Source organism: Vigna umbellata, chromosome 2, assembly GCF_029865625.1.
Source record: "Vigna umbellata cultivar VRB3 chromosome 2, Vumbellata_1.0, whole genome shotgun sequence".
Taxonomy (NCBI): domain Eukaryota; kingdom Viridiplantae; phylum Streptophyta; class Magnoliopsida; order Fabales; family Fabaceae; genus Vigna; species Vigna umbellata.
Window position 1 is genome coordinate 30540011 of NC_142166.1, and position 72089 is coordinate 30612099.

The following is a 72089-nucleotide window of genomic DNA, read 5'->3' on the forward strand; positions in this document are numbered from 1 at the left end:
TTGAGGACAAGTTGATAACAGTTGAAAAACTGTTATTTTCATGCTTAAAATTGATACTAAAAGCAACCTTTACTTAGAAACTAGCTTGAAATCATGCTTTTCTTCATATTTTTAGAAATAAGAGAGCTGGACAGGTTTATGCTTGATTTCAGTGTTTTTGTGCAGGTTTTAAGGTGAATTTGGTGAAAGAAGTGAAGAAGGAGAGAGTGAAATCAGAAAAGACAACAAAAAGTGCAAAAGGAGAAGCCGAAGTCACCGCTCAGCGGCAGTTTACCGCTGAGCGGCACTCAGGAAGTCACATGAGGTCCGCTGAGGGGCAAAATGGCCGCTGAGGGGAGAAAACAAGTCACGCACTCACCGCTGAGCGGCACTTTAATGGGCTTGGACTTGACTTTTTGTAATTTACGAATGATATATAAGCTTTAGGGTTTCCTAGGGTTAGGCATCTTTGGCTGGAACGAAGCAAACACTCTCTCTTCCACCCCTTTGAAGGAGGATCTTGGATGCTGAGGCTTCCTCTTCACCTTTTTAGGGTTTATTCTTTCATTCTTTCATTGTAATTCATCTAGGTTCACCATGAATATGGTGAACTAAACTCTGTATGTTTGTTGGGGAATCAATGTAATCTTGTGAAACTCTCATATATGGAATCTGTTTTTACATCTTTTAATTAAGACTTATGCTTTCTTTTCATCATTAGTTAGGGTTTTTCCTCTTTGCTTAATGCTTGCATTGTTTAACTCATTCGATGCATGATTATTGGTTTTGTCGATACGGGCACGTACGGGGAAGTCTAGATCCGGGGAATTTCTCCCAATTTTATATTGGTTGTCGTTAAGCTCCTGCACTTATGAACTGATCATTAGGAATGCTAGGAATTGTATGAACTCGTGATTAGGGAGAAGCCTTCTGGAAAGGTACATTAGAGAGTGGCATTAACAATGATGATTTGACTGTTGAATTCCTAAAATATATGAGAGTGGATAAGATGAAATTGACCCCCAACAACATATTCATACATTAATATCATTGAAAGTGTTTATCTTTTGCTTTTTGCCATTGATCAAAACTTCATGCATACATGTTTATTTTCTGTCTTGCATATTAAACTCCAAATATTTCGTTTGTAAGTCTTAGTTAATCAAGAAACCACATAACTAAACTAGGCCGTGAGTCCTTTGGGAAGAACGATACTTGGTCTAACCAAGTTTATTACTTGAACGATTCGGTCATACTTGCCGATTGAAAACAAGTTTGTGACATCATAATTTGGTGTTCATAAATTTGTCCATCAACAAGCAAAGTTCTAAGTTTGGGGTTGTGATAACAGTTGAAAAATGTTATTTTCATGCTTAAAATTCATACTAAAAGCAACCTTTATACTTAGAAACTAGCTTGAAATCATGGTTTTCTTCATATTTTCAGAAATAAGAGAGCTGGACAGGTTTATGCTTGATTTCAGTGTTTTTGTGCAGGTTTTAAGGTGAATTTGGTGAAAGAAGTGAAGAAGGAGAGATATGGAATCAGAAAAGACATCAAAAAGTGCAAAAAGAGAAGCCGAAGTCACCGCTCAGCGGCAGTTTACCGCTGAGCGGCACTCAAGAGCTGACGGGAGATCCGTTGAGGGGCAAAATGGCCGCTGAGGGGAAAAAACGNATACACCAAAAAAGCTTGATTTGCAATCTATTTTGGAGTGGCAAACAACAGCAACCAAAGTTTGAAGCCTACACTAGTTTTATGCATTATTTTAGGCTTGTTTAAGTCACTATATCACGGAACCTTTGCTGTTTCAAGTTGATTTTTGGTTTTTGGCTAAATGACTTGGGAGAATGCTCTTGAAGCAATTCCAAGATCACATTTGAACATTGTAATAGTGTAATTTCGTTTCTTTAGTGTGGAAGTGTGTCAAGGGGCTCCAAGTGTCACTTGCACTTTCACTTAGGGTCGTCTAGCATTTACATTTTGCATCTTTATTGCTTTCTTTCAATTGCTTGTTTGATCCTTTTTGTTTTAAGTCTCTGTGGTATATAGGATTGCATAGCATCTAGGTAAACCTTCTTTTGGTTTTTAGGAGCATTCATTATCATTGAAAATATTTTGAAAGATTTCTACCTAGAAACTAAGGTAAAAGATCATTCTAAGGAAACTCTAGCTAGGAAGAACTTGGTTTCTAAGCTTGTCCAATTGTACCTCACCTCTTCTTCCTGAGAGCTACTTGGAAACATTTTTGCCTTTAGAATCTCTTTAGAAATCTTTCACCAAAAACAAAGGAAGTTTGTGAAAACCTTTTCACTCATTACTTGTAAGGTTTTTTAAAAAACTTGTGAAAATTATTTTCTACATACTTGACAAAGATGAGTCAATCTAGTGTCCAAGGGAACGTGAGACGAAAAAGTGAGAGCTTACAACTAAGAGAGGAATTTGAGCAAAGGTTCCAACAAAGGGACAAAGAGATAAGTGAGCTCAAGGATATGATTGGTCAACTTTTGATCAATCAAGACAAGGGTAAAAGGAAAGAAGGGTCTACACATAGAAAATGAGAATACCTTGGAGATACATCCTCTCCACCTAGTGAACCTGAGCATTATACTAGTCATCACAATGATGACCACTATCAAATACCTCCTAGGAGAAATCATAGAGTGAGAGAGCATCACTCAAGAGAGCCCAAGATTGATCTTCCTCCTTTCCATGGAAAGGATGATGTGGAAGAATACTTAGAATGGGAGATGAAAGTTGAGCAATTGTATGAGTGCCACCAAATAGATGATGAGAGGAGAGTAACTATGGCCTCTTTAAGCTTTCAAGGCTATGCCTTATATTGGTGGACAGCCGTGGTCAAAGATCTGAGATTGAGAAACCTACCTTCCATTAGGATTGGAATGAGTGAGTCTGCCTTAAGAAGAAGGCATATGCCAGCTTACTATGATAGGGAGTTAATGGACAAGCCTTCATAAAACTCCAACAAAGAAACATGAGTGTTGAGGAATATAGGCAAAAGATGGAGTTCTCATGTTAAGAGCTGGATAGAGAGGAACCAAGGATAACAATTGCTAGGTTCCAAAGTGGACTTAATTATGACATAAAAGAAAGGTAGAACTCTTACCTTACAATGATCTCAATGAATTAGTCCAGCTTTGTGTAAGGGTGGAACAACAACTCAAGAGGAAAAGCTCCACTAGGAAGGACTACCCACTAAGTTCTAGCCATAAGAGAGAATACAAGAGGGAGGGTAGTCTTCTAAGCCAAGTATGAGTTCTAGGGAGTGAGAGAAAAAGAAAAGGTTAAAGAACCTTCAAGAGACTACAAAAGTAAGGAGACTAAGTGCTTTAGATGTGGGGAAAAAGGGCCTATGCATCTGAGTGTCGCAATAGAAGGTCAACTTACATTCTTGAGCATGAAGTGAAAGTGAGGGTTCTTCATATAGTGAATCTGAAACATCCACTTCTGAAGAAGAAGCCTTACCTTGTGATGATGACTTGCTCATGGTAAGAAGACTCCTTTAAAAGAAACATGTTGAGCTAGAACAGTCACAAAGAGAGAATCTATTCCACACAAGGTGTAAAGTTTTTGAAAAGACATGTCAATGATGTGGATAGTGGATCGTTGTAATTGTCGTAGTTCAAGAATGAGGTAGAGAAGTTAGGCTTAATTACTATTCCTCATCCTCAACCTTATAAACTTCAATGGATCAAAGAGGATGAAGGAATAGTAGTCAAAGAACAAGTAAGTGTACCATTTCCATTGGAAAATATGAAGACCAAATTGTTTGTATAGTCCAATGGAAGCTGGGCACATAGTACTTGGAAGGCCTTGGCAATTTGATAAGCAAAGCTTTACATGATGGAGTCACCAACAAAATCACCATTCAACACAAGGGCAAGAAGATTGTTTTGTGTCCTCCTAGTACATCATGGATTAATGAACCATGTTCTTAGGGAATGTATAGGAAGGTTGTATGGGTCTACTTTGATGGATATCTTAAATTATAGTAAGTCGGTTTTATAGAGCATCTTAGCCATGTCAGAAAGGTATTGCTTCTTTTAGAGAACATCATCTCTTTGCAAACTTTGATAAATATACTTTTTTCAAGAAAGTGTATATTCCTTGGATTCAAAGTTGGAAAAGAGGTGCCTGTGCTGTGTGATCCTGAGAAGATCAAGGCCATACAACAATGGCCAACCCCTAAGACAGTAGGAGAGGTGAGAAGTTTCCAAGGATTAGCCAACTTTTATAGAAGATTTGTAAAAGACTTCTCTACTTAGCTGCTCCTTGAATGAAACTGGTCAAGAAGGGATGGTCCTTTTATTTGGGGTAATAACACAAGTTTTATCTTTTGAGACCTTGAAAACATATGTTAACTCATGCACCTATTCTAGTCTGCTGATTTTTCCAAAGGCTTTTGAATAGAAGTGATGCATCTGGGGTAGGGATAGGAGATGTTTAATTAGGAAGGTCATCCCATCAGCTTAATTCAGTGAAAAACTTAGGGGACTACTCTAAAAACTATCCTACCTATGATAAACAATTAGATGCCCTCATTAGAGATTTAAGACTTGGGAGCACTATTGGTAAATAGAGAATTTATTATACATACTGACCATGAATCTCTCAAGATCTTAAAGGGACGGAAAAGCTAAACAAGAGACATGCCAAGTGGGTGGGAATACCTGGAGCAATTCCCTATGTCATCAAACACAAAAAGGGGAGTACTAAAATGTTGTTGCGAATGCTTTATCTAGAAGACATGAATATTAGTAACCTACGTTCACAAATATTAGGATTTGGTGATATAAGAGAACTTTGTGAAAATGATGAAACATTGCATCCACTATTCATCATGTCTTAAGAAGCCTTTTGATGGATTCTATCTTTCTAAGGGGTATCTTTTTAATAAAGGAAAACTTTGTATACCCCAAGGATCCATTAGAAAACTTCTTATCAAAGCAGAGTCATGGAGGAGGACTCATGGGTCACCATGGAGTTGATAAAATCTAAGCCTTTTAAAAAGTAAATTCTATTGGCCACTGATAACGGTTGAAAAAACCGTTTATTTTTATGCTTAAAATGATACTAAAAACAACCTTTAAGACTATAAAACTAGCTTGAACTCATATTTTGCTTTAGTTTTGTGAATAAGAGAGTTGAAAGTGAATTTAATGGTTTTGTGCAAGATTCCCTTGATTTTGTAGGCTAATGAATGATTTGAAAGAAGAATGAAGTACCGAATGATTGGAGTGCTGAAAAGTCAACCAGAAACCAAAAAAGTCAACCAGAAAAGTCAACCAGTCAACCAGAATGCCTGAAAGTCAACCAAATACAGAAAAAGTTCCACTGATCGAGTAAAATACCGCTGAGCGCCACTTTTCAGTTGCCAAAAATCACACTGAGGGGAAAAAACAGCAGTTGCGGGCAAAATGGATCATGCGCTATACGCTCAGCGGTAAAATACTACTGAGCGCTATTCTAAATGGGCTTGGATCGGTTTTCTGTTACTTTTATGGGCTTGGGCCTAATTTTCTGTATTTTTAGAATAGTATATAAGCTCTAGGACGTCCTAGAGTTGTATCTTTGGCTGGGAGGAAGCAAAAACAAACACTTTTCACCCCTTGGGGGTAGATTGGGAGATGATGACAACTCTCCTCTTCTTTTCTACGGTTTTTCTATCTCTTCCATCTTCATTATTGTTCATCTAGTTTCACATGATATCGTGAACTGAACTTGTATTGTTGTGGGGAATCAATGTAATCTTTGAAACTCTCATATATGGAATTTGTGTTTAAACATCTTATTTTGAGATACATGCTTCTTTCATCATTAGTTAGGGTTTTTCCTCTTTGCCTCAAAGCATGCATTGTTTAACCCATTCAATGTCATGATTATTGATTTTGTAGATATGGGGAACGTCGAGGAAATGTTGATCCGGGAAATTCTCCCAATAGCATATTGCCTAGACATAGGAATATGAGGGTTGGTTGCCTTTAAGCTCTTATGCTTCAGAATTAATTATTAGGGATGCTAGGAATGGTATGAACTCGTAATTAAGGATAGGGCCTTCTTGCAAGGTGATTAGAGAGTGACATTAACATGATGAAAAGAATGATGAATCCTAAAATTTATGAGAGTGGATAAGATGAAATTGATTACCCCAACAACATACTCTTCATCTAATTCGTTTCAAGTGTTTGTTTCCTCTTTTCATTGATCAAACTCATGCATACATGTTTACTTATTGTCTTTTGCATTTGAAACCTATAATCAATTGTTCAAGAGTCTTAAATAATCAACAAATCATATAACTAACTAGGTCGTGAGTCCTTTGGGAGAACGATACTTGGTCTTACCGGTTTATTACTGATACGATTCGGTCATATGTCGAGGGTTAAACAAGTTTTGGCGCCGTTGCCGGGGACTCGTGGTTTAATAGTTCATTTGTGTGATTATTGATTATCTTTGACTTGTTGAATTTGAATTTTGAAATTTGAATTTTTGTTTTTATGTTTCGGTTTTATTTATTTTATTTATTTTATTTTCATTTTGTTTATTTTTTTTCGGTTATTATTTAATTTATTTATTTTCTGTTTTTATTTTTTGTTTCTGTTTTTGTTTTCTGTTTATTTTTTCTGTTTTTATTTTATCTTCTTATCTCTGATTTTATATCTTCTTCTTATCTTTTTATGCTAACAAAATTTTTCTAGGGACTTCTTTCTATTTGTACGTATCTCTATTGTATATTGCTTTCTTTCTTTGATTGCAGGAAGCAATTCGAACTAGAAGCAAGAAAACCTTGGAACCTCTTCTTGAAGACTTAGACGAGAGTAGACGGAGGAGAAGAATCCGTACATCTAGAGAACTCCCTCCTTCGAAAGATCTCTTACAAGCTTCACCACAAGGTTCTCACCATAGCACTGAGGAGATGGAGAATAATAATGTCAGACGAACTCTTGCATATTACTCTAATGTAGCTGGACCTCAACATTTCAATAACATAGCAAGACCAAAGGTCAATGCAGCCAATATGGAGGTGAAACCAGCATTAATCCAACTGGTTAAGAGTAACCAATTTAATGGGTTGTCTCACGAAAGCCCATATGAGTACCTCACAAATTTTAATGAGATTTGCAATAAAGTGAAGATAAATGGGGTGCCTGACGAAGCAATAAAACTTAGCATGTTTCCATTCTCATTAGGAGGCAACGCTAAGCTTTGGTTGAACTCTTTTCCAGAAGGGAGCTTTACAGAGTGGGAAGCTGTGGTAACAAAGTTCTTGAACAAATACTTCCCACAATCCAAGGTAAATAAAGGGAAGCAAGAGATCTCATCTTTCAGGCAAGGCATGGAGGAATCACTAGGTCATGCATGGGACAGATATAAAAGCCTATTAAGAAAGACTCCCACGCATGGATTTGACGAAGTAGAAGTAGTCCTAATCTTCCTTGGAGGTCTTGGTTCACAAACGAAGATGATGCTTGATGCCTCAGCTAGAGGCAATATCAAATGGAAAACTCCAGAGGAAGCCACGAAAATAATTGAAAACATGGCTACTAATGATAATGAGCTTAATAGTGAAAGAGGAGCTCCTATTCAACAAAAAGGAGTTATATAGTTGCAATCCAATGATGCCTTGCTAGCTCAGAACATGATACTAACTCAACAATTGGAGAATCTCGCAAAGACACTTGCACAACTGCCAAAAGAGTTAAAGATTGTTGCACAGGTTCAACCACAGATGTGTGAATTATGTGGGGGTGACCATATCAATGGTCAATGCGCCTTTCCAGTGGAAGCTTTAGAGGATGTTAACTTCATGGCCAATCAATTTTCATACCGTCAGAGGAACTTCAATCAAGGATGGAAACCACACCCAAGTATTGCTCAAGGACAAAGTGGGCAAGCTGGACAAGCAGGGCAATTTAACGAGCAACAACAACAACCAACCTTATGGCAACAAATGTCTATACTTAATGAAAGATCAATAAGGATGGAAGAAACTCTTCAGCAATTCATACAGGCAATTGAATCCACTCAAAAGAGCACTGAAGCTGCTATTAAGAACTTGGAGATTCAAGTGGGTCAAATTACTAAGCTGTTGGAAGAAAGGCCTGACAGGAATTTTTGGGCTAATACTGAGGTTAACCCTAGGGAAGAGTGTAAAGTGCTAGTTGAAAAAGTTGAGTTGGAAAAAGAAGAGGGAAAAGAGAGAGAAGAGAGAGAAGAGAAAGAAGAAGAGAAAATTTGTGTGAAGATTGAGAAAGTGAGTAGAAAAAGAAAAGAAAAAAAGAGATTAAGAGAAAAGAAAAAGAGGAACAAGAAAGTGAGAGAAAAGAGAAAGAGGACGAGAGGAAGAGAGAGAGAATCATATGAAAAACCCTTTCGTCATCCAAAGAAGTACCATAGGAAGGAAAAGAAATTTAAGTGCTTAATGGAAATCTTCAAGAAATTGGAGATTAAAGTTCCTATGATTGAGACATTACAACAGGTTCCTGGTTTGATCAAATTTCTGAAGAAGATTAGTAGAAAGATGAAAAAGAAGATGGAACTTGAGCTTTATTGGGTCAAGCTAGTGACGTTAAAAGAGCGCTGCTGGGAGGCAACCTAGTTATTTAAGAACTTTTAATTTTTGGTTTGGTGATGTAATTTTGAACTTTTGGGTAGTTTTGTTTTTGTTATAAGTTTGTTACAGGGTTTACATCTACTGATGGATGTTAGGCGGAAGAGTATCTACTGAAGGATACTATGTTTGTATACACCTACTGATGGGTGTTGGTGAGAAAGATTTGCATCTATTGAAGGGTGCTGGAGGATTTTGGGTCAGGCTCGTGACGTTAAACAAGCACTACCTGGGAGGCAACCCAGTTGATTGATTTTATGTGTATTGTTTGTTTTGATTCTGCTTTAGTTGCCTGATAGGGATTGAATGTTTGAGTGATCTGAGAACTTAATTGTAGGGAGCAAGTGAGGGGCATGAGTAGAGGGCACCTAGGGTAAGCTAGGAAGAAGAAAAGCACAACACGAAGTGCCGCTGAGCGGTGGTATCGTAAAATGGGCTTAGGTTGCCCCTTAGCGGAACCCGAGCCCAATAGGGTATTTTTATACCCTAAGTCACGCTTTGGCCTCTATTTTTAGATTCTTCTCTGCAGACACACTCCTAAACATTTTTCCAAAGGTTCTCTACATTTTTCCTTTCATTCCTTTTTAGAAAATCTCCCTTCCACTCACTTTCTGACTAGTTTTCCATCTAAGTTTAGGGTTGGGAGAGAGCATCATTGATGGGGCTAAGTTTTTCAAAGCACTAGAGCAGGATTTGTTTTATCAATCACTTTTGGTTTTAGAATAGGATTTGATGTACTCAATTGGAAACTTCGTCTGTTATGATGGTTTGCTTATGATTATTGTTTGATAAGTAATGCCGATGATGCTTTGATATTGATTGATGTTGAGAATGTGCACATTATATGCTTATACAGGTGGTTTACAAGCATTGTGAACAAATGCAAGATTTTGTGATTGTGATTATGATTCTAAGCAGGATGTTATATGTGGAATGTGAATGAGCTTATATGTGAGGTTTTAAGCTCTAGAGTTGTTATTCTTGAATACTATTACTGTGAAAGCATGAATGACTTTGCCCAGGTTTTCTATGATTGAATTACTTGCCTGTTTGCATCTTATGATCAAGGCGATTTGTTGGTAACCCTTTTATTAGCCAAATTCATGAATTTAGCCCACTAAAAGAGAGCACTATGTGTTCTATCATTTGAACCCGTAGCCTTGAACATAATTTGAAAATCCCTTGTGAAAAGCTTTACCTTGAGTTAAGTAGAAAATATTTTGTGGTATTGACAAATGTCCAAGTTTGGGGTTGCTAGGAAGTTATGAAAGGGAAATTTAAAGCATTGAGCTAAGAGCTAAGAACTAAGTATGTGAAAAGAAAAAGAAAAAGAAAAAGAAAAGAGAAGAAAAAGTAAAGCTCAATGCAAAGGATAATTGGGAATAAGTAAGAATGGTTGTGTTTATATGATTCTCTTAACTCAAGGGTTTTGTGATCTAGAAAAACCAATTTTCTTGTTAGCCCGACCACATTTTAAATCATAGAAAAGTCCTTATGATGATGCTTGCTTGTAAGTGTTTTTGATTGTGGTTAAATGAAAGGCAAAGTTGATTCATGTGACATTGTGATAGTAGAGTGAATGAGTGAATACCTCTTATACACTTGTGTGTTTGAGTGAAACACTTTATATTGTGAGGAAAGATTCCATGAACATATAAGAACATATTTGCTTAGTTGATTGATCATTCATGAAAAGTAGCATTTGTTGGATAGTATGTGATTGTGTGAACACTAAAGCATGTGCATGTCTTGATTGAAATCTTTGCAATGAGCTAAATTGAGCACTTACTTATCTTGAAAAGGGAGTTTTGAATGTGGTGAACCATTATATGGATTGATGGAAGACTGAGTTACATCTAGTTTGCTTGAGGACAAGCCAAGTTTTAAGTTTGGGGTTGTGATAACGGTTGAAAAACCGTTATTTTTATGCTTAAAATTGATAACAAAAGCAACCTTTAAGACTTAGAAACTAGCTTGAACTCATATTTTTGCTTTAGTTTTGTGAATAAGAGAGTTAAAAGTGAATTTAATGGTTTTGTGCAAGATTCCCTTGATTTTGTAGGCTAATTGAATGATTTGAAAGAAGAATTGAAAAATCAGAAAAATTTCAATTAGAGTGTTGAAAAGTCAACAAAAACCAGAAAAATCAACTAGTCAACCAGAAAAGTCAACCAGTCAACCAGTCAATCAGAATGCTGAAAAATCAACCAGAATACAGAAAAAGTTTCGTTGAGCGGTAAAATACAACTAAGCGCCACTTTTCAGGTGCCAAAATCACTACTGAGGGGCAAAAACAATAGCTGGGGGCAAAATGGATCATGCGCTATTACCGCTCAACAAAAAAATACCGTTGAGCGTTATTCTAAATGGGCTTGGACCGGTTTTCTGTTACTTTTATGGGCTTGGGCCTAATTTTTTGTATTTTTAGAATAGTATATAAGCTTTAGGACGTCCTAGGGTTTGTATCTTTGGCTGGAAGGAAGCAGAAACACACTTTTCACCCCTTGGGGGTAGATTGGGAGATAGTGACAACTCTCCTCTTCTCTTTCTAGGGTTTTTCTATCTCTTCCATTCTTTCATTATTGTTCATCTAGTTTCACCATGAATATGGTGAACTAAACTTTGTATTGTTGTTGGGGAATCAATGTAATCTTTTGAAACTCTCATATATGGAATTGGTGTTTAAACATCTTATTTTGAGATACATGCTTTCTTTCATCATTAGTTAGGGTTTTTCCTCTTTGCTCAAAGCAAGCATTGTTTAACTCATTCGATGTCATGATTATTGATTTTGTCGATATGGGAACATACGGGGAAATCTAGATCCGGAGAAATTCTCCCAATAGCATATTGCCTAGACATAGGAGTATGAGGGTTGGTTGCCTTTAAGCTTCTGTGCTTCAAAATTAATTATTAGGGATGTGATAACAGTTGAAAAACTGTTATTTTCATGCTTAAAATTGATACTAAAAGCAACCTTTATACTTAGAAACTAGCTTGAAATCATGGTTTTCTTCATATTTTCAGAAATAAGAGAGTTGGACAGGTTTATGCTTGATTTCAGTGTTTTTGTGCAGGTTTTAAGGTGAATTTGGTGAAAGAAGTGAAGAAGGAGAGATATGGAATCAGAAAAGACATCAAAAAGTGCAAAAAGAGAAGCCGAAGTCACCACTCAGCGGCAGTTTACCGCTGAGCGGCACTCAAGAGCTTACGGGAGATCCGCTGAGGGGCAAAATGGCCGCTGAGGGGAGAAAACGTGACACGCACTTACCGCTGAGCGGTATTTTACCGCTGAGCGGCACTTTAATGGGCTTGGACCTAATTTTCTGTAATTTACGAATAATATATAAGCTTTAGGGTTTCCTAGGGTTAGGTATCTTTGGCTGGAACGAAGCAAACACTCTCTCTTCCACCCCTTTGAAGGAGGATCTTGGATGCTCAGGCTTCCTCTTCACCTTTTTAGGGTTTTATCTTTCATTCTTTCATTGTTATTCATCTAGGTTCACCATGAATATGGTGAACTAAACTCTGTATGTTTGTTGGGGAATCAATGTAATCTTTTGAAGCTCTCATATATGGAATCTGTTTTTACATCTTTTAATTAAGATCTATGCTTTCTTTCATCATTAGTTAGGGTTTTTCCTCTTTTCGTAATGCTTGCATTGTTTAACTCATTCGATGCATGATTATTGGTTTTGTCGATATGGGCGCGTACGGGGAAGTCTAGATCCGGGGAATTTCTCCCAATATTATATTGGTTGTCGTTAAGCTCCTGTACTTATGAACTGATCATTAGGAATGCTAGGAATTGTATGAACTCGTGATTAGGGAGAAGCCTTCTAGAAAGGTACTTTAGAGAGTGGCATTAACAATGATGATTTGAATGTTGAATTCCTAAAATATATGAGAGTGGATAAGATGAAATTGAACCCCAACAACATATTCATACATATATTTCATTGAAAGTGTTTATCTTTTGCTTTTTGCCATTGATCAAAACTTCATGCATACATATTTAATTTTCGTCTTTTGCATATAAAATCCAAATATTTCGTCATTAAGTCTTAGCTAATCAAGAAACCACATAACTAAACTAGGCCGTGAGTCCTTTGGGAAGAACGATACTTGGTCTTACCAAGTTTATTACTTGAACGATTCGGTCACACTTGCCGATTGAAAAACAAGTTTGTGACATCACATTTTGGTGTTCATAAATTTGTCCATCAAGTTTTTGGCGCCGTTGCCGGGGACTCGTGGTTTAACTGGTTAATTTGTGTGATTATTGATTATCTTTGACTTATTTTTTTTTATTTTTAATTTAAATTTCGAATTTTTTTTTTATTTTATTTTTCTGTTTATATTTTTCAGTTTGTATTTTATTTGATTTTATTTTATTTTTCTGTTTTCGGTTTTTCTGTTTTCTGTTTTCTGTTTTTATTTTCTGAATCTTATATCTTCTCTTATATCTTTTTGTGCTAACCAAATCTTTTCTAGGGTTTTGTGCTCTTGTGTATGCAGGAGGCAATTCGAACTAGGAGCAAGAAAACAACAGAACCTTTGCTTGAAGGATTAGAAGACAATAGACGGAGGAGAAGAATCCGAACATCTAGAGAACTTTTTCCTCCTCCGGAAATTCTGTTACAACCATCACCACAAGGTTCTGTTCATAGCACAGAAAATATGGAGAATAACAATGTTAGAAGAACTCTTGCTGATTACACCAATATAGCTGGACCTCAGCATTTTAACAGCATAGCTAGACCTAGAGTCAATGCAGCCAATATGGAGGTCAAACCAGCACTGATCCAACTGGTGAAAAGTAATCAATTTAATGGGTTATCTGATGAAAGCCCATATGAGCACCTTACTACATTCAATGAAATTTGCAACACAGTCAAAATTAATGGGGTGCCAGATGAAGCGATCAAACTTAGTTTGTTTCCTTTCTCATTGGGAGGCAATGCTAAGCTTTGGTTGAATTCTTTCCCAGAAGGAAGTTTCACAGAGTGGGAAGCAGTGGTAACAAAGTTTTTGAACAAGTACTTTCCACAATCAAAGGTGACAAAAGGCAAGCAAGAGATATCTTCATTTAAGCAGGGCATGGAAGAATCACTGGGGCATGCATGGGATAGATACAAAAGTCTGCTAAGAAAAACACCCACGCATGGCTTTGAAGAACAAGAAAGTAGTCTTAATTTTCCTTGGAGGTCTTGGTTCACACACTAAGATGCTGCTTCATGCCTCAGCAGGAGGAAACATCAAATGGAAAACTCCAGAGGAAGCTATAGAAATTATTGACAACATGGCTACTAGTGACAACGAACTTAACATTGAAAGAGGAGATCTTAGTCAGAAGGAGTTGTTACAATCAAATGATGCTTTGCTTATTCAAAATAAATTATCTCTCAACAGCTTGAAGAGGTAACTATGAAACTTTCTCAAATACCACAGGAAATACAACAGGTCTCAATGGTTCAAGTGCAACAACAAAAATGGCAAATGCAATTTACTCCAGTTGAGAAAACAACAAAACTTGAAGAGACTTTCCAAAGATTTTGAAGACAAATGTGTCTTATTGTCAGAATGTGGATGCTGCATTTAAAAATATGGAGGTTTATGTTGAGAGAATCGTTGACGAGATGAAACATGATAATCTCAGAAAGGAATGTAAAACTGTTGTGACTAGAAGTGGTAGAGTGTTAGAGGAGAGACAAAAAGAAAGAGAGGAGAAAGAAAATGAGAGTGAGAGTGAAAAAGAAACATGTGAGTGGAAAGAAAGAGTTGAGAGAGAGAAAAAGAAAAAAGAAGAAGAGGAGAGGAGAGAAAAAAGAGAGAGAAGAGAGAGAGGAGAGACAAAAGAAAAAGAGTATGAAAAGTCACTTCCTTATCCAAAGAGTTATTCAAGGAAGGAGAAAGAAAAGCAGTTGGAAAGATTCATGGAAGTTGTTTAACAAGCTGGAGATCACTATACCATTTCTGAAGCATTGCAACAGATGCCAGCATATGCAAAGTTTTTGAAGGAACTCCTCACAAAGAAACACAAGTACATTGAGAAGGAAACTATCAATATACAGGGTAACTGCAGTGCAATCATATAGAAACTACCTCCTAAACTTAAAGATCCAGGAAGCTTCACTATTCCATGCACCATAGGAGATGTGAAAGTTGGAAGAGCATTGATTGATTTGGGAGCTAGCATTAATCTAATGCCGCTATCCATGTGCAGAACAATTCAGGGGCTGGAAATTAAACCAACCAGAATGGCTCTTCAATTGGCGGACAGGTCTCTTAAATATCCATATGGAGTGGTTGAAGATGTTCTAGTGAAGGTTGAGAAATTTGTATTCCCAGTGGATTTTATTGTGATGGAGATGGAAGGAACTAGTGATGTTCCTCTTATTCTTGGGAGACCTTTTATGAAGACTGCTAGAGTTTTGATTGATGTAGAGAATGGTAAGCTTAAATTGAGAGTTGATGATGAAGAAGTCACTTTTGACGTATCCAAGGCCATGACATATCCAAATGATGACAAAGCATGTTTTCAATTTGATGAACTTGATGAAGTTTGTATGTGCAAGAAAGGATGGTGCGAAATATTTCTCCATTGGAAAAAACTCTCATTGATGCATGTGAAGATTTAGATGAAGAAGAAGAGAAATTGATTGATGAATGTCTGATGGACTTGGAAACATTGAAAAAGAGTCCAGAAGAAGATCCAATATTCGAAATAATTGATAAGGAAGAAACAGTCAAAGCACAGACACCAGAATTAAAAAGATTACCATCACATCTGAAATACGTGTTTCTAGAAGAAGATGGAACAAAGCCAGTCATCATCAATAACTCTTTATCTCTACAAGAAGAAGAGCAATTGATAGAAATTCTGAAAGCCAACAAAGAAGCAATTGGGTGGTCAATATCAGATCTTAAAGGTATTAGCCCAACTTACTGCATGCACAAAATTTTTATGGAAGAAGATTATAAACCAAGTGCTCAACCACAGAGAAGGTTAAATCCTGTTATGAAGGAGGTGGTCAGAAAAGAAGTGTTGAAACTACTAGAAGCTGGTATCATCTATCCAATCTCTGACAGTGAATGGGTGAGTCCAGTACAGGTGGTTCCAAAGAAAGGTGGGATGACAGTAATTTATAATGATAAGAATGAACTTATTCCTACTCGGACAGTCACTGGTTGGCGTATGTGCATTGATTACAGGAAGCTGAATAAAGCTACTAGGAAAGATCATTTTCCTCTTCCTTTCATGGATCAGATGCTAGAAAGGTTATCAGGGCAGGCTTTCTATTGTTTTCTAGATGGATATTCTGGATATAATCAAATTGTGGTAGATCCAAAAGACCAGAGAAGACGACTTTTACTTGTCCTTTTGGTATCTTTGCGTATAGAAAGATGCCTTTTGGATTATGTAATGCTCCAGCTACGTTTCAGAGGTGTATGCAGGCAATCTTTGCGGATCTCTTAGAAAAATGCATTGAAGTATTCATGGATGATTTCTCAGTTTTTGGAAATTCTTTCCAAAGATGTTTGGCTAATTTGAACACTGTCCTCAAAAGATGTGTTCAGACAAATCTTGTTTTGAATTGGGAGAAATGTCATTTCATGGTAACTGAAGGAATTGTATTGGGGCATAAAATCTCTGCTAAAGGAATTGAGGTAGACAAAGCTAAAGTAGAAGTCATTGAGAAACTACCTCCACCAACAAATGTAAAGGGGATTAGAAGTTTTCTTGGTCATGCTGGGTTTTATAGAAGATTATCAAAGATTTCTCAAAAATTGCTAAACCATTGAGTAATCTTTTGATGAAGGATGTTCCTTTTGTGATGAATGAAGACTGTCTGAAAGCTTTTGACATATTGAAGAAGAAGTTAGTGTCAGCTCCAGTAATTGTAGCGCCAGATTGGAATCAAAATTTTGAATTAATGTGTGATGCAAGTGATTATGCAATAGGAGTTGTCCTTGGCCAGAGGAAAGAACAAAAGTTTCATCCAATTTATTATGCTAGCAAGGTGCTGAATGATGCTCAATTGAATTATGCTACCACAGAGAAAGAATTTCTTGCCATTGTGTATGCTCTAGAGAAATTTAGACCTTATCTTATTGGGTCTAAGGTGATTGTCTATACAGATCATGCAGCTATCAAATATTTGTTGACAAAACCAGATTCTAAGCCACGTTGATTAGATGGGTACTACTATTGCAAGAATTTGATGTAGAAATCCGTGATAAGAAAGGAAGTGAGAACTTAATTGCTGATCATTTGTCACGGTTAGTCAACAATGAGGTCACTAGCAAGGAGTCTGAAATCTGGGAATCTTTTTCAGATGAATCACTCATGTATATTCAGCAGAGGCCCTGGTTTGCTGATATGGCGAATTTCAAAGCTGCAAGAGTCATGCCGGAAGACTTAACTTGGCAACAAAGAAAGAAATTTCTGCATGATGCCAAGCAGTTTGTTTGGGATGATCCTTATTTGTTCAAAATTGGAGCAGATAATCTTCTAAGGAGATGTGTTACAAATGAAGAAGCAGAAGGAATTCTCTGGCATTGTCATGATTCACCTTATGGAGGACATTTTAATGGAGAAAGAACAGCAGCAAAAGTCCTTCAATCAGGGTTTTATTGGCCAACTTTATTTAAAGATGCCCATAATCATGCTAGGAATTGTGATAAATGTCAAAGAGCAGGGACAATCACTAAACGTCATGAGATTCCTTTACAAGGTATTTTAGAGGTTGAGGTTTTTGATTGTTGGGGTATTGATTTTGTTGGACCTTTCCCTCCATCTTTCAACAATGAATATATTCTGGTAGCAGTGGATTATGTGAGTAAATGGGTGGAAGCATTAGCTTGTCCTAAAAATGATGCTAGCACGGTAATTAAATTCCTGAAGAGGCAGATATTCTCACGCTTTGGCACTCCAAGAGTGTTGATCAGTGATGGAGGATCTCATTTTTGCAATTATCAGCTAGAGAAAGTACTCAAACACTATGGAGTAAAACATAAGGTAGCTGCACCTTATCATCCACAAACCAATGGACAAGCTGAGGTGTCTAACAGGAAGATAAAAAGAATCCTGGAAAAAACAGTGACTTCATCAAGAAAGGATTGGTCTCTCAAATTGGATGATGCTCTTTGGGCTTATAGGACAACAATGAAGACGTCTATGGGATTATCACCATTTCAATTAGTCTATGGGAAAGCATGCCATTTGCCAGTAGAATTGGAGCATAGAGCATTATGGGCTTTGAAATTCTTGAATTTTGATCCTTATGAAACTCAATGCACACGCAGACGGTAGATTTTGGAGCTTGAAGAAATGTGATTACATGCATATGATTCATCCAAGGCTTACAAAGACAAAATTAAATTTTATCATGACAGGAAGTTGGTGAATAGAGTTTTCAATCCAGGACAACAGGTATTATTGTTCAATTCAAGATTGAAGATATTTCCTGGGAAGCTGAAATCAAAATGGTCAGGACCATATGTGATAAAAGAAGTGCATCCGCATGGAGCAATTGAAATATTTAATCCAGCTGCTGATGATCCACAGAGAAGTTGGGTGGTGAATGGTCAACGTCTCAAACCCTATCTAGGGGGAGAGGTGCAACAATTTTCCACAATGATGTTGTTGGTTGATCCTTGAAAGTTTGGGTCAGGCTCGTGACGTTAAACAAGCGCTTATTGGGAGGCAACCCAGTATTCTGTAAGCATTATTTGTTTTTAGATTAGGGTTTGATGTACTGTATTGAACACCTGGTTTGATGATGGTTTGCTATTAACTATGATTGTGTGATAAGTAATACTGAATGATGCTTATTGATTGATTGATGTTGAGATGATGTGCACATTAAAATGCTTATACAGGTGATTCACAAGCTTTGTGAACAAATGCATGATATCATGATTGTGATTGTGAAATTAAGCAGGATGTGTATGTCAAATGTGAATGAGCTTATATGTGAGGTTTTGAGCTCCAGAGTTGTTATTGTTGAATGCTATTACTTTGAAAGTATGAATGATTTTGCCCAGGTTTTCTATGATTGAATCAATTGCTTGTTTTGCATCATATGATCAAGGCCGTTTGTTGGAAACCTTTTTATTGGCCAAATGCATAAAATTAGCCCACTAAAAGAGAACACTTTGTGTTCTATCCTTTTGAACCCTTAGCCTTGAACATACACTGAAACCCTTGATTGAAAATCTTTACCTTGAGTTAAGTAGAAGATCTTGTGTGATATTGTTAAATGTTCAAGTTTGGGGTTGTTGGGAAAACATGAAAAGCATTGAGCTAAGAGTTAAAAAGTAAGAATATACAAAGAAAAAGAAAAGAAAAGAAAAAGAAGCAAAGCTCAATGCAAAGGCAAAAGAAAGTTGGGAATGAATAAGATGATTGTATTGTTATGATTCTCTTAACTCAAGGATTTTGTGATCCAGAAAAACCAATTTTCTTGTTAGCCCAGCCACATTATAAGCCATTGAAAAGTCCTTGTGATGGTGCATGCTTGTGAATGTTTTTGATTGTGGTAAAATGAAAGGTAAATTTGATTCAGGTGACATTGTGATAGTAGAGTGAATGAGTGATTACCTTTTATACACTTGTGTGTTGAGTGAAATACTTTACCTAGTGAGGAAATATTCCATTAGCACATGAACATCCATGCTTAATTGATTGGTCATTCATGAAAAAGAGCATTTGTTGGGTATTAACTGATTTTGTGAAACACTAAAGCATGTGCACATCTTAATTGAAATCTTGATCATAAGCTTGATTGATGTTTTTACTTATCTAAAAAGAGGATTTTTGAATGAAGTGAACCATCATAAGAATTGGTTGAAGATTGAGTTACATCTTGTTTGCTTGAGGACAAGTGATAACAGTTGAAAAACTGTTATTTTCATGCTTAAAATTGATACTAAAAGCAACCTTTATACTTAGAAACTAGCTTGAAATCATGCTTTTCTACATATTTTTAGAAATAAGAGAGCTGGACAGGTTTATGCTTGATTTCAGTGTTTTTGTGCAGGTTTTAAGGTGAATTTGGTGAAAGAAGTGAAGAAGGAGAGAGTTGAAATCAGAAAAGACAACAAAAAGTGCAAAAAGGACAAGCCGAAGTCACCGCTCAGCGGCAGTTTACCGCTGAGCGGCACTCTGGAAGTCACATGAGGTCCGCTGAGGGGCAAAATGGCCGCTGAGGGGAGAAAACAAGTCACGCACTCACCGCTGAGCGGCACTTTAATGGGCTTGGACTTGACTTTTTGTAATTTACGAATGATATATAAGCTTTAGGGTTTCCTAGGGTTAGGCATCTTTGGCTGGAACGAAGCAAACACTCTCTCTTCCACCCCTTTGAAGGAGGATCTTGGATGCTGAGGCTTCCTCTTCACCTTTTTAGGGTTTATTCTTTCATTCTTTCATTGTAATTCATCTAGGTTCACCATGAATATGGTGAACTAAACTCTGTATGTTTGTTGGGGAATCAATGTAATCTTGTGAAACTCTCATATATGGAATCTGTTTTTACATCTTTTAATTAAGACTTATGCTTTCTTTTCATCATTAGTTAGGGTTTTTCCTCTTTGCTTAATGCTTGCATTGTTTAACTCATTTGATGCATGATTATTGGTTTTGTCGATACGGGCACGTACGGGGAAGTCTAGATCCGGGGAATTTCTCCCAATTTTATATTGGTTGTCATTGAGCTCCTGCACTTATGAACTGATCATTAGGAATGCTAGGAATTGTATGAACTCGTGATTAGGGAGAAGCCTTCTGGAAAGGTACATTAGAGAGTGGCATTAACAATGATGATTTGACTGTTGAATTCCTAAAAATATATGAGAGTGGATAAGATGAAATTGACCCCCAACAACATATTCATACATTAATATCATTGAAAGTGTTTATCTTTTGCTTTTTGCCATTGATCAAAACTTCATGCATACATGTTTATTTTCTGTCTTGCATATTAAACTCTAAATATTTCGTTTGTAAGTCTTAGTTAATCAAGAAACCACATAACTAAACTAGGCCGTGAGTCCTTTGGGAAGAACGATACTTGGTCTAACCAAGTTTATTACTTGAACGATTCGGTCATACTTGCCGATTGAAAACAAGTTTGTGACATCATAATTTGGTGTTCATAAATTTGTCCATCAACAAGCAAAGTTCTAAGTTTGGGGTTGTGATAACAGTTGAAAAATTGTTATTTTCATGCTTAAAATTCATACTAAAAGCAACCTTTATACTTAGAAACTAGCTTGAAATCATGGTTTTCTTCATATTTTCAGAAATAAGAGAGCTGGACAGGTTTATGCTTGATTTCAGTGTTTTTGTGCAGGTTTTAAGGTGAATTTGGTGAAAGAAGTGAAGAAGGAGAGATATGGAATCAGAAAAGACATCAAAAAGTGCAAAAAGAGAAGCCGAAGTCACCGCTCAGCGGCAGTTTACCGCTGAGCGGCACTCAAGAGCTGACGGGAGATCCGTTGAGGGGCAAAATGGCCGCTGAGGGGAGAAAACGTGACACGCACTTACCGCTGAGCGGTATTTTACCGCTGAGCGGCACTTTAATGGGCTTGGACCTAATTTTCTGTAATTAACGAATAATATATAAGCTTTAGGGTTTCCTAGGGTTAGGTATCTTTGGCTGGAACGAAGCAAACACTCTCTCTTTCACCCCTTTGAAGGAGGATCTTGGATGCTCAGGCTTCCTCTTCACCTTTTTAGGGTTTTATCTTTCATTCTTTCATTGTTATTCATCTAGGTTCACCATGAATATGGTGAACTAAACTCTGTATGTTTGTTGGGGAATCAATGTAATCTTTTGAAGCTCTCATATATGGAATCTGTTTTTACATCTTTTAATTAAGATCTATGCTTTCTTTCATCATTAGTTAGGGTTTTTCCTCTTTTCGTAATGCTTGCATTGTTTAACTCATTCGATGCATGATTATTGGTTTTGTCGATACGGGCGCGTACGGGGAAGTCTAGATCCGGGGAATTTGTCCCAATATTATATTGGTTGTCGTTAAGCTCCTGTACTTATGAACTGATCATTAGGAATGCTAGGAATTGTATGAACTCGTGATTAGGGAGAAGCCTTCTAGAAAGGTACTTTAGAGAGTGGCATTAACAATGATGATTTGAATTTTGAATTCCTAAAATATATGAGAGTGGATAAGATGAAATTGAACCCCAACAACATATTCATACATATATTTCATTGAAAGTGTTTATCTTTTGCTTTTTGCCATTGATCAAAACTTCATGCATACATATTTAATTTTCGTCTTTTGCATATAAAATCCAAATATTTCGTCATTAAGTCTTAGCTAATCAAGAAACCACATAACTAAACTAGGCCGTGAGTCCTTTGGGAAGAACGATACTTGGTCTTACCAAGTTTATTACTTGAACGATTCGGTCACACTTGCCGATTGAAAAACAAGTTTGTGACATCACATTTTGGTGTTCATAAATTTTTCCATCAGGATGCTAGGAATTGTATGAACTCGTAATTAAGGATAGGCCTTCTTGCAAGGTGATTTAGAGAGTGGCATTAACATTGATGAAAAGAATGATGAATTCCTAAAATGTGAGAGTGGATAAGATGAAATTGATTACCCCAACAACATACTCATCCATCTAATTCTTTCAAGTGTTTGTGTTCCTCTTTTCCATTGATCAAACTCATGCATACATGTTTACTTATTGTCTTTTGCATTTGAAACCTATAATCAATTGTTCACAAGTCTTAAATAATCAACAAATCATATAACTAACTAGGCCGTGAGTCCTTTGGGAGAACGATACTTGGTCTTACCGAGTTTATTACTTGATACGATTCGGTCTCAAGTGCAAAAGAAGAGAAGCCTCAAGTACCGCTCAACGGCAGTTTACCGCTGAGCGACACTCAGGAACTCCCGTTGGGTCCGCTGAGGGGTGAAAATGCCGCTGAGGGGAAGAATCAACTCACGCACTTACCGCTGAGCGGCACTATTTTGGGCTTGGGCCTAATTTTTTGTATATGTTAAAATAGTATATAAGCTTTAGGACGTCCTAGGGTTTGTATCTTTGGCTGGGAGGAAGCAGAAACACACTTTTCACCCCTTGGGGTAGATTGGGAGACCGAATCGTATCAAGTAATGAACTCGGTAAGACCAAGTATCGTTCTCTCAAAGGACTCATGGCCTAGTTAGTTATATGATTTGTTGATTATTTAAAACTTGTGGACAATTGATTATAGGTTTCAAATGCAAAAGACAATAAATAAACATGTATGCATGAGTTTGATCAATGGAAAAGATGAACACAAACACTTGAACAAATTAAATGGATGACTATGTTGTTGGGGTTATCAATTTCATATTATCCACTCTCATATACGTTTAGGAATTCATCATTCTTTTCATCAATGCTAATGTCACTCTCTAAATCACCTTGCAAGAAGGCCTATCCTTAATTACGAGTTCATACAATTCCTAGCATCCCTAATAATTAATTCTGAAGCACAGAAGCTTAAAGGAAACCAACCCTCATATTCCTATGTCTAGGCAATATGCTATTGGGAGAATTTCCCCGGATCTAGATTTCCCCATAGTTCCCATATCGACAAAATCAATAATCATGACATCGAATGAGTTAAACAATGCATGCTTTGAGGAAAGAGGAAAAACCCTAACTAATGATGAAAGAAAGCATGTATCTCAAAATAAGATGTTTAAACTCAAATTCAATATATGAGAGCTTCAAAAGATTACATTGATTCCCCCAACAACAATACAAAGTTTAGTTCACCATATTCATGGTGAAACTAGATGAACAATAATGAAAGAATGGAAGAGATAGAAAAACCCTAGAAAGAGAAGAGGAGAGTTGTCACCATCTCCCAATCTACCCCAAGGGGTGAAAAGTGTGTTTTTGCTTCCTCCCAACCAAAGATACAAACCCTAGGACGTCCTAAAGCTTATATACTATTTTAAAATATACAGAAAATTAGGCCCAAGCCCAAAATAGTGCCGTTCAGCAGTAAACTACTGCTCAGTGGTAAGTGCGTGAGTTGATTCTTCCCCTCAGCGGCATTTTCATCCCTCAGTGGAGCCAACGGGAGTTCCTAAGTGCCGCTTAGCGATAAACTGCCGCTGAGCGGTACTTGCGGCTTCTCTTCTTTTGCACTTTTTGAGTTCTTTTCTGATTCCATCTCTATCCTTCTTCACTTCTTTCACCAAATTCACCTTAAAACCTGCATAAAACACTGAAATCAAGCATAAACCTGTCCAGCTCTCTTATTTCCAAAAATATGACAAAAAACATGATTCCAAGCTAGTTTCTAAGTGTTAAAGGTTGCTTTTGGTATCAATTTTAAGCATGAAAAAACAATTTTTGAACTGTTATCTCCTGTCTAGCTCTCTTATTTCCAAAAATATGAACAAAAGCATGATTCCAAGCTAGTTTATGAGTGTTAAAGGTTGCTTTTAGTATCAATTTTAAGCATGAAAATAACAGTTTTTCAACTGTTATCAGTAGCTTCCATCACTAACACTCTAGTAATACATTAAGCAATCTTAATTCATCAATTTAAACTTTTTTGTACTCTAATTGGGTTGAAAACCAAACTGTTTAGCAGAATCACCCTTCTACTTCCCAATTTCACTAAAAAATGAGGTTTGAATATGATATTTTGCACATACATGAATCTGGCTTCAATTTGAATGTTCTAAAAAGTTTAAAACAACTTTTAGGACCTGTACAAACTGCCAAATAGCATAGAATAACATCAGCACGAAAATTGGCCTAAACTAGGCTAAGAATATGTAGTCTTCATATCATAACAAGTTTAAACTTGTTAAATGTATATATTGTATGTTGATGTAGTCTTCATATCCCAACAAGTTTAAACTTGTTAAATGTATATATTGTATGTTGATGTAGTCTTCATATCCTAAAGTAGACTAATTTTACGTAATGGATATATTGTATGTTGATGTATATATTGTATGTTCCTATATATTGTATGTTCATTTATTAGGCAACAATTTGATTAAGTTAAGTAGTCATTTAAAATCCTATGGTACTACACACATTCTCAATAGGAAGAGAATGGTAAAAGTAGTATAAACACTTAGAACCTACAAAATATGTGGAAGTAATGCATAAAAGAGAACTTCAGTAATAATAAGTTTTCTCCCCCAAATTTAATACATAGCCCCTAAGGATGTCTAAGGCATTTCAATACTGAGGAGTTCTCTTTGCATGCCCTTATTGTATGCCTATGACAATAGTGGTCAAATGGCCTTCCATGTTCGACTTAAGTAGTAATAGGTTGATTACTTATGTCACATGGAATGTTGTTGTTTTGTCTAAAGTAGTTTATCTTTGTTTGGCTTGTCACAGAACATGGCCCATTTTCCCAACCACCGTGGATGGATGTACGATCGTTGTTATAGCGGAAGGAGAGGTTTGAAGGAAGCTTTTGTCATCGGAGTTGATGAGTTTGTGGAGACGGCTCGACGATATGAATATTATGCTCTTGATGGAGGGATTTGATGCCCATGCACCAAGGGCGAATGTACAAGGATTTTGAAAGATGAAGTCGTCAAAGTTCACCTATACAAAAAAGGGTTCATGCCTAATTACACGGTTTGGACATTTCATGGTGAAGAAATTCCATCGACCTCCACTGCAGCTGAAAAACGGCTTGCATCAAGTTTGAATAATATTGTACATACATCTGAGATAGATCAATTTGCCTATATGCAAGAGATGGTTGACAATGCTCTTCGTCGACATTCTAAACAAGAACCAAAAGATAATCATGACGAAGAGTCTCCGAATGAAACCACTCAAAGGTTTTACAATTTACTGACTGAGGCAAATCAACCTGTATTTGAAGGTTCATCTGAGTCAAAATTGTCAGTATGCATTAGACTAATGGCTGGTAAATAAAATTGGAACGTTCCCAATCAAGCATTGGACTTCTTTACAAAATTGATGTTAGATCTGACAACACCAAATAATTCTATGCCGAAGAATTATTATCAAGCCAAAAGATGTGTTTCAAAGCTGGGATTGGAAGCCAAGAAGATTGATTTTTGTGTTAATGGATGTATGTTATTCTATGACAATGATAGTGGAAAAAATGATGCATTGTTGGTTGAATGCAAGTTTTGTGGCTCACCTCGATATCATACGATGCATGCAGGATGAAGGCCATAAAAACCAATTCCCTTAAAGTCCATGTTCTACTTGCCTCTAATTCCAAGATTACAAAGAATGTTTACTTCAATGCAAACATCACAACACATGACATGGCATGATGGTAACAAAACTGAAGGAGTTTTGCGTCATCCTTTTGATGGTGAAGCTTGGAAGCACTTCAATCGTAGACATCCATTCTTTGCTAGTGAACCGCGTAACGTGAGACTTGGTCTATGCTCTGATGGGTTTACATCGTACATTCAGGCGTCTGCATGACCATATTCATGTTGGCCGGTGATAGTTACCCCATATAATCTACCACTTGAGATGTGTAGGGCAAAGCCTTACATGTTTTTAACATGTATAATACCAGGTCCATCTAATCCCAAATCAGTGATTGATGTATATTTGGAGCCTTTGAGACGGTTCTTGGAAATTGATCACCCCTTTAGAAGAAACAAAAAGGCATTTCGCAAGGGGCTACTTGAAACGGATATGCCCCCGCCGATGTTGACTGGATCACACATTTGGAGAAGAGTGAAAGACTAGCCAAAAGTCATTGAATGTGGTCAAAATAGGATAGAAGGGTTTGGGGAGTGGCATAATTGGACTAAAAGAAACATATTTTGGGATCTTCCCTATTGGAAAGACAACTTGCTAAGACATAACCTCGATGTCATGCACATAGAAAAAAATTTCTTTGACAATGTCTTCAACACAATTATGAATGTTATTGGGAAGACAAAAGATAATGACAAAGCAAGAAAATATTTACCTTTGTATTGTGGGCGAAAAGACTTACAGTTGAAGGCGCAAGCTAATGCCCGATTGTTCAAACCAAAAGCAAATTACACCATGTCAAAAGACGAGGCAAGAATAGTTTGTGGATGGATGAAGGAGCTTAGAATGCCAGATGGATATTCTTCTAACTTGTACAGATGTGTAAATGTTCAGAACGTTACTATTCAAGGGTTGAAGAGTCATGATTGTCATGTATTCATGGAGACATTCATCCCTCTTGCGTTCAGTTGTTTGTCAATGCATGTGTTAAATCCACTGATAGAAATCAATAACTTCTTTAAAGATTTGTGTTGCACGACACTAAAGGAAAATTCCCTAAGAAAGATGGAAGAAAATATTCCAATTATTCTCTGCAAATTAGAAAAAATACTCCCTCATGTATTCTTTGATTCAATGGAGCATCTTCCAATTCATCTTGCATATGAAGCTTGGCTTGGGGGACCGGTGCAATACAGGTGGATGTATCCCTTTGAAAGGTTTATGGGAAAATCCAAACGTTCAGTTAAAAATAAAGCTAGAGTAGAAGGATCAATTTGTGCAGCTTACTTGCACACAGAGACAACGTATTTTTGTTCACATTATTTCAAAAACTTCATGTTGTCCCCCACTAATGTCAGAAATGAAATGCAATTACAAGATGAACCATGTGAAGGTAAATTGTCAGTTTTTCGACAATCAGGCCGTCATGCAGGCAGAGAATTTACTCATTGGTTAACTGATGCTGAATTCAACTCTGCTCATGTCCATGTCTTGATCAATTGTAGTGAAGTTAAGTCGTACCTTGAGTATGTCATCATCCAACTCCTACCTTTGCAATGCTTAAATTTTTATACACTAATTCATTTCATTTGTACCAGCTCATTTCTTGTGGCTGAGCAAGCCGCAGGAGGAAATGCTTCTGCTAGAATACACTCAGAGTTTCCTCAATGGTTCAGAAATTAGGTCTGTACTTTTTCCCATGTTTTGAGTAAGGTTAATTTGACTCTTGCTTTGAAATTTTGTTCGTATCTTTGTAGGTTTTTAATCAGGCATTAACTCCCACGGTTCAAGAGTTAAGACATTTATCCAATTGGCCAATGAGATGTGTCAAAGAATGGCATACTTATTTCACCAATGGTTACAAATTTCATACACATGAGTGGTCGAAAACAACATATTCGAAATCCAAATGGCAAAAGAGAATAAGGTCTTAAATTTCTTAGTTAAAATCCGTTACACTAACTTGTTAAATTGCAAAATTATAAGTGTTTGATGAAATTGCCTCTTCAATTAGTTAATATATGTAAATTAATATAAATAATATAGCTAGAAGATATTTTTATATCAATTTCAATTTTTTATAAAAGAATACTTTTGGATAATTATACTTTTTAATTAATTTAGAACTCTTATAATATTTTAATTAAAAAAGATCGATTATTTTAACTAAATCTTAGTTTAATTGTTTTTTTTATGCTGTACATTATGCCATGAATTAATTTTACATCTTAAAATATTTTCAACCAAATTAAACCATATTTTCATCGGGCTAATTAATATGGCAATTACCACTGTAATATAAAACTAATATCTAAATTAAGTAATAAAAGACAGAATGAAATAATAAAGTCCTATCTGTGTAAAACAAAGTAAAATGTTTTTAGTAAACATTTTAAAAAAATAAAATACAGGTCAGGAACCCAAATCCTCAATTGAAATAACATTTCACATGAATGCTTCAAGATAATAAAAACATGTTTGTTATTAAAGATAATTAATATGGTCAAGCAAACTTTTCAATTAGTCATTAGTCAAGCCCATAAACAGTGTCAACAATACTCAATCGAGAATCAGGCAAGACAAAAGTATAAATATAAAACACAACAAAAAGTCCACAAATCATTATGTGAACTCTATTTTCTTGAAGCTCTCCACAAAGTCCTCCACAGCTCATAACAACAGCGTCACTCAGCAATTCTCTACATAATAAGTTAACAAAAAGAAAAGGAAGGATAAGAATGGAGAATAAGCCTGAATGATAATAGGAACCAGACAAAATGTAATATCATGAAGATGCATGCATACTCGTACCATGGATTATTATACATTGATAAGCAGGTATTTAAATCCTCATCACTGAACTTTTGAGTTCCATTTGGAGGATAAAGAATTTCATCTGCTTTGACCTCAGAAATGTTATCTTCTTTTCCATCTGATGGTAGAAGAGGAACGGGAAATGATGGTGGAAATTGCTGACACATCTCGTTAGATGATAGTGTACAAAAATTCATTTCACTTTGTCCTGAAAAATCATCCACACAATAGATGCATGTATCCTCACTGAAAACTTTTCCATCAATATCATTTTCATTGTTCATAAATTCACCAGAGTCAGATGTGTAAAATTGATTTTTTTCAGAAGTTGATGTTTGATCACTTGAATTTAGGAAATCAAGTAAAGGGTTCCGTAAAGAATACTGATGCATGCAATCACAAATATTAATAGGACGGTTTTGCAGTTGACGCCTTTTCCTATTATCATTGTCCGCTTGAAACAGATGTTGTGATCCCATATTCAAATTAGAAGAATGCATATTATTGTGTTGTTGAATTGGACTAGCTTGTCTCAAGTATTGCTGAAATAGATAAATATACATGTAGGTTATGATTCAAGTACATCATAATGCTCAATCAAGTGGAGACTAACTAGCAGTGTGTTGAAATAATTACTAGGGCTGCAGTCAGCTAAAACATATATGAATCTAAAAATATAAGTTGCAAATCTAGAAATAGAGTATGACAATTTAGAGAGAGAAAGAAAGAGAGTATGCTTCTGTCATTAAATCTTGAATGGCGCAAAAGAAAAGGAGAAAATGCTGTCATCCAAAAGTCTCCCCTTCAAAAATTTGTATTAAAGAGAAAATGCTTAGAAACATGAGGGCCTTTCCCTATTATATTTCCTTACTATTGCAGATAATCTTGCAACCATAATCCGACACAAAATCCTATGAATACTTTGTAACTGACTTTATAATTTCCTTACGTCCTGAACACAAACAATATTGAAACAAAACTCCAAACTATAGTATTTAGCAGCTTCATAAAGCTAGGAAATGAAATATAACTGACTTCATAATCCCACACAAAATTCTATGAATACTTTGTAACTGACTTTATAACTTCCTTACGTCCTGAACACAATCAGTATTGAAACAAAACTCCAAACTATAGTATTTAGCAGCTTCATAAGCTAGGAAATGAAATATAGCTGAAACCATATTGCCGACTTTTAATAAGCACAACTAATTTTCAAGTATAGTCTGCCTATTTTGAAACACCTTGATGCGGCAGTAAGGTTTCCGTCATATGACTTGGTGATCATAGATTCAATAACAGAAATAAACTCTTCACTCACAGATCATGCCATGGTATAAGCCTGCATACGTAAAAGGGAATTTATTGAAAAGAAAAGAACAAACCTGGAAATGACTTTCAATATTTTGTATTGCAAGTCCTGACACATTCCTAAGCTGGGTTCTTTGATCTGGAAGAGCTTCTCAAAAGAAAAACAGCAAGTGTCACTCTTATAGCTGGCAGCTACAGCATAAATGACAAATAAATAAATAAGCTAAGACCAAACTTACCACTGGTTCTGGCCAATTCAACACCTCCACCTCCTAAGAACTTCACATGTGAATCATAAGTCTGATTGAGCCTTTTTCTACCCAGCATTAATGATTCACTTTGTTTTCCCCCTGTTTCATGTTTACGTTCTCCAATTATAACACTTTGGAGAGTCTGTCCTCCAGTATTTATGAATGACTCACATTCTCTATTGTTGTTTACAATAGTTTCCTGTGACTGAAACCTCCCAAAACCCTCTACATCTATAGTTATTACTCTTCCATCTTCTATCTTCCATAATGCGTATTTCCACAGACTGTTTAGATCTGAAATCTTAATTGGTTTTTCAAAACATAGTTTAGATCCAAACAGCTCTCCAAGAGTGTTATTATTAGCCGTCATAACTACAGAAACAATAAACAGGCTGTCAATTAAAGATGGAAATCATGAATGACATTTGTGGTTACAAATAAAACAAGCTAAAGATAATTTGAGAACTTAACGGAAATATGGCATGGTTGTTAATTCTCTTATTTTCTGAGATAGCAAAACTATCCCCATGTCAGGTAAGTGAACCTCGACAAGGGCAAGGTTAAGCTCATTCCTCTTCTCCTTGACAATGGATAATGCCTCAGAAGCAAGTGAAGCAGTCACAACTAGTAGTACAAGAAAGTAGGAAATTTTAAAAAATAAACCAATGATTATATACTGTGAAGGCCATCAAGTTCATTAACTAGTGAGAAGAGGAAATAATACCCTCATAATTTTGGCCTCAACTAATAAAATTAGAAACAACTATTATTGCTACACTACATTATGTAATAAAATCATATGATAATCTTCTAAGAGAAAGATCCATGTACGCACAATTTATATGCATAGTCACGGCCAGAGTTAAGTTTTCTTGAATTTTTTTACTCACTTCATTTTGTATGTATTTTTAGAAGCATCATTTTTTAGCTAAACTTTATTTATTGTGTGACTACAATCGTAGTTGTGGATGTTAGAACCAAGTCATATTGGAGGATCTCTAATCCCTCAAACATTATAAGCTTTGATAACAAAACAGGAGGAAATGATTAACGAACAAGATATTCTGACCTAAGCAAGCATATCTATACATGTTATCTTATCAAGTATCATTTAAGCTATTGCGGAACATCTGAAGTTGAGGTTGCAAAGATATTTCAATGCAATTAAACAGTATATAAGCCACGTATATATAAAAGAAAAATAACTTTTAGCTTTCAGAAATATGTGTTCACTGCCACTTACCTTCATATCCTAGGGCTTGAAGCATTTTTGACACCGCTGCAAGACATTTCAAGTTATTGTCTAGAACTAAAACTTTCAAGCCCAATACTGGACAATAGTATTTCTTTGAATCAGCTGACTGGAACATATTTGAATCCATTTTAAGGAATATAAGACAGAAAGTATATCTGGGTCAAAAAAATGTCAAGAGTGAGAACAAGAAAGGAGATTTTACATTTATACACATCGCATTAATCAACTATATTGTTTATAAAGAATTTTCAGCAATAAGCTCTTAATTTTGTAACATTAATCAAGCTGTTTTCTCATCCAAACAAGAAAAAATCCCTCACAACATTCTGAACTCTCTAACCAACTCTAAGGGGGGGGCCAGGAAATAGTTGAAATCCCTGTACCTGATGTGAGCATGGAGTGTTTTTTTATGCAAAAAAATAAAAATGAGGCAGGAATAACAAGTGACTCTAGAAGACTTCCAAAAATGACACATGAATGAATTGAATACACATCAGAATAAGAGGGATCCATCCAGAGACTGTGTAAGGATAAAACAATACTGTTGAGGATAACTTCAAATATATTTGATTGGTCTACCTAAATTAAAACCCTTCATCTTCAATTTACAATTACATTATGAAGTAATATAATGAATTAAAAATAAGTATGATCTCCCTTACTGCACATTGCCTTTCAAGTTGTCAAAGCATTTTAAATTTTTTGAACTAAAGTATAAACAGTCCAATCCTATGTAAACGACAAAAAAGATCATACCAAAAATACCATGAATGAAAAAAGAAGAAAATTTTAATTCGCTTGTGGATCCAATTTTGAAACCAAACGAAACTTCTATGCACATAGATAACTTTATTCATGAAATTAGCATACATCCAAACCCCTTTTTTATTAAAAGCAAGTATGCTATAGCATCACTATGCTATGTACTATCCTAACTAGGTTAGTACCCCAGATAACATCAATCAGCTGCAACATATTAGATTATTAGAAGGAAAGAAAACCTATACAAGATCATGGGTGGGGGAAACCAAACCCATCAACAAAAAGCAAAAACCTATAAAACAGTAAATGGTATGTGTCCCTAGAAAAAACAATACTAAGAAAAGAAGGCAAGTAAGGCAGCACATCTATTACACTCTCTCTATATATGTAAACCTTCAACCCCATCTCCTTAAGCAGGCCCATACAATTTAACCACCTATTCAAAAGTAGGAATAATGGGAAACACGATCTCTCTTTTCCTTAAATTTTCATAAGTAGGAATATCGGCATGAATTAATCTCCATAAGATTGCTGATTTTGATGGGGAAATAATGGAATACCATATAAATTTATATATTTATGAATACTATATTATTTTTCCTTTTTTACTTAATCTTATTCTCTGAAGTACAGACTACTATTTTTAATGTGTTTATACGTTTATTATCTCTATATCACTGTTAATCAAATACTAGCTTTCTTGATAGGAATCATCATCTTCTAAATCCAAGTTTTCTTCTTTATCATCTTCACTACACTAATATTTGTAGATTTCATGTTCGGAAATTGAAATCCAAAAATTATACCCTCTCCCAGAAAAGCCCAAAATGTCACTATTAAAAGGGTTTTTTTTTAACAGAATCAACCCATGGTGTTGCTATCCTGTCTGCTCAGACCACTACAGTAAACCACTTCGCTATGGAATAGCATGCAGGGGTCATTCCACTCCACTGTAGCTCGCTCTTCAAAATCCAATTTTGGATTAATGTATAGTTGATTTTATACTTACACATCGTGTCTTATATAAAAAAAACTTCATAAAAAAATACATAAAATTAATAGTTAACATAGCATTTATTTAATCGAAACCACTTAGGCCTACATTGAGCCGAATTATAATTGATTTGATTGATTGATTGATACAATGAAAAATAAGAAAAGAAATATGGAAGAGGACGGAGTTGTTTTTCTTCTCCAAATTTATCCAAGCCAACTTACAAACAACACAAGGTTTAACATCATTAGATACTGTTTTGAAGTGATTCTCCAACCACATCATATCACTTTATGTGTCCCACAATAATCACAACACAACATACATGCAAGCACAAGCATAACTTAAAATCTTGTTAACAACAATTGTCAAAGGGAACACCAAAAGAATTGAGAAACTACAGTTTCACCTATATTTCATTTCATACAAATCAACTCAGATTACTTATACTATCAAGGAAACTATTTTAATATTGATACTTAAAGACTATTTGGCTTCTTTTTTTATAAATTCATGTTAGACATCACTCTGTACCTTGACAACTCAGATAAGTTGACATCACAAATATACCAATCATTTGTCATCACATGAAAAATATTATTAGAAAAAAGAAAATAAATACAAAAATTAGGAGACCAAACCAAACCCATGTACGTAAAAACAAAGGAAAACTTCCGATCAAAGAACTAAATAACTCTAATGGAGCATCTGGTTAGCAAAACATCACATATTCTTGTTTTGATGTTCTAAAAATAGTTTTCATTTCAATATTTGTTTGGCTCATCACTCTTTTCTACCTCCCCACCATTATCAAGCATGTCTAGTGTCATTGCTTACTTCAAACCACCTTCCTCATCAGATACCTCCCTAATGCAAAAAATGTGACTTGAGACCAACTAGCCTCTAGAAAGAAGTTAATGGTTGTCTAGATGATGCCATAGTCATAAACATTGTCACCAGTGGCTTCAAAGCTAGTGTCGGAACCATTAACAACTTTGAGGGGTGATGGTTTGTTAGGGATTTATTAGTCCTGATCAGGGACTCTAATGGTTGCAATTGATGGGAACACACAAAGAAAATAGATAATGAAAAATAAATCCAAATTTTGGCATGTATTTTAAGACATTTTTGAGGAAAATGTTTTCTAATCTTTAATCAAACAATTTTCAACTTCTTTGGAAATGAACACAGAAAATGCTTAAAGCAAATATCTTCTAAAGGTGTCTGAACAACCTTCAAAAGAAAAATAAAGAAATTAGGGAGCATACCTCAATTAGTTCAACAAATTGCTACTAAACTCTGTTGAATTTGATAAATCTTGCAAGCTATTCAGATCTTTGTTCAAGGAAAAGGGCCGATGCGGCAGATCTTATAAAGAGGCGTAGGGTTCGTAGCTTTGCATTTTCATTTAATACCTAAACATTTGTAATTTGATAAAGTGGAGTAAATAAATGCGTAGTTGACTTTAACTAAAATATACAAACAAACTTTAAATTCGTAACCAAAGGTATGAAATTACCATTAAAATCATGAATTTTTAGCTAATTTTTGAATATGAATCATAAATGATATCAAGTTGTCAATCCAAAAACAATAAATATAAATAATAAATGATATAAATGTAGAGAGAGAGCGTGTTCCTAGCCTTTCACAATGATGCATATCACTTGTTGGGGATCTCATATCGACTAGAGACATAGCCAAAGTGTATTATATAAGAGAGTGCAAGCTCACCTTCTAAGTTGGTTTGGTAGGATTGAATCAAGCCTAAATCTACTTTCCAAGATGGTATCAAAGCCTATCTTGGTAGATTTTCCAAGTTTATCTTACCATCCCCTACTATAATTTGGGGACAAGACTGCTTCACAAGACTAAATATGGGGAAACAGAATACAATGTATAAAAAGAGTGACCATGTTAGGAAGGGAATATTGTTAAGAAGTGGACTTTAAGTCTAATTCAACTCCACAAAACCGGTTTGTAAGGTGATGTCTAGTGGAGCTAAACATTAATGGGTGATTCGATAGCGGTCTGATAATGGTGGAATGATATGCCCAACAAACACAAATCTCACTACAATAGGCTCTAACTCATGGCTTTGAATCCATGTTAAGAAGTGGACTTTAAGTCTAACTCATTACCACAAAACCAACTTGTAAGGTGAGGTTTACACCCACATATAAACTCTAAATTAACCTTATCTCTAGTCGATGTGAGACTTCCAACAAATATCATATAACACATGTCAATACTTGCTTCCATAATTTTTAACTTGAGAGATAGGGAACCCAATGATCAACGATCAAGCTAGCCAATACCTTCATGCATTGGGTTAAATTCATTGAGATCACTTTGTATGATGTGCCTCCTTCAAAATTTTAAGATCCAGATCAAGGTCCAAATACATGGTGTAGCATTAGCATTGAAAAATATCACCTAAAGGAGAAACCAAATATCAAACACTTATGTATAGACTCATCACTTCTAATCTTCACCCAAATTGTCAACAAAGGTTTGACCCTATGTGAAACCCCAAAACTCTTACCACTTCCTTATTCAGACATATGTCATGCTTGAGATGAACCCAACCTCTTCAACTGAGGATTCCAAATTCTGTGGTAAGACCATGAAATTACAGAGTAACATTATCAGATGAAACTGAAGCACTCATACTAAATTTTAGTTATTTTAAAGCCATTTCAAACCCTGCCTAATAGCTAAAAAAATAGGTTGAATGATTTGTTGACAGTGCAAATTTTCTTTGATCTGTTGGATTAGTTATCTATAGTTTGATCCAAACTGCTAAACTCCATGATCATTAGACATAGATACCAATGAAAGTTAGGAGTAGGACTAAACTTTGTTACACTTAAATCCCACTATTTTTTTGGTCCTTACCCAATATTATGGGTTAAGTTTTTCAATAAACAAACTTCTGATGGTTAAAAATACCCAGTCAACAACAACATGAAATTTAAAGCTTAAGTTCTCAGATCTTATGTCAATGCCAGTAACTCAATTATAAGATTTTTTCACTCACTTGTTAATGTTTCTCCTAAACTCCTAATGGTACTAGGAAATCCAAAGCACATGAGTTAGATAAAAGGAAACACTTCACACATTTTGAAAGGTTAGAGCTTGAGACTTTCCTTGTTTTCCATATCCTTATGAGGCCCATTGCCTTCGTTGTCAAAGTTCTTGGATAGTTCTCTTTTTTTATGACTGACTTGGGTAGAATTTTGTCATGTTTATCTGGTTACATTTTTGTTGGTAATGCAGATTTTTCATTTTCTTGGGAAGCATACTTGAACTCTTTCTTATTTCCAAAAATCCTCCCTGTCCTGCAAATTTAAAGGACCAATAAATACTCTTAGACTCAAACTTGCAACAACATAAAGAATAACAAAGAAAAATATAAGTAACTTTAATGTAGACAAACCTTTGACTTAGCAGTAGAACAAATCTAAATCATCTTAACTTCTCTGTTTTTCTCTTTTTTTTCCTTCCATTATTTTCCCTTCAATATCATTTTACTAACTGCATCTCCAGAAAGACGTGAATACCTTAGTTAACCAGATTTAGCTCACAGTCCAAGAGAGACACATGTGATTCAAATTTTGTTGTTCACGAATCTATAATGCAACTCCTGTTCCCCTGAACTCAACTACTCGACCCAGAACATAATTATGGAAGCAAAATACGCTCAAACCATCCACAGAAAATTTTCCAATTTAGAACAAAACAATTAACCAACACTCCTAGAACATGGAAGACCTATTAAATGATTAAATTATTGTCCCCAAACTGAAAATACTTTTACAATCAATCCCCCTGTACATTTTTTTCCAGCCATCATAATTGAAACCCTTTTACCACCACTTCAAGATCTATTTTCTTATTCAATAAAAGTGGTAGAACAGACACCCTAAGTACTATGGGTGTCAACGACATGCTCAGAGTGCCAGCAAAAGCCCTAACTAACTACAAGCTGTTGTATCCTGTTGCAGCCACCCAACAAGTCTCTAGGCGTCAAAAGATCACCTTCAAGAGGGTTTCCCGCCAAGAGGGAAAAGTGGGCGAGAGGGGATTCGAATCCACACCTTGGAAGGTGAGAGTTTGTTTGGAATCCTTATCATTAATCACTTGCATGAACCCACTGTTGTCACCAACAAATCAAGTTGATCCATTAAACTAAGTTCTCCTCACTAAAATTTTCACAATTAAAGAAAGAAATGCAAATAAAAAGAAGGCTAAATGGAAAAGACTAAACTAAATACCTGTTCATGGCAAAGACAGAGACTTTGCGGTAGAACACAAGCACCCACAAGAGATACTTTGCGGTGGAACAGAAGATCCCAAAAGGAGTCCATTCAATGGCCCTCATCTTGTTGCTCACATTTTCTCTTGCCACTTTTCAGTATCAACATTGGTGGCATCCATGGTTTTACATAGCATGGTAAAAGTTTCTAAGACTGCACCACGCAAACTGCTATAGCATCAGCCACATTTTTCACAATGTCAAGGATCAACGATGGCTATTTACAACAACCTATGGCAGTAACCCTTTGATCAATCTGAATCCAATGTTTGTGCCTTCTAAATTTGGATTATATTCTTCCACAGGGTGATATAAATGAAATTAAAAAAAAAATTCGTATTTTTAAGGTATAATATATGTTTCAGAAAAAATCCATCACATTAATAGAATATGAGAGTGAAAGCGAAGGGATATTCTGAGATGTATACGAAGAGAAGAGCATTTGATTTAAGGGCAAACGTGGAAGAATTGGGTAACACTATTTTCAGACTACTGATAGGGTATAGGATTAGGAAAGAGTAATATGCATGTTTCAATTCAATCATATTTTGTTTTAATTTATAAATTTACTACGGATTTTGTTTTAAGTTTATAAATTTACCACGGATTATTTGTAAGTTCTTTGACTTTATATGATTTTATATATATATATATATATGGATTTTATTTTACTCACATATGTCACTAATTTTCATTTAAAATATACATGTTATTGTCTTCAAATTTTAAATTATTCTATTTATTTGCAAGATTACTCGATTAGTTAACATATTCACTTTTTTTTAATGGGTTGATTAAGTATTTTTAACTCCTTATCTTCAACTATTCCTTTGATTGGTTTGGTAGGCCTTCAAGGTTATTTGTGTGTAGTTTATATTCGATGATATTTGTAGAAAGCATTATAATACTTAAGTTAGAAAGAATCTCAACGCAAAGGTATTAAATTCAATCATGAAAGAAATCAATTATCTGGTTTCGATTTTCTATTTATATAAATTATAAAGGCTTTTTCTTATCATTAACTTAATTACGACCTAAACATTTCTTAAACATAATTACTAAGTTGACTTGAACTAACCTATTTTTAGACTAATTGAACAATACTGACATTTCTATCAGTCAGTATCTCTAATAGTCGATCAATCATCTTAATCATTAATGTCAGACATTTATGTTTTGGCTCTTGAATAGGTATGCCCTAGATTCCTCACTTTTAGGTCCTACATGGTTACACTATCTGATGTGGTCGTTCGCTACCTGATGACTCGTCCTTGTGACTTGGAAAAATATTATACATTGGTCTCCCAAACCCAAGCATTTTCGAGAACTAGGTGAAGGGGTTTGTTCTAGTGATTGTCACCTGGTACTATCATCTAGTGATTGGACGCCTTAAAATGAGCGGTTTCAATTTTGACATGTGATGTGAAGCATAAGATCTTTCCAACCTTTGGATTGGATTAGATCTGATGGTGTACACTACACAACTATTGGCCTTCTGATTCTATAAATAACATTAGGGTTGGGCTTTCATTTTCATCCTTTCTCTTGCACTGCCGTACCCAAAGCGAACGATTTTTCTTTAAGGTAATAATATCTACTATTAACATTTCTTTTTCCAAGGGGTTTTATGGTCAAGAGGGTCGAGGGTATGCTGACGATGTCGGTTCATTAGCGTCATCGCTTAAGTCATTTGATAGCTTAGGATCAACTGAGTGAAGTGTGTTATGGATCAATACTAGCATGATAAATGTAAATAAGGGGATCAATAATGAGGGTGAGGCTCTAGAGGACCCTACTCATGACACGATGGGTGAAGTTCAAGTTGATGCGTCCGAGGAAAGGGATGAGTTGAACTTGCCTAAAATTTCAAGTTACAACTAGGTTCCTCATGACGTCCGTGGGTATGCCACATGGTTTCTATGAGGGGCTGATAACATTTTGGCAAGTGAACCAAATCATTTCAAGTAGTAAGTGTAAGTTCCAAATATCGTTCTCCCAAGGGATTTGTGTTTTGTTTGTCTAATCAGAATTATTTACCGAAATCAATTTAGACATAATAACGATTGAATTCATGATTACGGAAATAAATTTTAATAACAAGAAATTTAGATATTTTGGTGGAAATTGAAGAGAAGCTTCGTTGAAATTAGATTTCATGAATCATATGAAGATAAAACTTTGTACATCATATCATTATTTTATTCAAACATTCACATGAAGGCATATTAGTCCTAATCCCTTATCAACTAGTTCAAAATTCATACATCAAAGTGTTAATCCCTTGGTCAAATTAATATACAATTTGCATTAAATCAGATGCTAAGAATGACTAAGTTATTGAGTCTATCTGTAGATTCCAAATCACTTAGGTGTTCCATGTTCAAAGTTACTTTCTAGTAAGCAAAGACATTCAAATATCATTATATTTCCATAAATGATAGTAAATTCAAGAAAGAGCATATGAACGAACAACGATATATTGCATAGGAATTTTACAACGATATTTGGAAAAGGTAGTGGGTATGAAAAGGATCGGTTAAAAGGATGACCCCAATTGGTTTGATTTTCTTTTGCATGCTTTTGCTGGCTGGTTGGCAAAGAGATCCCTTCTTCCTGAGACATTATTTTTTCTCTTTTTCCTTTTTCATTCATTTTCAAATTTTTTTGTTTTGTTTTTTTTTTTTTTTTTGACACATTGAAATCACTTCGCCTTATCGCAAAATTAAGCTTTATGAAAATTTGAGCAATCATTATTCAATCTGCATGGACTTTATTAGGCTTGTAATGTGGCCAGGGCTAGAAGGTATTGAAAGGAAGGGGTATAAAGGCCCAAATGAATGTTTGTCGGATACATTTTTTGAAGCAAGGGTTGTCATCTGGCATTGTGTCAACTATTTGACCTTTTGAGAACTTTGCTTTTCTTGAACTCCATTTTTTTATTTTTCATCATCACTTTGTGATTTTTTGTTTTTTTTTCTTTTTGTTTACCATCTTGAAGGATTTCTCCGTTTGATCATTGAGTGCTCTTCATTTGCATCATGAGTTGACTCCTACCTGATGACAACCCTTGCTTGGGGATAATTTTGAAAAAGAATTTATTTTTTGGCTCAAACGGGGTAACAATGGTTATAGTTTTTGCTTTTTTGGATAAAGAAAGAAGGCCACACATCATTTTGAACTCTGATTGCCTTATTTTTCAAAAGATTAATTCTACGATTAGATGACCTCAACATGAGTCATTTTTTCTTTTTCCTTCTTTCTAGACCACACTTTTGGGTTTTCAATCTAGTGGACTTATTCTCCTTTTGAAAATTCTTTTATTTGTCTCAATGAATTCAGGGATCACCCAACTAGTGCAAGCAAGGAAAATTTTGGCCATGCCAATCTGCCCTAGTGTAAAGGTTTACTTCATTACTGAAGGCAGTGACAGTGTTTGTTGGGAAATATCCTTTATTCTGGAAAAGTGAAGGGTGAAGGTTTTCAAGCAAAATGCGTACAAACGTCTCGGGAGAAAACGTCAAATTGTTATTTTTTGATTAAACACTTGACCTTAGAAAAACTTGACATCCCAATTTTCCCTTTTGATTATTCATCATTTTTTCTTTTGCTCTTTTCTATTTTCGAAAAACAAAAGTTTGACGATTTGCAAGAAAGATAAGTGACTCAAGATTGACTTCATTTCATTTTTTTTTTCACGATACCCTTTCAGGACTCGATTTCCAGCAATACTTGGAGAAACCCTGTAGTGAATGTTCGCATTGCAAGTCATGGATGAAGATGTGATACCAATGAGCATACTTCCCAGTAGCAAGACACTCCACAACATCAAATTCACTTGTACAATGACTTATGATTTCTTGTGTGATCTTAAAGCCTACTTCCTTTCTTCATGGCATTTGTAGAGGCATTCTCAAGCCTTGCCTTAGTGTCCGGGTTAACTTTCTTCACACTTTAATCATCTTGAATGAATCAAAGTTTGCCTTTACGCTTGAACAACCAGCACTTTTGGTGGAATGACAGATAGCCACTCCATGGTAATCACCTTTTGCATCACGAGTCTTGAGGTATTGAGGCTTTAAAGGCTTCATGTAACAAGTAGAGGCCACGCCTGACAGCTTGGTAAGAAGTTGAGTTTGGGTCTGGTCTCCAATCTTCCTCAGAACGGTTTCAAAGGGTAGGCCAACGGTATTTGAGCGGTGGGATGTGATTGAGCTCTTTCTTCTCTCCTTATCCCAAGCTTAGACCGAACTTGTTAACATTTGCCATCATGGTAGTATCGTGTCGGATTTTTCCTCACATTAATGTCAATTCTTTCTCCAAGTATCCTCAAGTCTGCAAAGTTTGAGGAAATACTGCTCATCATATGCTCATAGAAGGGTGATTGTAAAGTTTTTAAGATCATGACAACCATTTCCGTGTCACTCATAGGATACCCTACTTGAGCAGCAATCTCTTTCCACCCTTGGGCGTACTCTTTGAACGATTTGAACTCCCTCATCACGCTCTACAATTGCAATCTATCAGGTGCTACATCCAGATTGTACTTGTACTGCCTCAAGAAAACATCCACCAGATCCTCCCAAGACCGGATGCACGAAGATTCAAGATGAGTGCCCCAGTTTGGTGCCATGCCAACCAAACTATCTTGGGAAAAATGAATTGGCAACTTTCATCACATGCGTGAACAACCATTTTCTTCCCATATGTCATGAGATGGGTCTTAAGACAAATGGTCTCTCTTTTTCATCTACGCTTTGGGAGGTATCACCACATCTGGGACTAAGCATAGCCCTACAACATTTTCAAACTTAAGGCTTCCTCCAACTTCTATGACTCTCGCCCTTTTCTAGCATTTCCAATTTACGTCTGTCAACCTCGACATCCATTGGCGTAACGATATGAGGAGAAGATTTCAACTCAGGTTGCTTTGTCCTTGTCTTGCTCACTACACTGGGCTGAATCATTTATGTAAGGACCATGAAAGTGGTTGCCCTAAGCTTGTTTCTTCCTTCAACTGCGTTATATTCTGCCTTTTGAATGCAAAGTTGTCCCGAGTCCATTCCCAAGGGTGTAGTGTAATTCAGGAAGACCATAAGGGGGGGGAAAGTTTGTGCTCATGGAACTCTTTGTTGCGCTCGTGATGCGCGCGAATCTACAAGGCTTTGCAAGGCATTCAGAAGCTCTAGAATTCAACTCATTTGCTCATTCAATTGTTGGACACGACCTTCATCCCTTCTTGAACTTCTCCTTGGTTCTCCAAGATTTGATAAACGGTTCGAGTCCTTTAGGGTATCGTGGATGTTTAGCCGTATTATTTATTTATTATTATTATTTTTTTTAGATGAAACAAATTAAGAAAAAGAAAATGAAAATGAAAAGAAAAAAAGAAAAGACAATGTAGTTCAAATACTCTAGTTGGAAATTATATAGTTATGAAAATATTGCCTCGGTATAGTTTGGAAATTAACATGAAACAGAGTCAATAGGGTGGCTCATTATTCAGAAGTTCCGAAAAAGTGAGTTATAGGCAGTCTTGGTCAACTGACTCGGGCCTCATCCATCAGATTCTTCATTTCTCCGATCAGTTTCTTGCAATGACTGAAGAAAGTTACAATCCCCTTAGACGGGTTAAAGATCGGCATTGCAGACTCAACATCAGTTAATAACTTTAGAACACCTTCAATGGCTTCACTGACGAGGGAAGCTAGTTATGAGAGACTTCTCTTTCAATTCCCCCTTGTTCAACAATATGCTTCTTCATATGAATTACAAATTCTTGATGCCTTTTTTCTTAGCTCGGTGACATTTCTTCTCTAGTTTTCCCACTGCTGCTTTCACACGTTGCTCAGCAGTGTGAAATTACTTTTCACAATTTGGGTCTGGAGAAATTACATTGAATGACAACTTGATTGTCTTAACCCTCTCTGTGATCTATTGGCTAAGGGAACCTTCATCAAAACTCCATGATCTTGGGCCTTTCCTCGAAGCGAACAACATTGCCCCCAAGCGTTCTTAACTTGATGAAGCATTTTAGCAAAAGTTCATTCCTCACAACATAAAATGGCCACGAAAGAAGATGAAGAAACCAAGAGGGAAAAGGGAGTGTTCCCACGAGTCCTAGCAGCCTTCCAAGCTCTCCTCTAAGTGAGATGCATCTCCAAAGAACCAAAGACCGTAAGCCCTTCGTATTTCTGGATTAAATAGACACATCAGCAAAAGTTGCGCCCGTGGAAAAATCGAAAGCAGATGAGCGTTCACTGAAATTTGGACGAGCGTCCTATTCTCTGGCTTGGACGAACGTCCCAAATCTTGGACGAGCGCCCTCTTATCCCACTGGACGAGCGTCCTCTTCTACTTCACGACGAGCATCGTCTTCAAAACGAGCGTCCTCTTCTGCTCAAGGACGAGCGTCGTCTTCAAAACGAGCGTCCTCTTCTGTTCCAGGCCGAGCGTCCATTCTAAGAGTCCTGGACGAACGTCCTCTTCTCACGTCATCTGGACGAGCGTCTTCAAAACGAGCGTCCTCTTCTGCTCCAGGACGAGCGTCCATTTCTGCCTGGACGATCGTCCTCTCTTAGAGTCCTGGACGAACGTCCTCTTCTCACGTCATCTGGACGAGCGTCTTCAAAACGAGCGTCCTCTTCTGCTTCAGGACGAGCGTCGTCTTCAAAACGAGCGTCCTCTTCTGCTCCAGGACGAGCGTCCATTTCTGCCTGGACGATCGTCCTCTCTAAGAGTCCTGGACGAACGTCCTCTTCTCACGTCATCTGGACGAGCGTCTTCAAAACGAGCGTCCTCTTCTGCTTCAGGACGAGCGTCGTCTTCAAAACGAGCGTCCTCTTCTGCTTTAGGACGAGCGTCCATTTCTGCCTGGACGATCGTCCTCTCTAAGAGTCCTGGACGAACGTCCTCTTCTCACGTCATCTGGACGAGCGTCTTCAAAACGAGCGTCCTCTTCTGCTTCAGGACGAGCGTCGTCTTCAAAACGAGCGTCCTCTTCTGCTTTAGGACGAGCGTCCATTTCTGCCTGGACGATCGTCCTCTCTAAGAGTCCTGGACGAACGTCCTCTTCTCACGTCATCTGGACGAGCGTCTTCAAAACGAGCGTCCTCTTCTGCTTCAGGACGAGCGTCGTCTTCAAAACGAGCGTCCTCTTCTGCTCCAGGACGAGCGTCGTCTTCAGAGAGCTGGACGAACGTTCGCTTGGCGTCACTCTTGCGCCGAGCGTTTCTGCATGTGTGACGAGCGTTTCTGCGTGCCTTGTGGTTGATTCATCTATAATTTGTTGGAGACTCTTCCAAGCTCGTTTTTAGCTCCTGCAATGATATATAATCTGCGATCTATGCTGCCAAGGGACACGCCGTTAATGTTCTCTTTAAACTTGCACAAAGTTGTGCCCATTCATTTGCTCCTTTCACATTCGGTTTACTCTGCAGTACCTAGTCCGTGGGGTATGGGGAATTTAAGGCGTCTCGGGAAATGAACCACATATACAACACTGGTAGACAACATAACATCTTTCCCCCCTTAAGTTCGTAACAACGATTAAGGGTCCCATAAACTTCATCCAGGATGGCACTGACTGGATTCTCACAGCGCTCTTTATATTCCACAAATGCATTCGTAGCGGCATAATTGACGAGGTTTTTGACATTTAGGAGAAAGCATGACACCATAGAGGAGAAGAGCTAGTACATCCGTAAACATCTCCCAATTTTCCTCTTAAGCCAAACGATGTAGGTATTCCCATAAGTATCTTTGAGGAAGGCCCCTCACTTTGCCCTTGATTGTGAACTTGCTTTCCAACTTCATTGGGTGTACTTTCCTGATCCTCGTTAACTGCAAGATAGGAATATACTGCTCAAGGTAGTTGTAGGGAATTTTTCCTTCAAGAGGTATATCTAAGATTTGCTCGAATTCTTCTACCATAGGCACCAATTGGAAATCCCAGAAAGTGAAACATCTCAATGGTGGTTCATAAGACTGGGCTAAAAGAGTAATGGCCGGTGTTTGAACTTCCACCTCTAACAGGCTCAACAAATTCCCATACTCCTTCCTGAATACATCCTTTTGGGTTGTCTCCATTTTCTTCAGCAGTTCTCTCAGGCCATCCGTATTACCCTCCCTTACTTCAATGGCTATCCTTTCCTTTAAAATGTCTGAACTTGAACCCCCCTTGACTTCAGATCTCATGTTAATTTCCATTTTATCTCAAAGGCTTAGTCACAAATTTATAATTTCCTGACTAGAACCAGTGACAAGACCATAAAAATGCATGAGAAAAAGAAAGAAAGAAAAGAAAAAGGTGTATAAAAACGGTATAAAGATATGTACAAGGTGTTGGATTTTATTAAGAAACAATGAGGATTATAAGGCTGCACACATCTCCCTTTGTGCCATAATGAAGGTTGACCACTTCGGATTCGAGGTCAACCACATGCAATCTCACTAGGATGGTTCCCTAAACTTAAAGGTCGACGGTCACTAGAGCTATGGCCCCCTTCATAGCATCTCCACAACAGTCGAGTAATCAACTAGGTGTGGAAACACATATGAAGAGAACAAACTCTAGCTGGAGTTCTCACGATAGCCAAACAGGAAGTACATCCCAGAGTGACACCGCTACACAACTCCTCTAATTCTAAACTACGCTCAGACCCGGGTATAGGGCCTCACTCATGATATGCCGAAAGTGTGTGTGTGAAGGGAGAATGCAATGCATACCCAAACCCTCACCTGCAAAACAACCAGAAAAATTCCCAGGCAGATATAAACATATTGTCTACCCTAGGGTTCAATATTCCACAGTTATTGCAGTTATTCTAAATATCAAGCATAGATAGAGAAAAGGGAAAGAAAAACACAAAGCAAAACCACACCAAATTCGCGCATCTAATTAAATGGCTCGACTTCTCTAAGCGTCCCCAGTGAAGTCGCCATCTGTCGCAACCGGAATCGCGACGGGACGACGATCCAAAAAGAAACGGGTTTTAAAAAGGGATTTGGAGTCGCCACCATAGTTTATTATGGAAAACTATGGAAAAACCTCAAAACGATAAAGCATGGTCCACGAAAACCAAAGATTGGGTTCGGGAGTCGGTTACGCGTGGGGAAGGTGTTAGCACCCCACAACGCCTGCCCTAAGGCAGTGCCTTTAACTAAATGCACGAATATGATGTGGTTTTTCAAAATGTTTAATTATCCCCTAAAATAAAATTCTAAATAAACAAAACATATTTTTTAGTTTTTTGGGCCCGACAAGGATTGACCTTGCTCCTACGTATTCTCATTCAAAATGAGAAATCAGGGTTACGTAGTTCTAGCTGAAAGACTGTTTGTTTGTTTGAAAAAGCAGATGTTTTTAATTTTTGGAGATTTTTATGTTTTTAATATTTTCGAGAAAAAGAAGGTAATGAGTACTAGGCCGACGCGGACGGTCGCACGAGTACTCATACCTTTAAAATAATATTTAAATGTTTTTAATTATTTTTGAAAAGAGAGATAACGATATTAAGCACTAGGCCGATGCGGACGATCACACGAGCACTCATATCGTTATTTACTTATTTAGGAAGACTTGAGAGTATTGAGTGCTAGGCTGATGCGGGCGATCGCACGAGCACTCATACCGTTATTTACTTATTTAGGAAGACTTGAGAGTATTGAGTGCTAGGCTGATGCGGGCGATCGCACGAGCACTCGTACCCTCGTTTAATATTACGTAAATAAGAGAGAAAAAGTATTGAACACTAGGACGATGCGAACGATCACACGAGTGTTCAACCTTTAAACGTATTTTTGAAATTTTATTTAAGAAAAGAAGAAAAAGGTTTTTAGCACAAGGACGACGCGAGCGGTCACACGTGTACTTAACCTTCAAAACCTAATTTTTATGTAAATTTATTTAAGGAAGAAGAAAAAGGTTTTTAGCACAAGGAAGACGCGAGCGGTCACACGTGTACTTAAACCTTTAAAACATATTTTTGTAAATTTATTTAAGGAAGAAGAAGAGGTTTTTAGCACAAGGACGACGCGAGCGGTCACACGTGTGCTTAAACCTTTAAAACGTATTTTTGAAATTTTATTTAAGAAAAGAAGAAAAGGTTTTTAGCACAAGGACGACGCGAGCGGTCACACGTGTGCTTAAACCTTTAAAATATTTTTGTAATTTTTTATTTAAGAAAAGAAGAAAAGGTTTTTAGCACAAGGACGACGCGAGCGGTCACACGTGTGCTTAAACCTTTAAAATATTTTTGTAATTTTTTATTATTATTTTTATTATCGTCATTTTCGTGTTTAAAGTGCAGCAATTAACTAAAATGAAAATAAAAGACAAGATCTAGGAGTGAGGTTATCATACAAAGGGTTACATACAGTAAAAACTAATAACCAAACAAATACTAATAAAAATAAAAGAACAAAAGCATAAAACTAAAGCAAGAGAACAACCCAATAAGAATAGGGGTGCAGAGATAAAAAACCAGGAGTGCAAAGTAAAGTTGAGGCTCCTTTAGTTTGGGTCAAAGTCCTTTTTCTCCAACTTTGAATCTGCCAAGGTGTAAAGATGAAAATGGAGGTGTCTCCGAAATGTGTGTACAGGTCCAATTCTTTTTTACTTGCAGAAACAAAATGGGTTTCAGCCCATATGGCAGGGGGGTGCGAATGGAGTTGCGCGTGTGGCAGGAAGAGAAGGGAAGCAAACCGCACCAGGCCCAAGGCCTCTTAACCCTAATCAGAAACCCATTAGGGGTTCCTCCAACTTCATCTCATTTGTGCGAGCAACGCCGAGACCCAGGTCTTCTCCTCTGAATGAAAGAACACAGAGACACTCATCTCTGCCACCCACGGCCATGACTCAGCCTCCACTCCAACCGGCCACCGCGAATCGTGATCCACGGCGTCACCAGTGACGACACCCGCCGCCGGAGCTACCACCGTCCACAACACTAGGTCTATCTCCTCCTTCCTATCTTCGCGCTCCCTGTTCCTCGCGGTTGGCCAAGAACATTGCCGGCGACAACGCCAATGTTGGAAGCGTCGTCGCCGTCCACGGCCCTCCTCCTTCCGCGCTCTCCCTTTCACGCATGAGACAGAAACGCCGCCACCGCGAGACATCGTTGCCGCTAATCGCACCTCAGTCGCTGCCAGTTGCGGCCAAAGACGCCGATGGCGCTTCCTAAAGCCGGGGTTACTGCTCCCTTCTTCGTTTTCTGTGAGACGGGTCCTCCCTCCAACTTGGGGCACGACGTTCTGCATTCCACCTTGAGATAGCCACCACCAAAGGTTTTGCGAACACTTCCATCATCGTTCCTCTCATCTCTACTCGAGTCTAATCATTCTCTACGAATGCAACACCAAACCTTTGCTTGAGTTTCTCTCTTTGTAGCATCGCTGCCATTGGAGCCACTAATCGCCGCCCACACCACCACCGAGCTTGCAACCAGAGATAATCACTAACAAACTGTTGAGATTATTCTTTCAGTTTACTCTTTCAATCTTGGTTTTCTGATTGGGTGAAAAAGGTAGGGGAAATGATGAAGGAGAAGTGTGAAAAGAAAATAATGAGTATTGTGTTGTTCTGTTAGAATTGCAGGTGATGATAGGATGTCATTGGGTGATGAAAATGGAAGAAGAAGGTAAGGTGTTTAGGGAGAATTGTGGTTGTTTTGATTGGGTGTGGGGTGGAAAAGGATGGTGACGAGAAATGTGGTGGAGGTAGTGAGTGAGTTGTGAAGAAGAACGGTTTTGAATAAACGGGTGGCTACGGGTATGTGAATGATGGTGGTGTTAGAAAACGTGGTGGAGGCAGAGGTGTTTGGTCAGAGGTGAATCATGGATCCTCTTGGAGGTAATGGAGTTGGGAGTGAAAAAGGAAAAGTGGTTAGGTGGTTACGGGTGTGTGAGGACCAGAGGGTTGGAGAGCCAGGGAGCGTGTGCGTGAGGGAGGACTGTTTTTTCTTTTCTTTTCTTTCTGAATTCGGTGCGAGTGTACGTGGCGGGTTCTGCTTTCTTTTTTTCTTTTTGCTTTCTTTTTTTTTTAAAATACTTATATGGAAAATCAAATGAAATAATAAAAAAACAAAATAAAATAATAATAAAATTCATAAAAAAACATAAAATAAAATAAGATACAATAAAAAAGAAAGACCTATATTATTTAGTCATCCGGACGAAATTGGGTGTTGACAATATGAGAGTGGATAAGATGAAATTGATAACCCCAACAACATACTCATCCATATATTCCATTGAAGTGTTTGTATTTTGTTTTAGCCATTGATCAAGTTCATGCATACATGTTTAGTTTCTGTTTTGCATATTAAAATCCACTTATTTCGTTCTTAAGTCTTAAATAATCAACGAATCACATAACTAAACTAGGTCGTGAGTCCTTTGGCAGAACGATACTTGGTCTTACCGAGTTTATTACTTGAAACGATTCGGTCACACTTGCCGATTGTTTAACAAGTTTGTGGCGCCGTATTTCGGTGTTCATAAATTTGTCCTCAGTGACCCAGCATGCTTCCCGTGATCCACCTGACTTGACCTTCGTTTTGTATTTTGAATTTTGGAGGGAATTTAGCTCAGAATTGAGGCCCTTCTTCACCTATAAGTAAGAGGGCCTCCCCTTTGTATTTTCTCACTTTTGAGCTTAGTGAAATGTAGCAGAAATTAATTTCCAGCCTTGTTGCTCTTGAGTCACTCTTGATTTTCTACTTCTCCATCATTCCTCTAACGTCTGTCCTCTATAGGAAGGCCTTCTGAGCTGTGAGGCCTCAACCACACTCTTCCCTTCACCTTTAAACACTTCAAACACTTCACTATTTTCCATTTTCCGCTGCACCTATTTCCATGGTTGTTCTACTCTAGTTTGAAACCTCTCGTTGCGTGAATCCAGCTGGAAGTAGCTTCCATCAAGTGGTATTATGAGCTTAGGTCGTCCACGAACCAAGACCTAAGCAATTCCTCCATCTTTTCATTCCATTTCTACTGATTTCCTTGTTTCTGTTTTGCTGTTGTTTACAGCATTTTGGTACTATTTTTTTTGTGCTTAATTCAATTTCCAGTCTCTGATTTCTTGTTTCCATTGTGTGTTCATGTTTATCCTTCATTTTAAAAGGTAAATCATTATTCTTGTTTGTGTCAATTCTAGCTTTAATTTTCAATTTCAGTAGTGTCTTAGTCTTGTGCACTTTATAGTTGCAGTTTTCATTTTGTCTCTGTTTGGTATTCATATCTGCTGGTTCATTTTGTTTTTGGTTGAGTTCAAATGCTAGACAAGCTATATATCTACCAATAAAGGCAATGAAGACTTGTTCTAGCCTTGGTGATACAAGCTGAAGCACTCAAAAGCAAATATGATTTTCATTGTTGTTCTAATTTTGATGCAGAATTTTTATTCTGGTTTAAATTGTTAAATCTGTTTTAGCTGTTTTCCATTGAGTTTAAAGCTTGGTACAACATTGTTTAGTGTTGTTGAATGATGCTAAAAGTGTAGCAAACCAGAATAAGGAAGGAAATGCAATTTGCATAGCTTGGTTGTGCATAAACACTAGCATTTCACTGTTTCAGATTTTATTATAGCTTTTCACCGTGCTAAACATCTTTGCTTGGTCCATTCTAAGTTTGGTCATGCTAAGCTTTTCAATTCTAGCTTAGATCAGTGCATTCATACTTCTTTGAGTCAATTTTATTGTTGCTTAAGCCTTTTGATTCTTAGAAAACTGATTTTGGTGGTGAAATGGTGCATTTTACTGCATAAATGGTGTAGCAAAGGTGATTTTGCGAAATCTGCTGATTTTGTGTTGTTTAATAGTTTGAGAAAGTTTAAATTGATGATTTAAAGTTGCTAGCACTATTCATTTGGTCAAAACTAGGCCTAAATGCAGATTTGCACTTTATACCATCACTTTTTGAGTAAAAATGGAAGTGGAATGATGATTTTGAGTTGCCAACAGTTTATAAGTTGTTTCAGAGTTTAAACACACTCAAAATCATCAATTAAAGTTGCTTGAACTGTTAGTTGTGAGTTTAAATCACTTTCACACGAAATTGAGTCTTAAACCACCATTTTCCACTGTTTGAGATTTTCTTTAATCAAATTCATTTCTGGATTGGTAAAGGCTGGTTCAATGTTTGAAAACGAAAATTAATGATCAAAAGAAGAATAATCAAGTGATAAAAAGCTTATAAAACCATACAATCCAGTTTATAGGCCCTAAAGCTCAAAATCTGAATTTCATTGGGGCATTTTATCAAACACCTTTGCAAAATATCAAACAGTTTGGGTCTGGATGGATTTTGATCTGCGAATTTGATTTTTCTTACTTTCTTAATCTGTTCTAGAGCTTTTATTAAGTTCTTTTTGAGTGCTTGATGTTATTCCATCCCTGTTTTCATTTGATTTCTTCAATTTTATTGTCCAAAGTTTAGAAATCTGGTTTGAAATTCTGGTGCAGTTTGCTAATTCTGTTTGGTGTGTTTTAAGTGGAATTTTGAGGTGTTGTGTTACCTATTGTGAGGCATCCAGAAGCAGAAACCTTCACCTACTGAGGTAGCATCTTAGGAAGTGGAAAGGAGGCTGAAGTGGAAACAGAAAGGGGGCTTTTGAGCAGCTGTAAACCTGCTGTTCCAGCAGCTAAAATACACCAAAAAAGCTTGATTTGCAATCTATTTTGGAGTGGCAAACAACAGCAACCAAAGTTTGAAGCCTACACTAGTTTTATGCATTATTTTAGGCTTGTTTAAGTCACTATATCACGGAACCTTTGCTGTTTCAAGTTGATTTTTGGTTTTTGGCTAAATGACTTGGGAGAATGCTCTTGAAGCAATTCCAAGATCACATTTGAACATTGTAATAGTGTAATTTCGTTTCTTTAGTGTGGAAGTGTGTCAAGGGGCTCCAAGTGTCACTTGCACTTTCACTTAGGGTCGTCTAGCATTTACATTTTGCATCTTTATTGCTTTCTTTCAATTGCTTGTTTGATCCTTTTTGTTTTAAGTCTCTGTGGTATATAGGATTGCATAGCATCTAGGTAAACCTTCTTTTGGTTTTTAGGAGCATTCATTATCATTGAAAATATTTTGAAAGATTTCTACCTAGAAACTAAGGTAAAAGATCATTCTAAGGAAACTCTGGCTAGGAAGAACTTGGTTTCTAAGCTTGTCCAATTGTACCTCACCTCTTCTTCCTGAGAGCTACTTGGAAACATTTTTGCCTTTAGAATCTCTTTAGAAATCTTTCACCAAAAACAAAGGAAGTTTGTGAAAACCTTTTCACTCATTACTTGTAAGGTTTTTTAAAAAACTTGTGAAAATTATTTTCTACATACTTGACAAAGATGAGTCAATCTAGTGTCCAAGGGAACGTGAGACGAAAAAGTGAGAGCTTACAACTAAGAGAGGAATTTGAGCAAAGGTTCCAACAAAGGGACAAAGAGATAAGTGAGCTCAAGGATATGATTGGTCAACTTTTGATCAATCAAGACAAGGGTAAAAGGAAAGAAGGGTCTACACATAGAAAATGAGAATACCTTGGAGATACATCCTCTCCACCTAGTGAACCTGAGCATTATACTAGTCATCACAATGATGACCACTATCAAATACCTCCTAGGAGAAATCATAGAGTGAGAGAGCATCACTCAAGAGAGCCCAAGATTGATCTTCCTCCTTTCCATGGAAAGGATGATGTGGAAGAATACTTAGAATGGGAGATGAAAGTTGAGCAATTGTATGAGTGCCACCAAATAGATGATGAGAGGAGAGTAACTATGGCCTCTTTAAGCTTTCAAGGCTATGCCTTATATTGGTGGACAGCCGTGGTCAAAGATCTGAGATTGAGAAACCTACCTTCCATTAGGTATTGGAATGAGTTGAGGTCTGCCTTAAGAAGAAGGCATATGCCAGCTTACTATGATAGGGAGTTAATGGACAAGCTTCATAAACTCCAACAAAGAAACATGAGTGTTGAGGAATATAGGCAAAAGATGGAGTTACTCATGTTAAGAGCTGGGATAAGAGAGGAACCAAGGATAACAATTGCTAGGTTCCAAAGTGGACTTAATTATGACATAAAAGATAAGGTAGAACTCTTACCTTACAATGATCTCAATGAATTAGTCCAGCTTTGTGTAAGGGTGGAACAACAACTCAAGAGGAAAAGCTCCACTAGGAAGGACTACCCTACTAGTTCTAGCCATAAGAGAGAATACAAGAGGGAGGGTAGTCTATCTAAGCCAATGTATGATGGGTCTAGGGAGTGAGAGAAAAAGAAAAGGTTAAAGAACCTTCAAGAGACTACAAAAGTAAGGAGACTAAGTGCTTTAGATGTGGGGAAAAAGGGCACTATGCATCTGAGTGTCGCAATAGAAGGTCAACTTACATTCTTGAGCATGAAAGTGAAAGTGAGGGTTCTTCATATAGTGAATCTGAAACATCCACTTCTGAAGAAGAAGCCTTACCTTGTGATGATGACTTGCTCATGGTAAGAAGACTCCTTTAAAATAAACATGTTGAGCTAGAACAGTCACAAAGAGAGAATCTATTCCACACAAGGTGTAAAGTTTTTGAAAAGACATGTTCAATGATTGTGGATAGTGGATCTTGTTGTAATTGTCGTAGTTCAAGAATGGTAGAGAAGTTAGGCTTAATTACTATTCCTCATCCTCAACCTTATAAACTTCAATGGATCAAAGAGGATGAAGGAATAGTAGTCAAAGAACAAGTAAGTGTACCCATTTCCATTGGAAAATATGAAGACCAAATTGTTTGTGATATAGTACCAATGGAAGCTGGGCACATATTACTTGGAAGGCCTTGGCAATTTGATAAGCAAGCTTTACATGATGGAGTCACCAACAAAATCACCATTCAACACAAGGGCAAGAAGATTGTTTTGTGTCCTCCTAGTACATTCATGAGATTAATGAACCATGTTCTTAGGGAATGTATAGGAAGGTTTGTAGTGGTCTACTTTGATGATATCTTAATCTATAGTCAAGGTTTTATAGAGCATCTTAGCCATGTCAGAAAGGTATTGCTTCTTCTTAGAGAACATCATCTCTTTGCAAACTTTGATAAATATACTTTTTTTCAAGAAAGTGTAATATTCCTTGGATTCAAAGTTGGAAAAGAGGGTGTGCATGTTGATCCTGAGAAGATCAAGGCCATACAACAATGGCCAACCCCTAAGACAGTAGGAGAGGTGAGAAGTTTCCAAGGATTAGCCAACTTTTATAGAAGATTTGTAAAAGACTTCTCTACTCTAGCTGCTCCTTTGAATGAACTGGTCAAGAAGGATGGTCCTTTTATTTGGGGTAATAAGCAAGTTTTATCTTTTGAGACCTTGAAACATATGTTAACTCATGCACCTATTCTAGTCTTGCCTGATTTTTCCAAAGCTTTTGAACTAGAATGTGATGCATCTGGGGTAGGGATAGGAGCTGTTTTAATTCAAGAAGGTCATCCCATGGCTTAATTCAGTGAAAAACTTAGGGGACCTACTCTAAACTATCCTACCTATGATAAACAATTAGATGCCCTCATTAGAGATTTAAAGACTTGGGAGCACTATTTGGTAAATAGAGAATTTATTATACATACTGACCATGAATCTCTCAAGTATCTTAAAGGGCAGGAAAAGCTAAACAAGAGACATGCCAAGTGGGTGGAATACCTGGAGCAATTTCCCTATGTCATCAAACACAAAAAGGGGAGTACTAATGTTGTTGCGAATGCTTTATCTAGAAGACATGAATTATTAGTAACCTTACGTTCACAAATATTAGGATTTGGTGATATAAGAGAACTTTGTGAAAATGATGAAACATTTGCATCCACTTATTCATCATGTCTTAAGAAGCCTTTTGATGGATTCTATCTTTCTAAGGGGTATCTTTTTAATAAAGGAAAACTTTGTATACCCCAAGGATCCATTAGAAAACTTCTTATCAAAGAGAGTCATGGAGGAGGACTCATGGGTCACCATGGAGTTGATAAAACTCTAAGCCTTTTAAAAAGTAAATTCTATTGGCCACATGATAACGGTTGAAAAACCGTTATTTTTATGCTTAAAATTGATACTAAAACAACCTTTAAGACTTATAAACTAGCTTGAACTCATATTTTTGCTTTAGTTTTGTGAATAAGAGAGTTGAAAGTGAATTTAATGGTTTTGTGCAAGATTCCCTTGATTTTGTAGGCTAATTGAATGATTTGAAAGAAGAATTGAAGTACCGAATGATTGGAGTGCTGAAAAGTCAACCAGAAACCAAAAAAGTCAACCAGAAAAGTCAACCAGTCAACCAGAATGCTGAAAAGTCAACCAAAATACAGAAAAAGTTCCACTGAGCGGTAAAATACCGCTGAGCGCCACTTTTCAGTTGCCAAAATCATCACTGAGGGGAAAAAACAGCAGTTGCGGGCAAAATGGATCATGCGCTATTACCGCTCAGCGGTAAAATACTACTGAGCGCTATTCTAAATGGGCTTGGATCGGTTTTCTGTTACTTTTATGGGCTTGGGCCTAATTTTCTGTATTTTTAGAATAGTATATAAGCTCTAGGACGTCCTAGAGTTTGTATCTTTGGCTGGGAGGAAGCAAAAACACACTTTTCACCCCTTGGGGGTAGATTGGGAGATGATGACAACTCTCCTCTTCTCTTTCTACGGTTTTTCTATCTCTTCCATTCTTTCATTATTGTTCATCTAGTTTCACATGAATATCGTGAACTGAACTTTGTATTGTTGTTGGGGAATCAATGTAATCTTTTGAAACTCTCATATATGGAATTTGTGTTTAAACATCTTATTTTGAGATACATGCTTTCTTTCATCATTAGTTAGGGTTTTTCCTCTTTGCTCAAAGCATGCATTGTTTAACCCATTCAATGTCATGATTATTGATTTTGTAGATATGGGAACGTACGAGGAAATGTTGATCCGGGGAAATTCTCCCAATAGCATATTGCCTAGACATAGGAATATGAGGGTTGGTTGCCTTTAAGCTTCTATGCTTCAGAATTAATTATTAGGGATGCTAGGAATTGTATGAACTCGTAATTAAGGATAGGCCTTCTTGCAAGGTGATTTAGAGAGTGACATTAACATTGATGAAAAGAATGATGAATTCCTAAAATTTATGAGAGTGGATAAGATGAAATTGATTACCCCAACAACATACTCTTCCATCTAATTCGTTCAAGTGTTTGTGTTCCTCTTTTCCATTGATCAAACTCATGCATACATGTTTACTTATTGTCTTTTGCATTTGAAACCTATAATCAATTGTTCAAGAGTCTTAAATAATCAACAAATCATATAACTAACTAGGTCGTGAGTCCTTTGGGAGAACGATACTTGGTCTTACCGAGTTTATTACTTGATACGATTTGGTCATACTTGTCGAGGGTTAAACAAGTTTTTGGCGCCGTTGCCGGGGACTCGTGGTTTAATTAGTTCATTTGTGTGATTATTGATTATCTTTGACTTGTTTTGAATTTTGAATTTTGAAATTTGAATTTTTGTTTTTATTTTTCGGTTTTTATTTTATTTTATTTTATTTTACTTTATTTTCTGTTTTTATTTTTTTTTCGGTTATTATTTAATTTTATTTTATTTTCTGTTTTTATTTTTTTGTTTTCTGTTTTTGTTTTCTGTTTTTATTTTTTCTGTTTTTATTTTATCTTCTTATCTCTGATTTTATATCTTCTTCTCTATCTTTTTATGCTAACAAATTTTTCTAGGGACTTGTTTTCTTGTGTATGCAGGAAGCAATTCGAACTAGAAGCAAGAAAACCTTGGAACCTCTTCTTGAAGACTTAGACGAGAGTAGACGGAGGAGAAGAATCCGTACATCTAGAGAACTCCCTCCTTCGAAAGATCTCTTACAAGCTTCACCACAAGGTTCTCACCATAGCACTGAGGAGATGGAGAATAATAATGTCAGACGAACTCTTGCATATTACTCTAATGTAGCTGGACCTCAACATTTCAATAACATAGCAAGACCAAAGGTCAATGCAGCCAATATGGAGGTGAAACCAGCATTAATCCAACTGGTTAAGAGTAACCAATTTAATGGGTTGTCTCACGAAAGCCCATATGAGTACCTCACAAATTTTAATGAGATTTGCAATAAAGTGAAGATAAATGGGGTGCCTGACGAAGCAATAAAACTTAGCATGTTTCCATTCTCATTAGGAGGCAACGCTAAGCTTTGGTTGAACTCTTTTCCAGAAGGGAGCTTTACAGAGTGGGAAGCTGTGGTAACAAAGTTCTTGAACAAATACTTCCCACAATCCAAGGTAAATAAAGGGAAGCAAGAGATCTCATCTTTCAGGCAAGGCATGGAGGAATCACTAGGTCATGCATGGGACAGATATAAAAGCCTATTAAGAAAGACTCCCACGCATGGATTTGACGAAGTAGAAGTAGTCCTAATCTTCCTTGGAGGTCTTGGTTCACAAACGAAGATGATGCTTGATGCCTCAGCTAGAGGCAATATCAAATGGAAAACTCCAGAGGAAGCCACGAAAATAATTGAAAACATGGCTACTAATGATAATGAGCTTAATAGTGAAAGAGGAGCTCCTATTCAACAAAAAGGAGTTATATAGTTGCAATCCAATGATGCCTTGCTAGCTCAGAACATGATACTAACTCAACAATTGGAGAATCTCGCAAAGACACTTGCACAACTGCCAAAAGAGTTAAAGATTGTTGCACAGGTTCAACCACAGATGTGTGAATTATGTGGGGGTGACCATATCAATGGTCAATGCGCCTTTCCAGTGGAAGCTTTAGAGGATGTTAACTTCATGGCCAATCAATTTTCATACCGTCAGAGGAACTTCAATCAAGGATGGAAACCACACCCAAGTATTGCTCAAGGACAAAGTGGGCAAGCTGGACAAGCAGGGCAATTTAACGAGCAACAACAACAACCAACCTTATGGCAACAAATGTCTATACTTAATGAAAGATCAATAAGGATGGAAGAAACTCTTCAGCAATTCATACAGGCAATTGAATCCACTCAAAAGAGCACTGAAGCTGCTATTAAGAACTTGGAGATTCAAGTGGGTCAAATTACTAAGCTGTTGGAAGAAAGGCCTGACAGGAATTTTTGGGCTAATACTGAGGTTAACCCTAGGGAAGAGTGTAAAGTGCTAGTTGAAAAAGTTGAGTTGGAAAAAGAAGAGGGAAAAGAGAGAGAAGAGAGAGAAGAGAAAGAAGAAGAGAAAATTTGTGTGAAGATTGAGAAAGTGAGTAGAAAAAGAAAAGAAAAAAAGAGATTAAGAGAAAAGAAAAAGAGGAACAAGAAAGTGAGAGAAAAGAGAAAGAGGACGAGAGGAAGAGAGAGAGAATCATATGAAAAACCCTTTCGTCATCCAAAGAAGTACCATAGGAAGGAAAAGAAATTTAAGTGCTTAATGGAAATCTTCAAGAAATTGGAGATTAAAGTTCCTATGATTGAGACATTACAACAGGTTCCTGGTTTGATCAAATTTCTGAAGAAGATTAGTAGAAAGATGAAAAAGAAGATGGAACTTGAGCTTTATTGGGTCAAGCTAGTGACGTTAAAAGAGCGCTGCTGGGAGGCAACCTAGTTATTTAAGAACTTTTAATTTTTGGTTTGGTGATGTAATTTTGAACTTTTGGGTAGTTTTGTTTTTGTTATAAGTTTGTTACAGGGTTTACATCTACTGATGGATGTTAGGCGGAAGAGTATCTACTGAAGGATACTATGTTTGTATACACCTACTGATGGGTGTTGGTGAGAAAGATTTGCATCTATTGAAGGGTGCTGGAGGATTTTGGGTCAGGCTCGTGACGTTAAACAAGCACTACCTGGGAGGCAACCCAGTTGATTGATTTTATGTGTATTGTTTGTTTTGATTCTGCTTTAGTTGCCTGATAGGGATTGAATGTTTGAGTGATCTGAGAACTTAATTGTAGGGAGCAAGTGAGGGGCATGAGTAGAGGGCACCTAGGGTAAGCTAGGAAGAAGAAAAGCACAACACGAAGTGCCGCTGAGCGGTGGTATCGTAAAATGGGCTTAGGTTGCCCCTTAGCGGAACCCGAGCCCAATAGGGTATTTTTATACCCTAAGTCACGCTTTGGCCTCTATTTTTAGATTCTTCTCTGCAGACACACTCCTAAACATTTTTCCAAAGGTTCTCTACATTTTTCCTTTCATTCCTTTTTAGAAAATCTCCCTTCCACTCACTTTCTGACTAGTTTTCCATCTAAGTTTAGGGTTGGGAGAGAGCATCATTGATGGGGCTAAGTTTTTCAAAGCACTAGAGCAGGATTTGTTTTATCAATCACTTTTGGTTTTAGAATAGGATTTGATGTACTCAATTGGAAACTTCGTCTGTTATGATGGTTTGCTTATGATTATTGTTTGATAAGTAATGCCGATGATGCTTTGATATTGATTGATGTTGAGAATGTGCACATTATATGCTTATACAGGTGGTTTACAAGCATTGTGAACAAATGCAAGATTTTGTGATTGTGATTATGATTCTAAGCAGGATGTTATATGTGGAATGTGAATGAGCTTATATGTGAGGTTTTAAGCTCTAGAGTTGTTATTCTTGAATACTATTACTGTGAAAGCATGAATGACTTTGCCCAGGTTTTCTATGATTGAATTACTTGCCTGTTTGCATCTTATGATCAAGGCGATTTGTTGGTAACCCTTTTATTAGCCAAATTCATGAATTTAGCCCACTAAAAGAGAGCACTATGTGTTCTATCATTTGAACCCGTAGCCTTGAACATAATTTGAAAATCCCTTGTGAAAAGCTTTACCTTGAGTTAAGTAGAAAATATTTTGTGGTATTGACAAATGTCCAAGTTTGGGGTTGCTAGGAAGTTATGAAAGGGAAATTTAAAGCATTGAGCTAAGAGCTAAGAACTAAGTATGTGAAAAGAAAAAGAAAAAGAAAAAGAAAAGAGAAGAAAAAGTAAAGCTCAATGCAAAGGATAATTGGGAATAAGTAAGAATGGTTGTGTTTATATGATTCTCTTAACTCAAGGGTTTTGTGATCTAGAAAAACCAATTTTCTTGTTAGCCCGACCACATTTTAAATCATAGAAAAGTCCTTATGATGATGCTTGCTTGTAAGTGTTTTTGATTGTGGTTAAATGAAAGGCAAAGTTGATTCATGTGACATTGTGATAGTAGAGTGAATGAGTGAATACCTCTTATACACTTGTGTGTTTGAGTGAAACACTTTATATTGTGAGGAAAGATTCCATGAACATATAAGAACATATTTGCTTAGTTGATTGATCATTCATGAAAAGTAGCATTTGTTGGATAGTATGTGATTGTGTGAACACTAAAGCATGTGCATGTCTTGATTGAAATCTTTGCAATGAGCTAAATTGAGCACTTACTTATCTTGAAAAGGGAGTTTTGAATGTGGTGAACCATTATATGGATTGATGGAAGACTGAGTTACATCTAGTTTGCTTGAGGACAAGCCAAGTTTTAAGTTTGGGGTTGTGATAACGGTTGAAAAACCGTTATTTTTATGCTTAAAATTGATAACAAAAGCAACCTTTAAGACTTAGAAACTAGCTTGAACTCATATTTTTGCTTTAGTTTTGTGAATAAGAGAGTTAAAAGTGAATTTAATGGTTTTGTGCAAGATTCCCTTGATTTTGTAGGCTAATTGAATGATTTGAAAGAAGAATTGAAAAATCAGAAAAATTTCAATTAGAGTGTTGAAAAGTCAACAAAAACCAGAAAAATCAACTAGTCAACCAGAAAAGTCAACCAGTCAACCAGTCAATCAGAATGCTGAAAAATCAACCAGAATACAGAAAAAGTTTCGTTGAGCGGTAAAATACAACTAAGCGCCACTTTTCAGGTGCCAAAATCACTACTGAGGGGCAAAAACAATAGCTGGGGGCAAAATGGATCATGCGCTATTACCGCTCAACAAAAAAATACCGTTGAGCGTTATTCTAAATGGGCTTGGACCGGTTTTCTGTTACTTTTATGGGCTTGGGCCTAATTTTTTGTATTTTTAGAATAGTATATAAGCTTTAGGACGTCCTAGGGTTTGTATCTTTGGCTGGAAGGAAGCAGAAACACACTTTTCACCCCTTGGGGGTAGATTGGGAGATAGTGACAACTCTCCTCTTCTCTTTCTAGGGTTTTTCTATCTCTTCCATTCTTTCATTATTGTTCATCTAGTTTCACCATGAATATGGTGAACTAAACTTTGTATTGTTGTTGGGGAATCAATGTAATCTTTTGAAACTCTCATATATGGAATTGGTGTTTAAACATCTTATTTTGAGATACATGCTTTCTTTCATCATTAGTTAGGGTTTTTCCTCTTTGCTCAAAGCAAGCATTGTTTAACTCATTCGATGTCATGATTATTGATTTTGTCGATATGGGAACATACGGGGAAATCTAGATCCGGAGAAATTCTCCCAATAGCATATTGCCTAGACATAGGAGTATGAGGGTTGGTTGCCTTTAAGCTTCTGTGCTTCAAAATTAATTATTAGGGATGTGATAACAGTTGAAAGACTGTTATTTTCCTGCTTAAAATTGATACTAAAAGCAACCTTTATACTTAGAAACTAGCTTGAAATCATGGTTTTCTTCATATTTTCAGAAATAAGAGAGTTGGACAGGTTTATGCTTGATTTCAGTGTTTTTGTGCAGGTTTTAAGGTGAATTTGGTGAAAGAAGTGAAGAAGGAGAGATATGGAATCAGAAAAGACATCAAAAAGTGCAAAAAGAGAAGCCGAAGTCACCACTCAGCGGCAGTTTACCGCTGAGCGGCACTCAAGAGCTTACGGGAGATCCGCTGAGGGGCAAAATGGCTGCTGAGGGGAGAAAACGTGACACGCACTTACCGCTGAGCGGTAGTTTACCGCTGAGCGGCACTTTAATGGGCTTGGACCTAATTTTCTGTAATTTACGAATAATATATAAGCTTTAGGGTTTCCTAGGGTTAGGTATCTTTGGCTGGAACGAAGCAAACACTCTCTCTTCCACCCCTTTGAAGGAGGATCTTGGATGCTCAGGCTTCCTCTTCACCTTTTTAGGGTTTTATCTTTCATTCTTTCATTGTTATTCATCTAGGTTCACCATGAATATGGTGAACTAAACTCTGTATGTTTGTTGGGGAATCAATGTAATCTTTTGAAGCTCTCATATATGGAATCTGTTTTTACATCTTTTAATTAAGATCTATGCTTTCTTTCATCATTAGTTAGGGTTTTTCCTCTTTTCGTAATGCTTGCATTGTTTAACTCATTCGATGCATGATTATTGGTTTTGTCGATATGGGCGCGTACGGGGAAGTCTAGATCCGGGGAATTTCTCCCAATATTATATTGGTTGTCGTTAAGCTCCTGTACTTATGAACTGATCATTAGGAATGCTAGGAATTGTATGAACTCGTGATTAGGGAGAAGCCTTCTAGAAAGGTACTTTAGAGAGTGGCATTAACAATGATGATTTGAATGTTGAATTCCTAAAATATGAGAGTGGATAAGATGAAATTGAACCCCAACAACATATTCATACATATATTTCATTCAAAGTGTTTATCTTTTGCTTTTTGCCATTGATCAAAACTTCATGCATACATATTTAATTTTCGTCTTTTGCATATAAAATCCAAATATTTCGTCATTAAGTCTTAGCTAATCAAGAAACCACATAACTAAACTAGGCCGTGAGTCCTTTGGGAAGAACGATACTTGGTCTTACCAAGTTTATTACTTGAACGATTCAGTCACACTTGCCGATTGAAAAACAAGTTTGTGACATCACATTTTGGTGTTCATAAATTTGTGCATCAAGTTTTTGGCGCCGTTGCCGGGGACTCGTGGTTTAACTGGTTAATTTGTGTGATTATTGATTATCTTTGACTTATTTTTTTTTATTTTTAATTTAAATTTCGAATTTTTTTTTTATTTTATTTTTCTGTTTATATTTTTCAGTTTGTATTTTATTTGATTTTATTTTATTTTTCTGTTTTCGGTTTTTCTGTTTTCTGTTTTCTGTTTTTATTTTCTGAATCTTATATCTTCTCTTATATCTTTTTGTGCTAACCAAATCTTTTCTAGGGTTTTGTGCTCTTGTGTATGCAGGAGGCAATTCGAACTAGGAGCAAGAAAACAACAGAACCTTTGCTTGAAGGATTAGAAGACAATAGACGGAGGAGAAGAATCCGAACATCTAGAGAACTTTTTCCTCCTCCGGAAATTCTGTTACAACCATCACCACAAGGTTCTGTTCATAGCACAGAAAATATGGAGAATAACAATGTTAGAAGAACTCTTGCTGATTACACCAATATAGCTGGACCTCAGCATTTTAACAGCATAGCTAGACCTAGAGTCAATGCAGCCAATATGGAGGTCAAACCAGCACTGATCCAACTGGTGAAAAGTAATCAATTTAATGGGTTATCTGATGAAAGCCCATATGAGCACCTTACTACATTCAATGAAATTTGCAACACAGTCAAAATTAATGGGGTGCCAGATGAAGCGATCAAACTTAGTTTGTTTCCTTTCTCATTGGGAGGCAATGCTAAGCTTTGGTTGAATTCTTTCCCAGAAGGAAGTTTCACAGAGTGGGAAGCAGTGGTAACAAAGTTTTTGAACAAGTACTTTCCACAATCAAAGGTGACAAAAGGCAAGCAAGAGATATCTTCATTTAAGCAGGGCATGGAAGAATCACTGGGGCATGCATGGGATAGATACAAAAGTCTGCTAAGAAAAACACCCACGCATGGCTTTGAAGAACAAGAAAGTAGTCTTAATTTTCCTTGGAGGTCTTGGTTCACACACTAAGATGCTGCTTCATGACTCAGCAGGAGGAAACATCAAATGGAAAACTCCAGAGGAAGCTATAGAAATTATTGACAACATGGCTACTAGTGACAACGAACTTAACATTGAAAGAGGAGATCTTAGTCAGAAGGAGTTGTTACAATCAAATGATGCTTTGCTTATTCAAAATAAAATTATCTCTCAACAGCTTGAAGAGGTAACTATGAAACTTTCTCAAATACCACAGGAAATACAACAGGTCTCAATGGTTCAAGTGCAACAACAAAAATGGCAAATGCAATTTACTCCAGTTGAGAAAACAACAAAACTTGAAGAGACTTTCCAAAGATTTTTGAAGACAAATGTGTCTTATTGTCAGAATGTGGATGCTGCATTTAAAAATATGGAGGTTTATGTTGAGAGAATCGTTGACGAGATGAAACATGATAATCTCAGAAAGGAATGTAAAACTGTTGTGACCAGAAGTGGTAGAGTGTTAGAGGAGAGACAAAAAGAAAGAGAGGAGAAAGAAAATGAGAGTGAGAGTGAAAAAGAAACATGTGAGTGGAAAGAAAGAGTTGAGAGAGAGAAAAAGAAAAAAGAAGAAGAGGAGAGGAGAGAAAAAAGAGAGAGAAGAGAGAGAGGAGAGACAAAAAGAAAAAGAGTATGAAAAGTCACTTCCTTATCCAAAGAGTTATTCAAGGAAGGAGAAAGAAAAGCAGTTGGAAAGATTCATGGAGTTGTTTAACAAGCTGGAGATCACTATACCATTTTCTGAAGCATTGCAACAGATGCCAGCATATGCAAAGTTTTTGAAGGAACTCCTCACAAAGAAACACAAGTACATTGAGAAGGAAACTATCAATATACAGGGTAACTGCAGTGCAATCATATAGAAACTACCTCCTAAACTTAAAGATCCAGGAAGCTTCACTATTCCATGCACCATAGGAGATGTGAAAGTTGGAAGAGCATTGATTGATTTGGGAGCTAGCATTAATCTAATGCCGCTATCCATGTGCAGAACAATTCAGGGGCTGGAAATTAAACCAACCAGAATGGCTCTTCAATTGGCGGACAGGTCTCTTAAATATCCATATGGAGTGGTTGAAGATGTTCTAGTGAAGGTTGAGAAATTTGTATTCCCAGTGGATTTTATTGTGATGGAGATGGAAGGAACTAGTGATGTTCCTCTTATTCTTGGGAGACCTTTTATGAAGACTGCTAGAGTTTTGATTGATGTAGAGAATGGTAAGCTTAAATTGAGAGTTGATGATGAAGAAGTCACTTTTGACGTATCCAAGGCCATGACATATCCAAATGATGACAAAGCATGTTTTCAATTTGATGAACTTGATGAAGTTTGTATTGTGCAAGAAAGGATGGTGCAAAATATTTCTCCATTGGAAAAAACTCTCATTGATGTATGTGAAGATTTAGATGAAGAAGAAGAGAAATTGATTGATGAATGTCTGATGGACTTGGAAACATTGAAAAAGAGTCCAGAAGAAGATCCAATATTCGAAATAATTGATAAGGAAGAAACAGTCAAAGCACTAGACACCAGAATTAAAAAGATTACCATCACATCTGAAATACGTGTTTCTAGAAGAAGATGGAACAAAGCCAGTCATCATCAATAACTCTTTATCTCTACAAGAAGAAGAGCAATTGATAGAAATTCTGAAAGCCAACAAAGAAGCAATTGGGTGGTCAATATCAGATCTTAAAGGTATTAGCCCAACTTACTGCATGCACAAAATTTTTATGGAAGAAGATTATAAACCAAGTGCTCAACCACAGAGAAGGTTAAATCCTGTTATGAAGGAGGTGGTCAGAAAAGAAGTGTTGAAACTACTAGAAGCTGGTATCATCTATCCAATCTCTGACAGTAAATGGGTGAGTCCAGTACAGGTGGTTCCAAAGAAAGGTGGGATGACAGTAATTTATAATGATAAGAATGAACTTATTCCTACTCGGACAGTCACTGGTTGGCGTATGTGCATTGATTACAGGAAGCTGAATAAAGCTACTAGGAAAGATCATTTTCCTCTTCCTTTCATGGATCAGATGCTAGAAAGGTTATCAGGGCAGGCTTTCTATTGTTTTCTAGATGGATATTCTGGATATAATCAAATTGTGGTAGATCCAAAAGACCAAGAGAAGACGACTTTTACTTGTCCTTTTGGTATCTTTGCGTATAGAAAGATGCCTTTTGGATTATGTAATGCTCCAGCTACGTTTCAGAGGTGTATGCAGGCAATCTTTGCGGATCTCTTAGAAAAATGCATTGAAGTATTCATGGATGATTTCTCAGTTTTTGGAAATTCTTTCCAAAGATGTTTGGCTAATTTGAACACTGTCCTCAAAAGATGTGTTCAGACAAATCTTGTTTTGAATTGGGAGAAATGTCATTTCATGGTAACTGAAGGAATTGTATTGGGGCATAAAATCTCTGCTAAAGGAATTGAGGTAGACAAAGCTAAAGTAGAAGTCATTGAGAAACTACCTCCACCAACAAATGTAAAGGGGATTAGAAGTTTTCTTGGTCATGCTGGGTTTTATAGAAGATTTATCAAAGATTTCTCAAAAATTGCTAAACCATTGAGTAATCTTTTGATGAAGGATGTTCCTTTTGTGATGAATGAAGACTGTCTGAAAGCTTTTGACATATTGAAGAAGAAGTTAGTGTCAGCTCCAGTAATTGTAGCGCCAGATTGGAATCAAAATTTTGAATTAATGTGTGATGCAAGTGATTATGCAATAGGAGTTGTCCTTGGCCAGAGGAAAGAACAAAAGTTTCATCCAATTTATTATGCTAGCAAGGTGCTGAATGATGCTCAATTGAATTATGCTACCACAGAGAAAGAATTTCTTGCCATTGTGTATGCTCTAGAGAAATTTAGACCTTATCTTATTGGGTCTAAGGTGATTGTCTATACAGATCATGCAGCTATCAAATATTTGTTGACAAAACCAGATTCTAAGCCACGTTTGATTAGATGGGTACTACTATTGCAAGAATTTGATGTAGAAATCCGTGATAAGAAAGGAAGTGAGAACTTAATTGCTGATCATTTGTCACGGTTAGTCAACAATGAGGTCACTAGCAAGGAGTCTGAAATCTGGGAATCTTTTTCAGATGAATCACTCATGTATATTCAGCAGAGGCCCTGGTTTGCTGATATGGCGAATTTCAAAGCTGTAAGAGTCATGCCGGAAGACTTAACTTGGCAACAAAGAAAGAAATTTCTGCATGATGCCAAGCAGTTTGTTTGGGATGATCCTTATTTGTTCAAAATTGGAGCAGATAATCTTCTAAGGAGATGTGTTACAAATGAAGAAGCAGAAGGAATTCTCTGGCATTGTCATGATTCACCTTATGGAGGACATTTTAATGGAGAAAGAACAGCAGCAAAAGTCCTTCAATCAGGGTTTTATTGGCCAACTTTATTTAAAGATGCCCATAATCATGCTAGGAATTGTGATAAATGTCAAAGAGCAGGGACAATCACTAAACGTCATGAGATTCCTTTACAAGGTATTTTAGAGGTTGAGGTTTTTGATTGTTGGGGTATTGATTTTGTTGGACCTTTCCCTCCATCTTTCAACAATGAATATATTCTGGTAGCAGTGGATTATGTGAGTAAATGGGTGGAAGCATTAGCTTGTCCTAAAAATGATGCTAGCACGGTAATTAAATTCCTGAAGAGGCAGATATTCTCACGCTTTGGCACTCCAAGAGTGTTGATCAGTGATGGAGGATCTCATTTTTGCAATTATCAGCTAGAGAAAGTACTCAAACACTATGGAGTAAAACATAAGGTAGCTGCACCTTATCATCCACAAACCAATGGACAAGCTGAGGTGTCTAACAGGAAGATAAAAAGAATCCTGGAAAAAACAGTGACTTCATCAAGAAAGGATTGGTCTCTCAAATTGGATGATGCTCTTTGGGCTTATAGGACAACAATGAAGACGTCTATGGGATTATCACCATTTCAATTAGTCTATGGGAAAGCATGCCATTTGCCAGTAGAATTGGAGCATAGAGCATTATGGGCTTTGAAATTCTTGAATTTTGATCCTTATGAAACTCAATGCACACGCAGACGGTAGATTTTGGAGCTTGAAGAAATGTGATTACATGCATATGATTCATCCAAGGCTTACAAAGACAAAATTAAATTTTATCATGACAGGAAGTTGGTGAATAGAGTTTTCAATCCAGGACAACAGGTATTATTGTTCAATTCAAGATTGAAGATATTTCCTGGGAAGCTGAAATCAAAATGGTCAGGACCATATGTGATAAAAGAAGTGCATCCGCATGGAGCAATTGAAATATTTAATCCAGCTGCTGATGATCCACAGAGAAGTTGGGTGGTGAATGGTCAACGTCTCAAACCCTATCTAGGGGGAGAGGTGCAACAATTTTCCACAATGATGTTGTTGGTTGATCCTTGAAAGTTTGGGTCAGGCTCGTGACGTTAAACAAGCGCTTATTGGGAGGCAACCCAGTATTCTGTAAGCATTATTTGTTTTTAGATTAGGGTTTGATGTACTGTATTGAACACCTGGTTTGATGATGGTTTGCTATTAACTATGATTGTGTGATAAGTAATACTGAATGATGCTTATTGATTGATTGATGTTGAGATGATGTGCACATTAAAATGCTTATACAGGTGATTCACAAGCTTTGTGAACAAATGCATGATATCATGATTGTGATTGTGAAATTAAGCAGGATGTGTATGTCAAATGTGAATGAGCTTATATGTGAGGTTTTGAGCTCCAGAGTTGTTATTGTTGAATGCTATTACTTTGAAAGTATGAATGATTTTGCCCAGGTTTTCTATGATTGAATCAATTGCTTGTTTTGCATCATATGATCAAGGCCGTTTGTTGGAAACCTTTTTATTGGCCAAATGCATAAAATTAGCCCACTAAAAGAGAACACTTTGTGTTCTATCCTTTTGAACCCTTAGCCTTGAACATACACTGAAACCCTTGATTGAAAATCTTTACCTTGAGTTAAGTAGAAGATCTTGTGTGATATTGTTAAATGTTCAAGTTTGGGGTTGTTGGGAAAACATGAAAAGCATTGAGCTAAGAGTTAAAAAGTAAGAATATACAAAGAAAAAGAAAAGAAAAGAAAAAGAAGCAAAGCTCAATGCAAAGGCAAAAGAAAGTTGGGAATGAATAAGATGATTGTATTGTTATGATTCTCTTAACTCAAGGATTTTGTGATCCAGAAAAACCAATTTTCTTGTTAGCCCAGCCACATTATAAGCCATTGAAAAGTCCTTGTGATGGTGCATGCTTGTGAATGTTTTTGATTGTGGTAAAATGAAAGGTAAATTTGATTCAGGTGACATTGTGATAGTAGAGTGAATGAGTGATTACCTTTTATACACTTGTGTGTTGAGTGAAATACTTTACCTAGTGAGGAAATATTCCATTAGCACATGAACATCCATGCTTAATTGATTGGTCATTCATGAAAAAGAGCATTTGTTGGGTATTAACTGATTTTGTGAAACACTAAAGCATGTGCACATCTTAATTGAAATCTTGATCATAAGCTTGATTGATGTTTTTACTTATCTAAAAAGAGGATTTTTGAATGAAGTGAACCATCATAAGAATTGGTTGAAGATTGAGTTACATCTTGTTTGCTTGAGGACAAGTGATAACAGTTGAAAAACTGTTATTTTCATGCTTAAAATTGATACTAAAAGCAACCTTTATACTTAGAAACTAGCTTGAAATCATGCTTTTCTACATATTTTTAGAAATAAGAGAGCTGGACAGGTTTATGCTTGATTTCAGTGTTTTTGTGCAGGTTTTAAGGTGAATTTGGTGAAAGAAGTGAAGAAGGAGAGAGTTGAAATCAGAAAAGACAACAAAAAGTGCAAAAAGGACAAGCCGAAGTCACCGCTCAGCGGCAGTTTACCGCTGAGCGGCACTCTGGAAGTCACGTGAGGTCCGCTGAGGGGCAAAATGGCCGCTGAGGGGAGAAAACAAGTCACGCACTCACCGCTGAGCGGCACTTTAATGGGCTTGGACTTGACTTTTTGTAATTTACGAATGATATATAAGCTTTAGGGTTTCCTAGGGTTAGGCATCTTTGGCTGGAACGAAGCAAACACTCTCTCTTCCACCCCTTTGAAGGAGGATCTTGGATGCTGAGGCTTCCTCTTCACCTTTTTAGGGTTTATTCTTTCATTCTTTCATTGTAATTCATCTAGGTTCACCATGAATATGGTGAACTAAACTCTGTATGTTTGTTGGGGAATCAATGTAATCTTGTGAAACTCTCATATATGGAATCTGTTTTTACATCTTTTAATTAAGACTTATGCTTTCTTTTCATCATTAGTTAGGGTTTTTCCTCTTTGCTTAATGCTTGCATTGTTTAACTCATTTGATGCATGATTATTGGTTTTGTCGATACGGGCACGTACGGGGAAGTCTAGATCCGGGGAATTTCTCCCAATTTTATATTGGTTGTCATTAAGCTCCTGCACTTATGAACTGATCATTAGGAATGCTAGGAATTGTATGAACTCGTGATTAGGGAGAAGCCTTCTGGAAAGGTACATTAGAGAGTGGCATTAACAATGATGATTTGACTGTTGAATTCCTAAAAATATATGAGAGTGGATAAGATGAAATTGACCCCCAACAACATATTCATACATTAATATCATTGAAAGTGTTTATCTTTTGCTTTTTGCCATTGATCAAAACTTCATGCATACATGTTTATTTTCTGTCTTGCATATTAAACTCTAAATATTTCGTTTGTAAGTCTTAGTTAATCAAGAAACCACATAACTAAACTAGGCCGTGAGTCCTTTGGGAAGAACGATACTTGGTCTAACCAAGTTTATTACTTGAACGATTCGGTCATACTTGCCGATTGAAAACAAGTTTGTGACATCATAATTTGGTGTTCATAAATTTGTCCATCAACAAGCAAAGTTCTAAGTTTGGGGTTGTGATAACAGTTGAAAAACTGTTATTTTCATGCTTAAAATTCATACTAAAAGCAACCTTTATACTTAGAAACTAGCTTGAAATCATGGTTTTCTTCATATTTTCAGAAATAAGAGAGCTGGACAGGTTTATGCTTGATTTCAGTGTTTTTGTGCAGGTTTTAAGGTGAATTTGGTGAAAGAAGTGAAGAAGGAGAGATATGGAATCAGAAAAGACATCAAAAAGTGCAAAAAGAGAAGCCGAAGTCACCGCTCAGCGGCAGTTTACCGCTGAGCGGCACTCAAGAGCTGACGGGAGATCCGTTGAGGGGCAAAATGGCCGCTGAGGGGAGAAAACGTGACACGCACTTACCGCTGAGCGGTATTTTACCGCTGAGCGGCACTTTAATGGGCTTGGACCTAATTTTCTGTAATTAACGAATAATATATAAGCTTTAGGGTTTCCTAGGGTTAGGTATCTTTGGCTGGAACGAAGCAAAAACTCTCTCTTTCACCCCTTTGAAGGAGGATCTTGGATGCTCAGGCTTCCTCTTCACCTTTTTAGGGTTTTATCTTTCATTCTTTCATTGTTATTCATCTAGGTTCACCATGAATATGGTGAACTAAACTCTGTATGTTTGTTGGGGAATCAATGTAATCTTTTGAAGCTCTCATATATGGAATCTGTT

At 36.7% G+C, this 72089-nt stretch overlaps 1 protein-coding gene and 1 pseudogene across 8 annotated transcripts; one reads left to right on the forward strand and one right to left on the reverse strand.

The window, feature by feature from the left end:
- Positions 1–26681: 26681 nt before the first annotated feature.
- Positions 26682–27662, forward strand: LOC148203793 (uncharacterized; annotated as a pseudogene).
- Positions 27663–28343: 681 nt separating this feature from the next.
- Positions 28344–38013, reverse strand: LOC148203794 (two-component response regulator ARR2-like). 8 transcript variants are annotated; one of them, XM_088106559.1, is made up of 12 exons: positions 37551–38013; positions 36713–37429; positions 36394–36614; positions 35819–35886; positions 35592–35709; positions 34542–34688; positions 31506–31672; positions 30734–30886; positions 30251–30634; positions 30086–30159; positions 28698–29242; positions 28344–28585 (listed from the first exon to the last, which is right to left on the reverse strand). In XM_088106559.1, coding segments are annotated over exons 7-12 (1296 nt in total). In that variant the 5' UTR covers positions 31645–31672; positions 34542–34688; positions 35592–35709; positions 35819–35886; positions 36394–36614; positions 36713–37429; positions 37551–38013; the 3' UTR covers positions 28344–28584. The 8 variants fall into 8 exon arrangements, with proteins under 8 accessions (XP_087962685.1, XP_087962686.1, XP_087962684.1 ...); XM_088106560.1 differs by having other exon boundaries at positions 35592–35886; XM_088106558.1 differs by having other exon boundaries at positions 35819–36614.
- Positions 38014–72089: the final 34076 nt, after the last annotated feature.

Excerpts from the sequence above, each read along its gene's own strand:
- LOC148203794 (XM_088106563.1), bottom strand. The coding sequence starts at position 31,644 with ATGGATTCAAATATGTTCCAGTCAGCTGATTCAAAGAAATACTATTGT. Across the intron at positions 30,887-31,505 it reads TCAAGCCCTAGGATATGAAG|TTGTGACTGCTTCACTTGCT; the intron begins GTAAGTGGCAGT and ends TTGTACTACTAG. Across the intron at positions 30,160-30,250 it reads TGAATTGGCCAGAACCAGTG|CTCTTCCAGATCAAAGAACC; the intron begins GTAAGTTTGGTC and ends TCTTTTGAGAAG.